Below are 72,089 nucleotides of genomic sequence, written 5' to 3' on the forward strand. Positions count from 1 at the left end.
CTGGTAAGCACCCTACTGGCCCGCCCAGACGTGGTGCTCGGACCTCACGCTCCTCGTGACAGCTCCCCCCGGGCAAATTCCCCTGAGGAAGGCCCTTCTTTCTCAGGGAAGGGGCACCATCCGGCACCCATGCCCAGACCTCTGGAATCTCCATGTCTGGCCCCTGGACGGGACGCGGAAGACCTAAGCTGTCTCCCACCTGCGGTGGTAGACACGTTCACTCAGGCTAGGGCTCCCTCTACGAGGCACCTGTATGCCTTTAAGTGGTGTCTGTTCGCTAAGTGGTGTTCTTCCCATCAGGAAGACCCCCAGAGATGCGCAGTCAGATCAGTGCTTTCCTTCCTGCAAGAGAGGTTGGAATGGAGGCTGTCCCCTTCCACCTTGAAGGTGTACATTGCTGCCATTGCAGCACACCATGACGCAGTCGACGGTAAGTCCTTAGGGAAGCATGATCTGTTCATCAGGTTCCTAAGAGGCGCCAGGAGGCTGAATCCCTCCAGGCCACGTCTTGTTCCCTCATCGGACCTCTGTAGTTTTTCAGGGTCTACAGAGAGCCCCCTTTGAGTTTTGCAGTCAGCCGGGCTTAAGGCACTCTCCTTGAGGACTGCCCTCCTGACTGCGCTCACTTCCATCAAGAGGGTGGGTGACCTGCAAGCGTTCTCTGTCAGCAAAACGTGCCTGGAGTTCGGTCCGGGCTATTCTCACGTGATCCTGAGACCCCCGACCGGGCTATGTGCCCAAGGTTCCCACCACTCCTTTTAGGGACCAGGTGGTGAACCTGCAAGCGCTGCCCCAGGAGGAGGCAGACCCAGCCCTGTCGTTGCTGTTTCCGGTGCGCGCTTTACGCATCTATTTGGATCGCACGCAGAGCTTTAGAATCTCTGAGCAGCTCTTTGTCTGCTTTGGTGTACAGCGGAAAGGAAGCGCTGTCTCCAAGCAGAGGATCGCCAACTGGCTCATTGACGCCATAACTATGGCATGTCTCGCCCAAAACATGCCGCCCCCGGTAGGGCTACGAGCCCATTCTACCCGTGGTGTAGCGGCTTCTTGGGCCCTGGCCAGAGGTGCCTCTCTAACAGACATTGCAGAGCAGCGGGCTGGGCAACACCCAACACCTTTGCAAGGTTCTACAACCTCCGGGTGGAACCGGTTTCGTCCCAGGTAGTGGCACGCAACACAAGCGGATAAGCCCGGGATAGCCGGCCAGGTGTATCGCTTGCACATAGCGCCTTCCACCTCCTTTTGAGCTGAAGACGTGCGCTGTTAATTCCCAGTAGTGTTCACAAAAGTTGTTCCCTGGTTGACTTCCTCCGAGCCCTGTGGCAGTCAAGTTTTCGGAGAGACTCGCTGCCGGCCCAGTACACGTGCTAACTAAGAGCCCGGTTCTGGGGTAGGTGCTCCGTATGTGGCGGTTCCCTGTAAGGCTAACCCCATGCGATCTATATCTTCCGCTAGTTCGTTTCCCTACTGGCAAACTGCGTCTTCCTTGGGCAGAGCCCCTCAGTCTCCATGTTGTAGTAACTCCTCCCCCATTGGGCAGGATCTACCTTGAAGGCTCTCCACATGGTTGGAAAGACCATGTGATGTATTCTTCCACCATGTGATATATCCCCCCCTCTCTTGGGGCGAGGTGTGGTCTCCGCGGTGTCCTCCCCTTGGGAGGGACACCCCCCGACTAGACCTGGCGGCCCAGTCAGATAATCCCCCTTCTTTTTTAGGGAGTGGAAAAAGAGAAGGGGAAAGAGGCCACGACTGCGTTAAGCCTGTCTCTATCTCTGGGTAGTCGACTTGTCCCCAAAAAGGGCCGTTTGACACTCATAACTGTGTTGGGGGAGGTTACGTGTCGACCTGGTGTGCTGGCTATGAGGCACACAGCAAGTCTGCCCACCACACACCGCCAGTTCACGTAACACAGTTCAGCCTTGTGGCGTTTTGTATAGGGACCCCTAGTGTCACTACATCGACACCAACGTCGAGTGAGTGACAGATAGGGAACATCATGGTTACTGGTGTAACCTCCGTTCCCTGATGGAGGGAACGAGACGTTGGTCCCTCCTGCCACAACGCTGAACTACCCGCTGAAATGGCCGGACCTTATATCGGCTCCTCAGCGTAAAACCTGAATGAGTGGTTGCATACCAGCTCCTTTTATACCCGTATGTTCGGGGGAGTGGCATACAAATACCACTCGCCAATTTTCATTGGCCTTTTATCAAAGACCAAAGGTGTCTCGGGCTCCCAAGAGTGACCCCTAGTGTCACTACATCGACACCAACGTCTCGTTCCCTCCATCAGGGAATGGAGGTTACACCAGTAACCATGACGTTACATATTTTAAATAGAATTAATAATACAAATATTATTTTTAAAAAGAGGATATCTGGAGCAGATACAGAGTTTAATTACATCTCAGGCTGCGCGTGCTTCTTCCCTCTCTCTCGCGGCACGCGCAGGAAAATATTCTCTCGCTAGACAAGCAAACTCAGCAAAGTAGTTATGTAATCACTTTGGTGATGCGGGAACTGTTTTCACATTTGAGCCTTCTTTAAATCTGTGCATGCTTGTACGTAATTTTTCCGCTTTATCAAGCACAGTATTGCCGCCTCAGGTGAGTCAAGTCCCGTCTTTCACCGGACCATTTTGACGTGTTCATTTTACTCATCAAAATATTTATGCTTTTGAGTAAGTAGCCTAGAAAATAACTGTTTTAGACTAATCTGCTTATTAAGAAGGCTATTTTCAACGAGGTGCCAACTGCTTAACGTGTTAAACTATCTTTTATTCTGTGTGCACGTCATGTTTAGAATACATTAGGTTTATTTTAGGCTGCATCACAGGCCTATTTTTTCTATCCTATAGCTACTTTTTTTTTTTTTTTTACATCGTAACTGTTATTGGTTGACGTTCTTTACCGAACAGCTGTCATATTAGATCAATGGCTAATGCACGACTGCACGTTGTGAAATACGTGCAACTTTTCAGCGCATTTTTTTCTCTCTCATAGATCTGGCTTAGTCTACCTGTTAATAATTTTCAACAATGTCCTGACTGTTTTAATATGTTAGCAACTTTTACTTGGTGATTTCCATTTAGAACAGGCTTTTAGGGTTGTTCCACTGATCCTGCACTATTCATTCAATTGTTTTCAATAAATATGTCTGTTAAATATTCGCTAATGTTGATTCAGTGAATGCGTGTCATGTTCTATATTTAATGTACAATGATCATAATTCAAGGCGAGCACGTTGCAGATAAATGCCCCTTTTCAGTGGAATTTAGCGTCGGATTTGGAATAGATTAAGTATTTTAAATGGGTCACATAAAAACATTTTTTTTTTTTTTTTACTGTTTTCTGAAGGTTGGTTTCTCTTGGTTCTGTTGGTTTGGACTAGTCAGTTACAAAACTTCCGTTTAAACTAGCGCACATCCCTAATGAATACATGTTTACACGCTGACAACAATGAAAGTAGCTACGTGATTAGCTAGTTAGCTGTAAGCTCATTGCCACAGAGAGTAAAAGATGGACTTTATTTACTTTCCAGCATTGTGTCTCACCAACTAGGTAACAACATAGCATGAAATCAACACTCATCAGACACAATCCATCACCGCACCATTGTTTGCTGAGCTGCAAAAATATGCTCTGATGTTACCTTTCAATCTGCTACATTACTTACTGCACTGACAAACTATAGCTGGCTAACAGTAAACAAATGTGATAAACATGAGTGACATGGTTGTCAGGGACAGGGTTAATGTTATATTAGTTATATAAAACGATGGGGTCATTTTTTATTAACTTTCCAGTATGTATTTCACAAACTAGTTAGCAATTTAAGGAAAAGAGACCTCTCAAATCCGCACCATTTAACTCCGCCCTGTCTGCAGAGCCACGTCGGCTCAGAGTCAGTTCTGTAAACAATGGAGTCGGAGCACGCTCTGCTGGACAATCTACGTTATGACACCAATTCTAAAGCATTGTTTTCTGCATTATATGTTCTGAAAAAAAGTTTTCATATCGGCACATATCGGTAAAATATACGCCGATACCGATATATCGGTGAAAGGCTAATATCGGCCAACCGATATTGGTCGGGCACTACATATGATTACACTACAAAACGGTGTAGAATAGTGCAGAAGTGTGCGATTTGGGATGCACTTTTTGTCATTTTTATCCAAGGTTTTTGCTTCAAAATCATAGTCTGTTATGTGATTCACATCAGAGCTGGTTGGTTTGGTTCATGGCTTAGAACACTTTTTTGAAGAATTTTATTAAATCCGTGTTAAAAAAAAATAATGGGAAAAATACTTCCAGAACCAAGATGGCTGAAAAAGTGGGCAGGCACCATTGCAGTTTATTGGTATGAAAGCAATCCGACATCATTTGGAAGTAAAAGTAGAGTAAAACGATATTGATTACATATTTGTAATTATGCATTTTGCAGATGAATTGCATCCATTCAAGGCATACATTTTGTCAATTTGTATCTTCCCTGGAAATCTAACCTATGACTTTGATGTTGTAAGCACTATGATGTACCAGGAATGTTTTCTTCTTTTTTTTTTTTTTTTTTTTGCCTATTATCAAGCTATTCTCATTACTGCTTGTCTAATTTGAAATTGCCTTTGAACAGCTTGAATTTTTGCATATCTTGCAATGCAACTGCAGTAGACGTGAAAGTACCATTCTGTGTGTTAAGTTTTGAATAAGAAACTGAAGCTAACACCGCTTTCCATTTTTGGCACCTTCTCCTCCTGAGTCGTTACCTAGCAACAGTGGTAAACAGCTGCCACTAGTAGGCTACTCATGGTTGCTCTCACGGTGATGACGCAAATATACAGTACAGTAGCAAAATATAAAAGAGACTTGCGGGGGCAGGCAGAGGGAGGTGGAATTAAAAACAGGTGCAAATGAAAATGGGTGGGAAAGTGGGGTAGCAAAGTGTCCAGTGGTTGCACACTTCAAAATCTTGGCAGATGCAGTATGTAATCAGTGTTTTATTTGCCTACAATATCAGTTTTCATTTGACGTACTGCTATTTTCACAATGTGTAGCATGAAAGTATGCATAATCGACATAAGCTTTTAAGTGGTTCAGTGAACATCTACAGTAAAAAAGGTCAAAATGAAAAATTAAATGCTTGGCTGAATCACGAGTCAAAACTACAGGGAAAGGATTCTTCAAAGTCATAAGAACACATAACTGTAAACTCAGTATAAACTCTAAAACAACAAAGTGTAAGCTAAATGGGGAGCTGACATCATCTTGAATCATATAATATCTATTGGAATTGAGAGACCTGTCCTCTATTCAGTAAAGATTTACATTCAGCTGAAGTCTACAGAACTTTTCTGTAGATAAAGTTCACACTGTATTCTGAATGCCTGATTATTTCAGCCTATCAAGACGGTTCCCCTCCGTAGAACCATATCAACAGGAGGCAGGGTAGAATGAAAAACATCTAATAAAATCTGCAGTGAGATGTACCCGATTCATTTCATGCTTGAAATTAATTTGACAGTCTATTCACTAAGTGAACAGTAGCAAAAGGTGGATGTGTTCAACTGGCAAAAAACAGGGAACCACAACACTGACAAATCACTCAAAACATTCAGTGCTCTGCCAATACAGCTATTATAGAGCCTGCGTACCATCCAAAAATAAAACTTGAACTTTTGGAAACATTAGAGTAATTGTTTCTATTAAAAGTAATGGAAAAGCTTTGCTTTAAAACCATTTATTTTTGTCTCATCTCCAAATATTTCATCTGCACTAAACCTCACAGCTGTAAACTGAGCCAAGCTAAACTTTAAAGTTTGGTCTTTCCATAGTCACTTTTAAAGTAAGGAATGCCAAATAGTACATAGCCTAAACAATTATTTAAAACTGATAACATTGTCCAGGTGAACCATTTTAGTTAAATGGTCCACCTAGATCATTTATGGAGAATAAACTGCAAAAACAAGTCATTCAGAATACAACACAGTTATGATGTCAGAGCTAGATCTATATTTAATCACATTGACATAAGGCCACCATGTTTACATATCAATGGCCACTCAGAATATACACTGGCGGCCAAAAGTTTGGAATAATGATATATGAATAATGAAAACCTGATCTGGCTCCTCGACTAAGAGGCCTTCTCAGAAATTTGAGGGTAAGGACAGTAACCGAGCAACTACCTGTTTTGAGGAATTTAGAAGAGGTCAAAATTGCCTAGATGAAACAAAAGATATTTATGCGTGAAGATATTTATATCCCATGGTCTGTTAATCTACTGTTCAGAATAATGAAACAGATGTCACAAATGAAACCTGATTTTGCTATTATAAGTAAATGGAATAATAATAAAAATAATAATATACATATACATATTACACATACACTGCATATAAAGTACAGATTTGGCTGTTTTGGAAGGAAATTTGTACTTTAATTCACCAAAGTGGCATTCAACTGATCACAAAGTATAGTCAGGACATTACTGATGTAAAAAAACAGCACCATCACTATTTGAAAAAAGTCATTTTTGATCAAATCTAGACAGGCCCCATTTCCAGCCATCACTCCAACACCTTATCCTTGAGTAATCATGCTAAATTGTTAATTTGGTACTAGAAAATCACTTGCCATTAAATCAAACACAGTTGAAAGCTATTTGGTTCATTAAAGGAAGCTTAACATTGTCTTTGTGTTTGTTTTTGAGTTGCCACAGTATGCAATAGACTGGCATGTCTTAAGGTCAATATTAGGCCAAAAATTTAAAAATAGAAACAGTCAATCATTGTTTTGAGGAATGAAGGCTATGCAATGCTTGAAATTACCAAAAAAACTGAAGATTTCATACAAAGGTGTACACTGCAGTCTTCAAAGGCAAAGGACAACTGGCTCTAACAAGGACAGAAAGAGATGTGAAAGGCCCAGATGTACAATTAAACAAGAGGATAAGTACATCAGAGTCTCTAGTTTGAGAAATAGACGCCTCACGTCATCAGCTGACAGCTTAATTTAATTCTACCCCCTCAACACCAGTTTCATGTACAACAGTAAAGAGAAGACTCAGGGGTGCAGGCCTTATGGAAGAATTGCAAAGAAAAAGCCACTTTTGAAACAGAAAAACAAAAAGAAAAGGTTAAAGTGGGCAAAGAAACACAGACATTGGACAACAGATAATTGGAAAAGAGTGTTATGGATCTTAACCCCATTGATCTTTTGTGGGAACAGCTAGACTGTAAGGTGCGTGAGAAGTGCCCGACAAGACAGCCACATCTATGGCAAGTGCTACAGGAAGCGTGGGGTGAAATGTCACCTGAGTATCTGGACAAACTGACAGCTAGAATGATCTGCAAAGCTGTCATTGCTGCATGTGGAAGATTTTTTGATAAGAACTCTTTGAAGTAGCTTAAGAAGTTTAGATTTATTTATTTTTTTTATATAGTAATTTTTCATGTTATTAATGTCCTGACAATACATTGTGATCAGTTGAATGCCACTTTGGTGCATAAAAGTACCAATTTCTTTCCATAAGAGCAAAATCTTTACATTATTCCAAACTTTTGGCCGCCAGTGTAGAAACTTGGCCACCCTGATGAATGAACTTCGACAATACTTGGGTTAGGTTAGCCAATCATAAGAGGGGTCATTTACAAATAGACGTCTTAAAGTAGCAAAAATATATTTAATTCTAAGGGTCAGAGTAAGAGTGGAAAATGGTTATGGAAAAGTAAATGTGCTGGTTTGAGTATTTCCGTAACTGCTGATCTCCTGGGAATTTCACACACAACAGTCGCTAGAGTTTACTGTTTTTGTACCAAAAACAAAATCATCCAGTGAGCTGCAGTTCTGCGGACGGAAACACCTTGTTGATGAGAGAGGTCAACGGAGAATGGCCAGACTGGTTCAAGTTGACAGAAAGGCTACAGTAACTCAGATAACTACTCTGTACAATTGCAGTGAGCAGAATAGCATCTCAGAATGCACAAAACGTCAAAACTTGAGGCAGAAGACCACGTCGGGCACTTTATTAGGACCATAGCATTCTTAATAAAGTGCTCAGTGAGTGTATACTTTTTAAGATGCTGTTTCAGGCTTAAAAGCACTTACTGCTTTTAATTTTCTTTGTAAAGAAAATGCAACACAGAGATTATAATGTGTTAAGTCTAGCCTTGAGTGTGTGTGAGTTACAATTTAAGGAATATTCACAGCGATCTATCTATTCGAAGTAAAGCAAGCAGCGTTTGTGCCTCATTGAACACAACTAGTTGCTTTGATATCATCTGAAACTGGAATGTCACTTAAAAGGTAATTCACTGACATCTGTAATTTCTTAACCAACCAACGAAATAAATAAATGTCAATGTGCAAGAAAAGAATGCATTCTGAACTGAAGTACACTGTTAAATGCCAACATTTCTCTTCTGTACACATTCAAAATAGGATAATTTTTCCCTCTTTAAACTAGGGATGGGCACGAGTACTCAAGTTTGGAAGTGACAAGTTATTGATCATGAAAATGATGATCAATAATGACCATGTGTGATGTGATTTTTCACTGAATTCAAAATTCAGTGATTACTACGCACAAACATGTCAAAGAGGGGTCTTAATTGTGTCATGATTTTCGGTGGTACCTTGTACCATTTTAAAAAACGTTATACGTTATAACAGCCTATTATAATAATTATGCAAAACACTGGAACAACAACGAGATACAATGCAGCAACCAAAGATGTCTGTCTGACACACTCTATATGTACATATGTGTATATGTACTGGTACATGTACATGTTTATATTCAGAGTTGGTAAAAACATAAAAAAGATTAGATAGCCATGTGTTATATATCATTGGAAACTAGTAAAATGTTTCACTCAGAGGTCAAACTGCAGTGAGTAACAGTGTATGAAATTCCCGCTGGCACACAAATATAATAAATAGGAGTATCTTTTTGTCACATTACTTCCTGAAACATATATATAACATAGACAATGACATATCATAACTTACAGCAGACCATCTCAATTCAAACCAGCCCAAACACAACATTAAATGATAAGTAGATCTTAAAATATTCCTCAGAGTGTACATGGAAAGTCAATGCACACTTTGTGTGTGTGTGTGTGTGTGTGTGTGTGTGTGTGTGTGTGTGTGTGTAATGATCGAGGACTTTGTGTCTTTAAACACAACCACGTATGTACTCATTTAAAGGATTGGGATGCTCCTGAACTCTTAATATTTCTTTTTTCTTTTTCTTTTTTTTTCGTCTAATTTCCAATGGCTGGTCAATTTAGACTGGGCACACCACAGGTGTAACTAAGTGAAATAAAACCAATACAAGTTTATGAAAATTATCTAAAAAAAAAAAAATTGTGTTCAGGTGCCCTGTGTGAACAGTCATGGAATTTCATTCCAACTGGATGAAATAAACTACAGTTTATCAGTCAGTTTTGACCAGAACACAATATAAGGGTTCAACCCTGCTATACTAATGCGTCAGAGAGACATTAGTCATCACGTAAACTGATAAGTAATCACAAATGGTCAAATGCACTTGGAAATCCAATATTTACTCAGTTCTGTTCTCAGTCAGTGCATCAAACGTCATCCAACTTTACAATCAGAAGATCTGAAGATAAACTATGATTTGCTCTATTGAATAAAAGCACTCACTGGAACAAACCTGATCAAGGCGATGGCTGACTCTCTGACCTTTCCTATAGTGTGGGTAGGATACTTTAGCCTGTTCCTGCGTTATCACAGTTTAGAGCAAACAAACATAGATGGTGAGGGCTTTCCACTGCAAACAGGGGTTTAATCTAATTTCTGCACTTGGTTATCGGCTTCTCTCCTGTTTCAGATATAAACTGAGTATAGCTTTTAAACTTGTGCTTGAAAAATCACACATACTTTTTCCCCTTGAGAGAATTCCCAGTGTTTGTTGCACATTTAAAACCCATCCGATTAATTATTTAAAGGTATTATTTTCAGTATTCAATCTATTTCCTGCATCAGCGGTGCTGATAATGGGTCCCGGTGGAGTTGTGGAAGTTATGCATGCATATTCCTTGTTTATTCCATGATATGTTCATAAGAACTTCACAGACTTACTGTGCCTGCAGCAGAAATCAATGTTCACATGGGTATAAGAATATATTTGGAGAGCACTTTCACAAATAGATGATTATAAAAATTCAACTAGATAGTTTAGCTGTGTATATTAGTTTGAGGCTTTCGTGTTTTGACAGTTTCAGTAACAGCTTTGGATGTTCACACTAAGAGATTTATTTATTTATTTGAGTCTCATGAGCTTTTTTCTTTTGTTCTAGGTGCATAATTTCAGGCTTTGTCAGCAGCTAAGTGCACGCTGCAATTGCGGAAGCACATTGTTTGTTTGTTTTTGGAAGTTTACTACTAACCAGGCAATGAGTGCATTATTTGATAAATTGTCAATCACCATTTTTTTTCATTTCAGTACAAAAGGCATAACATTAATTTGTTACATTGTACAATATCAAAATGAACCTGATGTCATGAAAAAAAAAAAAAAAAACGTGACTGTGGCAACATTTTTGCAAAATGATCCTACGTAGCTCCTTATTTGTGTCGCAGCAGTCCTGAGGTGAAATGTCCACTGAGAGGCTTTAAAAGAGTTCAATTTTCACCCCAAACAGATGAAGTTAAGGTTAAGGCTCTATCAAGTTTTACTTATGATTTGTGTGGAAGGCAATATAAGTCATTGGTGTTCCAGCCTCTAGTGTTCATTACACCAGAAAAACTGCCATGAAAGTAAAAATAGCCATGTAAAAATTATTTTGCAAAATCTGTAATACCTCACACCCTCAGGAGAAATAAAACCTTTTTCTGTGAGAAAAACAAACTTTGGATACCATCCTTTTAAGATTCGCTCTCAGCTGGTTAACAACAAATTTACAGGAGAATCAGCCCTGCTTCCATATTTATTTCCATAAAATTCCATACAATTTGAGTTTTTGTGACTCAAATAACTTCAAGTCATGATCTGAATACATTTAAATTGTTTTCATTGGCTTGTGTTGAGTTTCTGAATAAGGTAAGGTAATATTTGGTCTTTTGCTATTTTGTTTGAGGATTTTTGCCTAGTATTACACAGGACGATTAATGGATAGTTCACCTGAAAATTGAATTTCTGTCATCATCAACGTATATACTTTCTTCTGTGTAATAAATATGTTAGGCAGAATGTTAGAGACTGACAGCCTCAGTCACAATTCACTTTTTAGAATTTTATGATCTATTATTTTTTATATTTTTATTATCTCAGAAAATGTGGACAGAATTGAGTCATAAAAAATGGAATTAAGAGTACAATGCAGAATTTCATGGAAATTGACATATTTGGGATGAAATGAATGACAATTTGACAACTAATCAAATTCAAATCGCGATATGGCCAAGTGTGATCATAAAACCACAAAAGGATGCAATTTAATTAAACAGATAGTCTGCACATCCTATAGTGCAGAATGAGCAAGCCGTGCAGCTCTGCTCTCTGTCAGTCAAAACACACACACACACACACACACACACACAAAGTGCATGCGATGCTGGTGATACAGTGTTTTCAGCATATGAGTGGGTGTGAACTCTCCACACAAACTTCTTATCCTGAGGAGGCCCAAAGTATACTTCGGTTTTGACGCGAACACTTAGCGTCTGTGTACAGTCAATCGCACAGCATTTCAACGTATACTTCATTTGACTGTGCACGCATACACAGGAGGTTGGTGCATGCACGATACGACTGCAATTAGATACTGGACTATTTCTCTTCAGGAGTTTAGACCCATAAAGATGTCTTTGTAGTCTTTCAGACTCAAGTTATACACATGCAGGTATCAGCTGACCTCCTCACACACTCACTCTTCACGTGCACATCTACTGTTGTTTCACCTTTGTCTCCTGTTGTTTACCGGCGATTACATCCTCTTCTAGTGCTTCGTCATGACAGCAACAGCTCATCTGTGAGTGTTGCCACCTTGTGGACCCACTAATTAGTACAGATAGATTCAGTTTCTAGTCCATTCAGAGGCCGAGATACATTGGGAAACATGCATGTGTTTCAAAATTGACTGGATGCCTATGGTGTGAGTGCTCAGCTGTGTTAGAGCACCACCTACATTTCAGATCTGTATATTGTGATGGAAGATGATTTTTTTAAACTGTCTTTTTCCTAGTACTTGCTGTCATCTAGTGGAATGAAATAAGACTTTTTGCAGGGAGATAGAGCAAACAGAACTATAATTGCATGCTTATTAAGTCAGGAAGAGAAAAAAAATGATGTTCTTCATAATATTGAAAATGTATACAATATTATTTATGAACGATTGGAATCTTTTCTTCAAATTTGGGGGTTTTCTGTAAAATCAGACCAATTTTATGCAATTAGTCCACTGTATGCGTGTATGGTGAGCTTTTAAATTTGGAAGTGAAAAATTGCAGGTGGCAGCCAAAAATATGCACCACAGTTGAAGAGGTTAAGGAAGATTATGAGGGAAAGAGAGGGAAATGGGATCTAGACATGACAGATGTATGAGCACTACAGCTGTGACGTCTCAAAAGCATCTATACTAACATTGTGCCATGGCTCTAACAATCATTAATGTGAGATGATGACTATTTGTTCTATTCCCTGACATCTAAGGTTTCAGCTTTGGTCTGTGTGGCAGCGGGGGCGTGGTCGAGCGTCCATCCGGAGAGAGAGAAAGCGGTAATGGCGCTTACACCTGAGCTAGATTATGTCTAACACCTGTCTCTAATTCCAGTGAGCATGGGGAGAGTGGCATATAAGCGGCCACGCCACCAGCAGAGAGAGAGAGAGAGTCTGGCATGAGAGTCTCACGGTGAAGCTACAGAGTTTGTGACGCTAAGGAGTTGTGATAAAGACTTTGTGATGATTAAGAGACTGTGACTAGGAGCCTGTGACGCTAAAGAGTTTGTGAAGCTGAAGAAGTTACTGTGCCAGTTGTGACTGTGTTACCCCAAAGTTTGTGATTTAAAGCTCACCTGAGACCTGATCCTGTCCCAGTGTCCTCCTTCCCTCATACTGTGTGACTCCCTTACAGTCTGTTTACTAAAGTGTGTAACTGTGTCCCCTATCCCAGCTTAAAATGCAACAACTATAAGTAAGCTGTTAAAAGGCTGATTTTCCTGAAAAATTTACAGGCTGTGTCACTTAAAAAAAACTGCACTGTTTGAGTGTCTCAACTGCCCAGCACAGCAACACTGGCTCGACCAATGCCGTGAGTTTGAGATGGGACTATCTGTTTAAACAACCAATGGAAAACAGGGGAGTTTTCTGGAATCAGTTTGACAACAGTGATTATTTCTGCAATTGACATTTGGTGGTACTGGTGGCGCACAAATTACACACTTCAGCTTTAACTTTTTTTTCTGTACCTAAACAAATATAAAGCATCACATATTATATATATGAGAAACCAGTGGCGGGCCGTGCATTTAAAGTCTATGCCTTCAGTGTGATTCATGCCATTAAGAAAACACAGTTTCACAATGAATAAGACACAATATGCCTTTGGGCATCATACATTATGTCGCAGCTAACTAGTAATACCAATTGATATTTTAAAAACACGTCCACGCACGAAAGCCAGAACTTGAAGTGACATTTAACGCTCAAGCAAGCCTAATTTTAACTGCAGCATGACTGTTTTGTGAAATGAACGTCTCCCGAACAGACATTCAAAAATCATAATTTTTCATATGAATCCACCAAGGAGGTCTATAATACCTGGAAAAATCTATCAAATATTATTTGCGATTTAAATGTTGCAAATTTAGTTTTGTCAGGGTACACGGTTATGCTGCGTTCCATTCAAGTTGGATGTGGGATATTCCTACTTGATATCTCTGATCATAAATGCATTCCATTCCCCGATATTTGGAACTGCAACGCTCCCGTTAGCTTAGCAGGGATTTGAATCTCATTAGAGATGTCTCCTAGCAACCCAACTGATAAACAATGCTGCAGCGCTAGCATTTGTGCTTCAGGTGTACGATTATCCAAAGACATTATAATGTACCATGTTTTATACACCTGTTTCTGCAGGCGTTTGTTAAACAAGCTTTAATATCATGTAATGTGGAAACAAACTCATTTATCGATATTACTTAATAAAGTGAATGTACAGTATATCACTTACTTTGTATGTCGACATGTTTGTGTGACATCATGCCCCTGCATCTCGGCTAAATCGGAGTTGAGAATTTTACACGAGCCTACAAGTTGTGATTCTGACTTCAAGATGCATTCTATTGCACTTTTCCTAGTAGGAAGTTGGAAAATCCGACTTTCCGAGTTGAATGGAATGCAGCACTACTTTTCAAAACTTGATCCGACACTGAATGCTCCAGCAGCCTAATTTACACTTAGAAAACTCCTGATGTTGCTATAACAATGCAAAAAGCACTTACCAATTTACTTGAAGTGAAAATCAGTCCTCCTTTCCTGTTTAATAAATTAAGCAATCACACGGTCATGCAGAACATCTCGTGTTTTTAAATCCATAAGGATCTCTTTCTCAATGGTGATGTGGCAGTGACAGCCGACTCGTTAAGATCTTGTGCTTTTCGCTCTTGAATTACGTCATCACTTAAAGCGTGATTACGTCACTCAATACCAGCTAGAAGGCCTCAACTGAGACATATCCTAAAGACCACACCCACCAAGAACAAATCAAGCAATCTGATTGGCTGATGAATCTGACAATCTGACTTTAGTTGCTCATTCATTTGCAGTGTTGAGGGATTCTGTAGAAATTCTGAAGGCCTGAGGGGGTGGAGCTCAGACTTCTAACCAGCTTGGCTTCGGGCATGCGATTTGTGAAACAGTTGTCACACTTTGCTCGTAAGCATCAAGGAATAAATTCTGACTGGATAAACTTTTTGTTTTCCTCTGTTTGTTTGTAAATTAATTAAGAGTGGAAAGCGATTAAAAATACAAAGGCAAAAAGGTGATTGAGAATGAAAGGATGAAAAATATTTATTTATTTGACCTGTTAGGCCAGCAGAGAAGGCTTTGCTGGCCCTGAGAAATCGCCACTGTGTCAAACACATTTTCATCTTCACTTTAATATTACCAGACAGTGGCTTGTTAAATGGGGGATCTCAGATCAAGCACTCCTTAGAGAAAAAATTATTCGCTCAGAATAAATGGCTCTCTAGGTTGTTGGTAAATAATTAATGAGAGAAATGCTTCATTTAGTAAAACCATGTTGACTAAATAGAGACTAGTATCATACACATTCATCTCTGCATTTCAGATTAGCATCTCATCAGCTGAGCTGTGTATATACTCAGCCAAAGGCAATAAGTTCCCTAATGAGCCAATGCACAGCAAAGCAAACATTAATATTAGCCAAGAGACAATAAATTGTTTTTTAAATGTTTATGCACAGAACTCTCAAAATCTAGGCTATTTGTTTTGTAGAGTTCCAAGCAAATTAACATAATTGTGTACAGGAGGAGAGGGTAAATACTAGGCTATATAAGGAAAACAGTTGAGCAAAATGAATGTTTTTAGAAGATTTTGGTTTTAAAAAAAATTGTGGGGGTGATTAATTTGACTAATCATAAATTTAAATTACACATTAATCTCTAATAAAATAGGCTATTCACACAAAACAATTAAAACGAACGAGTCTAACTAAATGAGCCCCCCTCCCCTATTTTCATTATATAGAACAAAGATTAAATGAAAGTGAATGGTGACTGGTATCCTGCTTAACATTTTCTTTTGTGTTCAACAGAAGAAAAAAGTCATATAGCCTAGGGTTGGGAAAACATGATTGTGAGTAAATGACAATTTAAATTTTTGGGTGAACTATCCCTTTAAATTGCCATCAGCACTGAACACCACTGAATCTATTGCTATGCAAAGGATGAAGCTTGATACCCATGACATTTTCAGATTGCAAAAATTCTAATGCAATATTGCACAAACAGTGACCATGGCCCCACAAGCCAGTTAAACTTTCAACAATGAGAAAGACCTGGTGTTGCAAGTCTTTTATTTCCTACAAAATTGAATTCGCTCCGACAAAACACCACCGCTCTTGATCTCCTCTGCTCAAAGCAGTCATGTTAAAAATGATTGTAATAAGATTTTTTTAGGGTGCTAAATTAAAGTGACTCCAGTGGCAGCAGAACCCATTATTTGTGTAACAGAGCATTTGCAGTGGAGACTCAGGCCGTTATACACTGTGAAGCTTATTTTCCTGTGAATAGCGTTGAGTAAAGCAAACACAACAAAGCTTTGCTCAAACACCAACCTTACTTACATCACTGGCAATCTCACACAGCCACAAATGGTGAAGGTACAACATGCTGAAAGTCCACAACAAAATGCCTTGACTGCCCTCTCCTGGCCAGACTGGATCAGGGCTGTGAGAAATCCTCTTCAATGAGCACTAAAGATGGGTTAGGGTCAGTTATAAGTCAGGATTGGCATTAAAGTAAGAGTTATGTATTTCAAACATGTCTCAGTAGCTTTAGCTGATAGCGTGCTTTTGACCCAGCTCTTGTCCTTGGATGAGAGCAACAAAAGAGTCAAACATCTGTAGTTTTTAAAAGCCTGAATTAGTGCCCCTCATGTCATGTGTTGCTCTTGATTTGCTGATGATTTAAGCTTAATACTGCACAGCCAAAAACTGTCAAGGAGACTGGGACAAGCTGTCACTTGGTTAAATTGTGACCTTATTCACATTAACATCATATTTGTTTTTTTATAGGAGTGAAAACGAGGCTGTGACAGATACTTACAGTCTCTTCAATGGGTTGTCCTGTAGAAAGCTCATCTCATTTTCCACTGTAGTGTTTAGTCTACTGAAATGTTTTGTAAGGATTTTTTTTTTCAATGTTTCATCAGCAAACGGTTCAAAACACCAGTACAACCCATTAAAGAGACTGTATGTCTATCCCTCAAAGCCTCGTTATCATTTCTGTCAAAAATGAAAGATGGCACTAGTGAGAATAAGATCAATGGCTAGGCTATATTTCAGTCGCTATAAGGCTTTGAGTCAAATAAATGCTTGTTTTTTTAAGCGATGGTATATATGTTGGTTTCAAACAGCTAGTTCAAAACCTTATCCTTTAAAATAAATTCTATTATTATCATACATATTATAAAATATATATACTGTATATATATATATATATATATATATATATATATATATATATATATATATATATATATATCGTTTTTTTTTTTTTTTTTAAACCATTCAACAATATATCAAAGTTTGAGTGGTATAATATATTTGTTTCTTAAATTGTTTTGTGCTTCATAGGCCTACTTGTTTTATCATTTATATTTAGCTGAAAAAGCCATTATATAAATAGATTAGATGCTTACAAGTCAAGAGGGCTTTTTGTTTTTGTTTTGTTTTTTACTTCAAAAGAAATTCTCCTCAAATAAGTGCCAATGAAGAGCAGGTTTTATTGTGACAAATCCCCACTAATAAGGCATATTGTCACAAAAGGCCAACGTATGTAAATATGAACTGTATCTTTATACAGTGTATAAAGTGTAATGTTTGGGAAGCATTTCAGAGTAAATATTACCACATGCAATTACAAATGAAAAAGAAAATGGCAAACAAAACGGTTTCTTCTTACATAACATTTCTAAACTACTTCAGTGGGTCTTTATTGAAGAAAAAAAAAAAACAAAAAAAAGCTCCTACCTTAGTTTAGGTGAAACCAAAGGTATGGATGGATGGATGGATAATGTCACGTTGTCAACATTAACGTTATATGATTGGAAGTATTACATATTATAAATTGTTACGTTTCAATAAGAATAAATAAAAAATTAAAAAAACTATTCTACCAATCAATAGTTAATTAACCGAAATGGGTTGTTTGCCAAGCACAGTGTTTTTATAGCCGAAGTCTTAAAAATATTTTAAAACTGGTTCGAGCGCCACTCATCCAGATCCAATCGGAGCTTTCATTGTACACATGAACTGCAGAAAAATGCGCACGTTTCCACCGTAGCAAGTGTTCAAACACGTCCATGTGACACTGAAACACTCACGTGACGCATTTAAAACGTTTTGTTTGTGTTCATCAACTGGCATGACCATGGGGGATCAGTTTGTTAAAGAAATTCTCAGTCTGTGTTTGCAGAGGCTTGCCATAGAAGAAGCGTCAAACTGTGAACAAGGTAAGAAATATCACATTTATTAGTATTATATGTAAACAATATGTTTGCACTTTGATTCCTCTTAAATGGTTGTGTGCACATTTACCTGTGAATTTTTTTTTTTTTTTTTTTTTTTTTTTTTTTTAAATATCAACACCCTAGATATTCAAACATCATAAGATTTTCTGATATATACACTGTAGAAGTTCACTCCTGCTATTTAAGTGCATATATGAAAGCCAGGTTTAAATGCTATTTTGACTTACGGATGGGGTCACATTACAAGCAAACAGTTGTTAGTTAAAAGCATTTGTGCTGCCACAAATGTAAAAGATATATTAGAATATGAAATAGAATATGGACCAGTATGAAGCCATGTTGCCATATTACCAGTGGTTGTCTCTTATCTACAAGAGTTAATTGAGGTGGTGAAGAACTTTGAGGCTGCCCGAAAGAAGTGGTTGCATGCAGAGCTTGAGTTGAAAAAACACAAGGAGCTCTTGGTGAAGTCAGATGTGGCTCGAGCTGCTCTGGAGGTCAAACTTAAACATGCTCGAAACCAGCTGGATGTGGAGATAAAGAAACGCTACAAAGCTGAGGCCGACTACCAGTGCCTGGTTAGTTATGACATTACTTTCATTTAATCTCCTTGAGCCAAAAACAATAGTTCTTTAACAGTACTGCAGGAGTTGGAATCATTAAGTCTCCCAGCAATTATTTTCACATGATCACACAATAATAGTATGTTCAAATAAACATAATTCCTCATGATTTAAAGCTGAAATAAGTGTTTTTTCAACATTATTTTAAAATACTTTCTACCATCTCCATTTAATATGCAGCGGCAACTACAATTCAGTCATTTGAAGGTTTATTTATCTGAAATGTGTAAACACTGTGGCACTTTTAAAACCCAACCAGCCTGACGTACTGGAGCAACATTAGCTCAACCTTTTGTTTGGAATGGGGCTATCTGTATTTCTGGCCAAAAGCAGATTTGAGAAACCTGTTGGAAAACAACAATTTTTGCAATTATGTTGGGGATGCTAATGTTGCAGAAATGATCAACTTCAGGCTCCATATTCTACACCCAAGTGTGGACTCTGAGATGGGCTGTTAGGGCTGAGGGCAGTATTGGGGACAAGGCCACTATCATTCTTGTAAATATGGGTGGTAATGTGTTAATGTGCTCATGAAGTTGTTCTGTTGTTGCTGTTGACCATTCAAATGGCAGAGTAGTTCATTAAGGGTACTTGCCATGTCTTTTTCTCTCATTAATTTATTTGACAGGAACGGCAGATGCAGTTGATATGTGATGTTCTTGTGCATGACAGCAAGTCAAGTGCCTGTCTGAATGATGAGCAGAGGTCAGTGCTGACTAGTTTCAGTCACAGAGGAGCCTGTGTCCCACAGCACAGAGGGAAACGGTACATGAACAGGCAGTGTGCTCTTCAATTAGCACACAAATGCTGATCTGAGTTTTTTCCCCCCACATAACACAGTGCTGTTTTCCATCATTTTTTATCAGATTATCTGTAATTGATGAGTCCTCCTTCCTGTCTCACTCTGACATTAGTTATGACAGAACTGATGATGATTTGGTAATGTATCACATTAATCTTTTTATTCATGATATATGATTGTCAGACACAAGCAAAGTGCATGCACATGAAATTCATGAATGAAAATAAAAATTAGTTCATAACATTTGTTCCTAAAATTATTTTTTTTTTTTCTTTCTGATATGATTTCTAGGACTTGGACAGCACTGCGTTTGTTAAGCCTCTCAAGTCAAGAGCTCGTGAGAGAAGAGTAAGTAGTACTTGTATCTTTTTTTTATTTTTTATACTTGTTGCTTTGTATTTTGAATCTATTTACCCTAACAAATTGTATATGTCCATTTCACAGATGTAAAAGTGATATTTCTATATGCCTGTTGTAAATTGATAGTAAATATCATAGTTTTGTGTTTGTCCACTTCATCTCTGTTCGATTTTTAGCGTTCATCAATGGGCCCAAGTGTTGGTCCACCAATGCAGAAACGGGGAAGAGTCAGCCGTTCAGGAGATCTCCTGGGTGCTCGACCAGTGGAGAAGGTTGGGAGAAGTTGAATGATGTTACTATTATGTTTCTTATTAATTCCATTTTTTGAAGCAAGCAAATGCATACAGGGATCTCAGTGTATTCGAATGCACCAAAAGAGAAAATGTTTTAAGCTCACACCTGAAAGTTGAGGCTCTGAAATCTATAAAAATATCCACAATTGTACATGGCATGCACTGCTGACAAATTGTTGAAAGGGAAGTGCCATATAATCTTTGATTAGTTTTATTGGTTTAGTACTTTTGAAATATGTTTAAATGATATACACTCGAGAAAAACTCCAGGCTTACCAGTAGCCTTATAAAAGTTGTTTTATGATAAATGTTTTCTTTTTCATGAAGCGGGACCAACCAAATACTACTTGCTTTTATCTCGGTAACCCCACTTAAACTGGACACTTGCTAATGGAATAAATTAAAGGTGCGCGCACACACTGACACACTTGGACACCATTGTATTTAGAGCAGAAAGATGGGGGAGCGTTTCGCCTGTCCGACCATGAGCATTTCGCGGGAGCGGGAAACTGAAAAGGCACTAATACGAGCGTATATGGGCTGCCCTCAACAATGATTGACAGGCAGGAAGTCTTCTGATTAGCTAAACAAACTGGGCTTACAGAGACGGTGTGATATTTTTATGATATCTGACAGGTCATAAAGAAGTTTTCTGCATGTCATTCAATAAATACAAAAGTTACTTGAAGCACCTTTAATCATGGCTGACTGCAAATAACACATTTCTGCTATGCCATTGGTAACTAAAATGTTTTTTCTTTTGTATGATGCTGGACTCAGACCTCTAGACCATATCAGTCAGTGCATGAACAAAATTACTTCATGCACCTTTAACATCATGACAATTCTAGATGCCATAATGCATCTATAGAATTGTTAAAAAGGCACTTTTGAGTAATTTGTTCATTTCACAGTGAGTTAAGTGTTTGAAATTTGATCATTCTCAATAAAGCAGATATTGTTTTTTACCATTTAATGAAATTACTTTATATGTTCAATTGCCATTTAGAATTTGAGCAGTAGGGAGTGTAGCACACGGTTAGCAAACCTTGTGTATGTTTTTTGTATGTTTTGTGAATTGTAAAAGCTTTCCTTAATTTTGATAGGGGAGGGTCATATTCCATCTATTGATTAGTCTGGTGTCATTTCTCATCAATTTATCTGTTCATTAGTCTCTCAGCCTGCTGCTTGCAGTCATATTGCCCACTACCACCACACTGCTCAAATGAAAACAGCAGTAGACCATGTCCTGTCTGTCTCCCTCCATGAGTCTCATATCACTCCCACTCTGCTGAAACCCATCACTTAGCAACTTGGCACTTTGAGAAACTTCTTGTCCTATTTGTCCTCATTGAACGTGGACATGAGCTAGATAACCAAGTGTTATGCTATTAAGGGTCTTTGATTCTTTGAGAGAGGATGATTGGTTAAAATGGATGTTTTATGTTTGTTCGTCTGTGTATTTTTTTATTTTTGTTTAGGAAATTGAGACGACAATTGTGAAAGCATCTGTTTCTACCCCAGAGAGTGGAGGGCAGATTCACATGGTAATAGACATCACTCAAGAGACTCCAGAACATCCATCCAGAGCTCTCAGAAATGAACATTTTCCATCTGTTGGCGGTAAATAAACCTCAGAGGCTACACTCTCATATGACACATTCTAACCCTCCCAAACTAACCCTGTTTTTTTTTTTTTATTCAGAACAAACATCTGTGTGGGCACCTAGTGAGGCCATGGAGGCTGAGACGATTGTTGAGATGGAGGTGACCACCCCTGAGCCCAGACTCCCTCAGGGCTTCACACCTACCGTGGATAAAAGTTTGCAGCATGTATTCCAGCAAAAAACAGTAGGTGGCCATATGTAATACTTTTCAAAACCTGTGTATGTAAACTTGGTATTAACATTTGTTTCTGATGATCCGTTTACCAGTGGTCAGCCGAGACAGAATAACGTTTACCTTGTATTAACATCTGGTATTAAAATGTGTCTCAAATATTCTTAGATTTCATCTAGATTTTCTAGGTGAGAATCTCTGATTTTGTTGCTCAGTGTACAATCAATCTCTTAAAGGGGTCATAGCATAAAAATATACAGTGTATTATAATATTAATGAGGGGGTGGGGGTTTTGTACCACTTAAACATACTGTTCAGAACTGTAAAGCACTTTGCATGTGCCACTTCATAAAAGTAGTTCTTGTGTGCAGTGGTCGGTTTGTAAAAAAAAAAAAAAAAAAAAAAAGTCAAGGTGGGATGGTGTTGTCAAATAATTTATTTATTTATTTTTTTAATAAAAAATACTAATACTTATTAGATAAGGGTCTAATACTAATGAGTCACTGACAAATAAGGATGTCCAAGGTGTTAAAATGAGACCACTTTTAAAAATGTATTTTAAAACACTTGTGGTGTTCTCAGAAATGTAACCTTTGTGTCCAATTTGGTTTCATTCATTTTTGAAAAACTTTATAGCATTTTCTACAAAATAGATTAATAAATAAAACTTCACAATTGTGCTGTAACCATCAAGTAAAAAGTATTATAATATTTAATTGCTGAATACATGAGAGTATAAACAACTTAATCATTAATTTCCAAAATGTTTTCAAACACATTTTTCAAGGTAAAAATTTATTTTTTATAAATATTATGAATTTTTTTTTTTTTTATGAATACAAGAATATCAAGAAGTTTTTTCAGGGTTCCACCACGTCTTGAACAAAATCTGCCTTTTCATTAGAATGTACAAAAAAAAATGTCAGATGTTTTTTAAACTTCACACTCAGTCTTGAGGGTCTAAAGGTGTCTGTTTTATGGTTTTTATGGTCAACATAAACATCAAAATGGCTACCATGTTGGTTTCACCCAATGACTTTGATTTGGTGGACAAAAGTGTTTTTAAACAGAACTCTTTTTTTTTTTTTGAAATATCAATAACAGATTATTCTGCACTAGTCATGTCAACATTTATTTTTGACAATTTTAGCTTTTAATGAGACTGACTTTTTTTTTTTTTACTGTGTCTGGGCACCACATGACATTATTTACTTTAAGCCCCAGAAAAAATATCAATATGACTTTAAACTCAGAAATTGGAAATATGCTCATCATAGAAGAGGTATTTTCAAGTAATTGGTTTGTGTGAATTGCATTTTTGAATAGGTCTGGACAAAAATGAGCATCACTTCATTAACCCTTAGGACACATGGCCATAATATGCACCTGTTACTCTCTGTTATTGTATTTTATGATGAATTTTGTGAAAAGAATCCGCGTTATGATCATGAAAGTTTCTTTTTTTTTTTTTTTTTTCTCTCTAGATTGCTCACCCACTGTCACAGACACACATTTTTTCTACTCCAATAACCGGACTAGTACAGGAAGTTTGGGCTGTTTCTCTGAAGGATGCTTAAACAATAGTGCAAAAATGTTGTTCTACACACAGAAGCGTTTTATGGGCGAAACCTTGAAAATGGTTTAAATTAAAACCATGTACATGTCGTACACTCATCATACCAATATCTTACCTTCTGTTCTCTTCTTTTTAAAGAAAGACAAAATATTTTCTTCAACTGTTCTCTTGGTCATTTTTTGAAAGTGTGCAAAACTTTTGAAAACTTTCATTCCCTTCAGTGGAGGTCAAGTCCAACATACCTGTTTGTCTGTGTTTTCAGAAAACCGGCATCTTTTCGCATTGGAGAGAGAGAGCTCATGTGCTCAAGGTTGCCAGATTGCGTGACTAAAGTTTCTCCCTGGCAGAATATTTTCAAATTGTACAAATGTCAAGATCTCGCCTATAGAAGGGGATTTCACCTATAGAGATCTGTCAACCCCACACATGTTGAAATCTAATTCTGACCGGCTAATCGCCTTTATTTAAAATCTATTATTTATCAAATGTAGAAAATTAAATATTTTACTTACATGATTATTTCCAAGTAATTTATGACAATTGATCTAAAGGGGATGGTAAGGGGGATGGTGGTTTTACAAGGGGGATGCTTTTTGGTATTTCTTGCAACAAGGAGGATGCCATCCCTCGCACCCTCCATTCATGAGTGCTTTGAGAGCTGCTGGATGATCATGTATTTTCTAGGTGATTCGTCCAGAGACATGCACACCGTGTGGGAAAAGGATTCGCTTTGGGAAGATTGCTGTAAAATGTAGAGAATGCCGAGTGGTGAGCCATCCTGAGTGTAAACACCTGTGTCTTAAGAAGTGCAGTCCTACTGCACATGGTTCAGCACAATCCAAAGAGGTATTCACCCTTCATAGTGCACATTCACATGTAGAGATGATCCATTAAAAATGGTTTGGGTTTTCTTTATAGGAGAATTTAGAAGGCTTTGCTTCATCTACACGTCCCAGGATTCCCTCTCTGATCGTTCAGTGTGTTTATGAGATTGAGAGAAGAGGACTTGAAGAGGTTTTCTTTTCTTAATAAATAGTAATATAATACTTCAACATAGGGCTAGTTTTTTAAAAGGAAATCATAATTACAGTGCTATAGCAAGGCACTACTATTGATATTCCTGAACATTATTAACTCTTCAGTATCATTTAAATAATGTAAACAATTTTCCCCTAACCATTTAAGAACATTTCAGCCTTAGTGGTGCTATTTTTGTTAATGTTACATTTTCAGCAAACGGAAATCAGAATTGCAGTGCTGGCAAGGCTGTACTATTGACATTCCTGAACATTGATAAGTTAATGCATTATTTAAATTAATGTAATTTTCCCCAAACCATTTAAAATGAAAATTTCAGCCTTAGTTGTGCTATTTTTGTATATTTTCAAGAATTTTAAAAGAATGGTTCACACAAAAATGAAAATTCTGTCATAATTTACTCGCTCTCATTCCAAAATTGTTTAACTGTTTTTTCTTTCTTTTTTTTTTTCTCATGAAGAACACAAAAGAAGAACATTTTATGAATATCCCGGTCCATCTTCTCAATACAACAGCAGATGATAATGACTCACTTTAAAAATTTAAAAAGTATCAAAGTTATTGTACTGTATGTACATGCAAGCCATTGTGAATGGTGTTTCTCTTAAAACACTCATGAATGTGCAACATATTTTCACTAAAAATGACTTGTATGCCTTCAGAGGACTTGAAATATGGCACACACAAACTACTTTTATGAAGCTTTAAAGTGAGTTATTAACTGCTGTTGTTCTGAAAAGATTGACCATGATATTCTTTTGCGGAACACAAAAGAAAGTCATTCGGGTTTGAAACAACATGACTGTAAGTAAATTATGACAGAATTTTCGTTTTTGTGTAAATTATTCCTTTAAGAGTATTAAAGTTTTGAAAATCTCTTATTGACTTGCACTGATACATTTCAGCATTTAAAATGTAACAAAAAGCATGTTGTCAACTTAAATGCTGTATTGTCATTGGTCTGATTTATTTAACCATTTATAGCTGCCTTTACATTGCACACAGTAACTGTGTTGATTCTTGTGTGCTGCTGACAGAAAAAAAGACAAATGCTACTGTCAGGATAACTGCAAAGCAGCTGTGATGCATTATTCATGCAGAACTAAAGAACTGTAATATGCTATTGCTGCCTTGCAAGCATACTGTTGGTATCTCCTTCAAGAAATGCAAATATAGTCTTAGTCTTGATGGGGATTTCAAAGAACATTTTCAATCAACACCTTTATTAGGTCAAGGATTAGGCTTTTTTGAATTTAAGAAATTAATAATTTCTTCAAATTGAAGTACATTACAACAGTTACATTTCAACAGTTGATGAATGAAATTTCTGTCTGACTGGCGTATGTAGAAGGGTATTTACAGAGTGCCAGGAGGAGAGCGGCTGGTGAAGGAACTGAGGGAGAAATATATGTGTGGCAAAGGCCCGTTGATGCTCCACAAAGTAGATGAGATTCATGCTGTCTGTGGACTCCTCAAAGACTTCCTGAGGAAACTAAAGGAGCCTCTCGTAACATTTAAACTTCACAAAGCATTTATGGAAGCTTCTGGTAGGTTTGCGGATGGATTTTAAATTGTAATTTGTAAATAAACCAACTTAAATATGACTTTAAGGCAATAATTAACTGTTGACTGACAAGAGTGTTCTTACAGTCTTCCAGTCCTTAAAGGACTGACTTTGACAAGTTTTCAGTGCAAGTTTAAATATCCAATACTAATCCAATCCAGTAAGTTCTGTAATTTACTCACATATTGTTACAAACCCATATAACTTTTTTCCATTGAACTCAAAATTAGATGTTTACCAGAATACTCTGGTGCACTTTTCCACACAACTCCAAAAATTACAGTACTTGGCAGTTCATACCATTTGTACACTACATTCCATGCCCTCTGAAGCTATAGATTAGGTTTGTGTAAGGATTGGACCTAAATTAAAGTTGTGATCACAACATGGCAGCCTCCATGAGGGGGACTCTCTCCATGTAGAATAAAATGGATTTTATAAGCTTACTGATATGACTAGAGTCTTCATCCCATTTGAGTTCTCATGATTTTACACCCATTTAAAAATGTCAATTATTTTCTCAATTTTTAAAATGAGAAAAACATTACCGAGTGCACCATTAGTTACTATTCACTGTATACATTTACCTTCACAGTAGCTCTCAAATATATTTCTAATTTTTGCATATTCAAACTTGCGCATTGCGATCAGTTATGAGAACCAAATGCTGTTTGGCATCACTGGCTGAAAACAAGTTGTCAGTGCTGGAAAAACCCTGAATTATAAACTGGTATGAGTGTCGATAAGTCTGTGGAACACTGTCTGTTCTGAGCTTCTATTCTCATAACCCTTTAACCCTATCATTGAGTGTGACATCTTCTGAAAACACATTAATGGTCACAACTTGACTTTCAAACTTTTGTTTGCTTTGAGGTGTCTGGAAAAGGGGTTGTCTTTTATAAGGAGAAAATGCAATTTAGCAGAAGGTGGATACTATAACAGGCAACTAACGCTTGTGTATGCCGGAGGCATAAGGCCGGATTTATACTCTCATTCATTTAAGGGGGTGGGTATTTTTTCCATTACTTGAGATATAGTTGACAACACCCTGATGACTCAGAAACAATCAATGTCGAATGCTATCTCCCAAACCAGTGCTTGTCGTCTTCAGCATTTTAATTTCAGCCTGTTTGCTGCTGAATAGAGGGTAAGTGGTAGATTTAGGATCAGTCAGGATCTTCCTGCTATTATTCCTGCAGATTTTTTTTTTTTTTTTTTACTTTATCCCTCATAGATTACCATGGATGACTCCAGGGTAAAGTACCTCCCTTTTAAATTATAAATTGGATTGGATGTCATGGGGAGAGCCATATTGTCTAATTTTCTCAGTCATGAATGGCTGTAGCATGCAAATGAGAGAAAGTCCTTCATAATACATTGCTTCTACAGGTGTTTGTGTACCTGATCCATGTGCTTTATCCTTAAAGGCAGGACAAAGTTGAGGAAGTGATTAATTTGCCTATAATGTTAAATAATTGCTCTAGCTAGAAAATGTAATTGAATCTAATGATGTGGCTGGTTCATACATACGAGTCATGTTATCACTTACAGAGATGGCAGATGAAGACAAAAGCACAGAAATGTTATTACAGGCTATCAAAGAGCTGCCACTGCCCAATAAGGATACCCTTGCCTTCCTAATGCTGCATTTGCAGAGGTAAGATGCGTTCACATATGCTAACTTTTTTTTTTTTTACTTTGTGCGTCCACAGACTGCAGTTGTTTCCTGGTTTAACAACAACATTAATTTGTTTCTCAGAGTTATGCAGAGTCCATTGTGTCAAATGGGTCAGAATAACTTGGCCAGAGTGTTTGGGCCCACTATCATTGGACATGGGATGCTGGAACCTTCTCCCATGACTATTATGAGGGACACAAACAGCCAGCCCAAAGTGAGTTTTTCAGTAAATCATGATGTGATGTCCTGCCTGTTTCAACAAAATATATTTTGCCTCATTATTATTATTATTATTATTATTAATTGTATTTTGTAGCATTTCAAACATAAGTCATATTGGATTGTCTTCTATTTACATATGTAGCGAATTTATAAGTAAATAATTAATTTGTTTATGAATCTTGGCCGCATTCGACCACCAATATATGTAGGAAATTTGGTAGTATAAATGTACACGGGATGGGTTAAAGTGCCCACGTACCCCCACCATTATATGTAAGGAAAACAGTAAGTGTGAGCTAGGAATTAAATTAAACTGTTCTTATTCTACATAATTATGTAAGAAAATTTATAATGGAATTAGTCGCGTTCGACAACCATTATAAATGAGATAAATGACAAATAACTAGATTATTTGTCTGAATAATTCTCCACCATTAAAATCGTAATACAACGTCTCGTTGTATCCGCTCACAATTTCTATTGTAAGGAATTAGCTATAATAAGGGAATTATGATTAATTCTCTTATTGGAGTAATATTATTCTCATGGCTTATTGAAAATAATATCACACATATTTAGGTATAGCTTTGAAGCTAAATCTTTTAAAAACAGGGATGAGATTTATTTATCAAAATATTCTTTAAATACAGACAAACTTTATTGTTATTCTAAACACAAAACTAATCTAACACATACAACATGAAACAGGTTGGTGAGTAGTGACAGAATGTGAAATAAATGATCAATACAGAGAAAATGAACTTTGAGTCTGGTGACAATGCCTTAAGAACCATTTATCCTTCTTTGAGTCTACATCGATTTGCAATCGGATTACCCAAAGTATTTAACTAATACGCCAGCACTTTGAGCAAAAGTCTGGAGATGTACTTGCGTGTCGTTGCGTTTCCTTGTGTTGCATTCTTTGTGTTGCTTGGTTCTTTATCTCTTTGTAGAAAGTTCATTCCGTCAATATTTTGGACTTCTGTTATGATCGGATAGTTATTGTCTGGATGAAGCGAGGCCTTCTGCAAGAAGGACTCGTGACTCCGGTTGGATGTCTGAACCGTAGAGCAGAGAATGAGAAGTTTTCCATGGACTCTACATGGCACGGAGGATTAGGAAGAAGCAAGAGAGCCGAAGAGAGGAGACCAAGTGATGGTTCCAAGAGAGGATTCCAAGAGAGCAGAAGCAAGAGAGAAGAAGCACGTTCTTCCTGTTTTGGAAACATTTGAACTGAAATTGGCCGCACCCCAAGGCGTCCTGAGCCAATCAGAAGTGACTTTTCAGAGTCACATGGTCGACTGGTCTGTCCTTTTCAGAGTTGATTTACAATCCTTTGTGTGTACAGGATTCTTTCAACTCCTGTTCAAAATAGTGAATGTTTAATCATGAACTTTTATATCTTGAAAACATTACAAGAGACATGACATTCGTTGTCATCAAAATTCTCTACGTAAACAAGCAAGCATTTATATACTAATTATGACATACTTTCATAAATATTACACGTGTAAGTAACAAAACATGAAAATCCCTGATTACCAATCATACTGGTTAATTCATTGGTTTTACATGGATAATACATTATACGTTATGAAAAACCTGATTGTCAGGGTATTTTAACAGGTGAAGCCTTGAATAGTACAAGATTTAAAGTTTATAATCATCGATTTGTTAGAAGTGATTACAAATCACTACACATTTTAAAAGGCACATTGGCTATAATCATTAATTTGTCAGTTATAAAAGTAATCACAGGTCAAAGTAATTTTCAGAATTATCTAGCAAGGCTAGGTATTGTGTACATTGTAGGTTTAAATGCATTCTGTACATTTAAGAGGGTTAACTCAGTGAAGGTACAATGTTCATGGATTCCTTCATGAGTCTCCATTTCCTGATATGGCCGCGGATTTATGCATTTAAGGTCACAAGGTCTTACTTGGCCATTTGGTCTTACAGAGTGTTTAAGTTTGTGGAACAAAAAAGGGTTGTCCATATGGGTTAGCTCTGTCATTACAAACCCTAGTTTGAGATTAAGCAGGAATGGTAGAGACGGTCTCCTTCAGCAATTTAGGTGCCATGGATTCGATTTTATGACTCTAATGGCTTGGTGGGGGCTCTCTCTGATCTGTGGAATTTGGTGTTGTGTTCATTTGATGGCTTCGTTCGTGGATAATCCTACACATAATTATCAAATTAGTTAAACAATTTCATGTTATAATATTAAGAAAAATGTCAAATTGTGTACATGTAAATTTTTTTTTTTTTTTTTTTTTTTTTCTAAATTAGTTTTATTCCAAGCTTTCTATTTTTTATAGTCAGGATATAGTCAGGATTTCTATTTTTATAGTCAGAAAAGTATAAAAACCACTGCTGTGGTCATCACTATCCTCTTGCAATAAGACCAGCTGGATGCAAAAACAGTGCTAGTAGTACCTCAAAAGTAATTGGAATCAAAAAATAACTATTGACCATGCCAAAAGAGTTGAAAATAAATGTTTTCAATGAGGAAAAGAAGGGCTAGATTCTGGCTTTACTGGCAGAGGGATACAGTAAACGTCAGGTTGCTTCCATCCTTAAAATTTAAAAGACGGCGGTTCATAAGAACAAGGTCAAGCAGCAGACTCCGGGGACAACAAAGCTACAGACCTGAAGAGGAAATGACTCTCCACTGACCGGGATGATCGCCAACTCATTTGAATGTCACTCAACAACCGTAGGATGACATCAATTGACCTACAAAAAGAATGGCAAACGGCAGCTGGGGTGAAGTGCACAGCGAGGTCAGTTCGAAACAGGCACCTAGGGGCAGGGCTGAAATCGTGCAAAGCTAGAAAAAAGCCCTTCATCAATGAGAAGTAAAGAAGAGCCAGACTGAGGTTTGCAAAAGACCATAAGGATTGGACCATAGTGGACTGGAGTAAGGTCATCTTCTCTTAAGTCCAATTTTCAGCTTTGCCCAACACCTGGTCATCTAATGGTTAGACCGGAGACCTGGAGAGGCCTACAAGCCACAGTGTCTCGCACCCACTGTGATGATACGTGGGTGCTTCGGCAAGGCTGGGATCGGGCAGATTCGTCTTTGTGAAGGATGCATGAATCAAGCCACATACAAGGTTATCCTGAAAGAAAACTTGTTTCCTTCTGCTCTGACAATGTTCCCCAACTCTGAGGATTGGTTTTTCCAGCGGTACAGTGCTCCATGCCACACAGCCAGGTCAATCAAGGTGTGGATGGAGGAGCACCAGATGAAGACCCTGTCATGGCCAGCCCAATCTCCAGACCTGAAACCCATTGAAAACCGCTGGAATGCGATCAAAAGGAAGATGGATTGTCACAAGCCTTCAAACAAAGCAGAGCTGCTTGAATTGTTGTGCCAGGAGTGGCATAAAGTCACCCAATAGCAATGTGAAAGACTGGTGGAGAGCATTCCAAGACGTATGTAAGCTGTGTTTGGAAATCAGGGTTATTCCAACAAATATTGATTTCTGAACACTTCCTAAGTTAAAACATTAATATTGTGTTTAAATATGAACTTGTTTTCTTTGCATTATTCGAGGTCTGAGAAAACGGCATCTTTTTGTTATTTTGACCAGTTGTCATTTTCTACAAATAAATGCTCTAAATGACAATATTTTTATTTGGAATTTGGGAGAAATGTTGTCAGTAGTTTATAGAATAAAACACTTTTTTTTTTACTCAAACACATACCTATAAATAGTAAATCCAGAGAAACTGATAATTTTGCAGTTGTCTCTTAATTTTTTCCAGAGATTGATGAATATATATATATATATATATATAATATATATACACACACACCGATCAGCCACAACATTAAAACCTGCCTAATATTGTGTAGATCCCCCTCGTGCCACCAAAACAGCACCAACCTTCTCACCACAATTGTACAGAGCAGTTATTGGAGTTACCGTGGACTTTGTCAGTTCGAACCAGTCTGGCCATTCTCTATTGACCTCTCTCATCAACAGGGCATTTTCATCCGCTGAACTGCCGCTCACTGGAGGTTTTTTGTTTCTGGAACCATTCTGAATAAATTCTAGAGACAGTTGTGTGTGAAAATCCCAGGACAACTAATATTATATATATATATATATATATATATATCTATATATATATAATATGTTATACACACTGGCGGCCAAAAGTTTGGAATAATGTACAGATTTTGCTCTTATGGAAAGAAATTGGTACTTTTATTCACTAAAGTGGCATTCAGCTGTTCACAATGTATAGTCAGGACATAAATAATGTGAAAAATGACTATTACAATTTGAAAAAAAAAATTCAAAGAGTTCTCATCAAAAAATCCTCCACGTGCAGCAATGACAGCTTTCAGATCCTTGGCATTCTAGCTGTCAGTTTGTCCATATACTCAGGTGACATTTCACCCCATGCTTCCTGTCTTGTCGGGCACTTCTCACGCACCTGACAGTCTAGCTGATCCCATAAAAGCTCAATGGGGTTAAGATCCATAACACTCTTTTCTAATTATCTGTTGTCCAATGTCTGTGTTACTTTGCCCACTCTAACTTTTTCTTTTTGTTTTCTGTCCTTGTTAGAGCCAGTTGTCCTTTGTCTTTGAAGACTGTAGTGTACACCTTTGAATGAAATCATCAGTTTTTTGGCAATTTCAAGCATTGTATAGCCTTCATTCCTCAAATGATTGACTGAGTTTCTAGAGAAAGCTTGTTCCTTTTTTGATTTAATATTGACCTTAAGACATGCCAGTCTATTGCATACTGTGGCAACTCAAAAACAAACACAAAGACAATGTTAAACTTCATTTAATGAACCAAATAGCTTTCAACTGTGTTTGATTTAATGGCAAGTCACTTTCTAGTACCAAATTAGCAATTTATCATGATTACTCAAGGATAAGGTGTTGGAGTGATGGCTGCTGGAAATGGGGCCTGTCTAGATTTGATCAAAAATTACTTTTTTCAGATATTGATGTTTTTTTACATCAGTAATGTCCTGACTATACTTTGTGATCAGTTGAATGCCACTTTGGTGAATTAAAGTACCAATTTCCTTCCAAAAACTGCTAAATCTGTACATTTATATGCAATGTATGTGTATATATATATATGTATGTATAATAATATTATTATTATTATTATTATTATTATTATTATTATTCCATTTACTTATAATAGCAAAATCAGGTTTCATTTGTGACATCTGTTTCATTATTCTGAACAGTAGATTAACAGACCAAGGGATATAAATATCTTCAGGCATAAATATCTTTGGTTTCATCTAGGCAATTTTGAACTCTTCTAACATCCTCAAAACAGGTTGTCGCTCGGTTACTGTCCTTCCCCTCAGATTTCTGGGAAGGCTTCTTAGTCGAGGAGCCAGATCAGGTCAACTGTCCTAAGGTGGTGTCCAACATCAACAGTGCCTGCACAAGCAGAGGTACACACATCAGTGTCCTTGTTGTATATCCAGGTGTTATTAACATTAAAATATAACATCCAAATGAGAACAATAATTTACACACATTCTGGTAGCGTTATTTATAATCAAATGTAATTCTCTTCAAGATGTAGACTGTAAATAGATGTTGACTCTGTCTTAAAACATTTTGTCAACACATTGCGCATTACTGTATGTCTTTCAGATAAGATTTTTAAACCCCTGACCTCCCCTGAGTTGAGAAAATGCACTAAAACTACATCTAGTGGCTCAATCAAGGGTCGAATCAAGAACTTTGGTGGTGCTTTCAATAACCAGTAAGCTTCTTTTTTCTGTGTGACAATTGAATTGTGACTTGTTCATATTCTAAAAGTACTGCTCATTTTATTATTTTGGAATTAATGAATGCCCTATCTTTTCTAGGAGCAAACCAAGAAATGAACCAGGAAAAAAGAAATTCTTCACATCCCCGAAATGATGTATTGTTTATGGGTGCGTGTATAAGTGTTTTGTGTGTACACAGAATATGTTTGTGTCTGGTAGTTGTACAGGGATGCACTGATTTGGTGGCTTGAAACCACAGGTTTCCACAGGTATTGGAAGATTGCAGCACTTTATGTCTTACCTTTAAAACAGTTATGTAAATGCAAGTTTGTCCAAAAAGATCCTAGAAGACATGAGACTACATTATTTGTATTTTCTGTAGAACAATTAAATTCTTAAACTTATTATAATCATGTATAAAGGAATTGTCCTGGAAAATATTTAAAGGTGGCATGGCTAAACATGGGTGAAACCACATTTTATTTTGAAATAAACTAGATGAATTAATGTTGTCTTGTGGATTTTGTATAATAAACTTCACATGGATGGATGATGTCTGCACCAGTTGACCAGAATCAATGACCAGTTTAATGTGCACTCAGAAGCCGTTATTAGAAATGCCTCTCAAAAACAAAAATGTGTTTCGGTGAATGTTTTAATAATGAAAGTAATGCCAAGTCTATAATTGAATAATTTATTTTAGTCTCCAAGGTTAAGAAAAAATGTATTGACGGTCTTGTAGCTCTTTAACTATAAATACAGATGTCATGGAATTCTACAAGGGTGGCAGTAAATTACTTTATTACCTTTTGTGACTTAATCAAAATATAATTTATAGCAGATATCTGAATGTTGAACTGTGCACAGCTTTCATACAACGAGCAGTCACAAGAACATCAATTATTCAAAACCATTACCAACACAGCTGGTATCCAATTACAAGATTTTACCATTTGTCTCATATTTCATTTTACAAGACATGTTAAATGTTGGAAGGCAAAGGGAACAGAATACACAAATGTATATTTTTTTTTTTTTTTTTTGCATCTGTCTAAATTGACTTCTTTCACAATATGTTTACAGTAGAAATCTCATTTCACAGGAGCGAGAAGCTGAGCCAACAAGCTAAAAAAAAAAAAAATCCCGAAAATCAAAATAACTCACATTTTTCAGCAGCAGTAACTATATATATATATATATATATATAATTATTTTGGCATTTCTGTTTTATTCAACTTTAAGGTGTTGACACTGTTCAGTGTGGTAAATTCATGTGCAAAATACAGCACCAGACATTTCTACATAAATACCACTACATAATTTAGATGATTTGTCCAGTATTGTTAAGGTTTTGTTTGTATGTAAATGCTATGCATAAGTACAGAGGACATGTACAAATAAAATCAGAAACAACTGAACATACAACTATAGTATGATCTGGTTTTTAAAGCTTCTGTTGAGGTCTTTATGTGGCAGGACGATGGAGTTGAGTATGATGACCTCAGATGGGATATTTACATTACATCCTGAGAAGAAAGAGAGAACTAATGAAACAACTCTGTTTAAAGTCTTTAGTACTAATGAACAAATAGGTAATATATGTATGGTATTAATACAGGTGCATCTCAATAAATTAGAATGTCGTGGAAAAGTTCATTTATTTCAGTAATTCAACTCAAATTGTGAAACTCGTGTATTAAATAAATTCAATGCACACAGACTGAAGTAGTTTAAGTCTTTGGTTCTTTTAATTGTGATGATTTTGCTCACATTTAACAAAAACCCACCAATTCACTATCTCAAAAATTAGAATATGGTGACATGCCAATCAGCTAATCAACTCAAAACACCTGCAAAGGTTTCCTGAGCCTTCAAAATGGTCTCTCAGTTTGGTTCACTAGGCTACACAATCATGGGGAAGACTGCTGATCTGACAGTTGTCCAGAAGACAATCATTGACACCCTTCACAAGGAGGGTAAGCCACAAACATTCATTGCCAAAGAAGCTGGCTGTTCACAGAGTGCTGTATCCAAGCATGTTAACAGAAAGTTAAGTGGAAGGAAAAAGTGTGGAAGAAAAAGATGCACAACCAACCGAGAAAACCGCAGCCTTATGATTGTCAAGCAAAATCGATTCAAGAATTTGGGTGAACTTCACAAGAAATGGACTGAGGCTGGGTTCAAGGCATCAAGAGCCACCACACGCAGACGTGTCAAGGAATTTGGCTACAGTTGTCGTATTCCTCTTGTTAAGCCACTCCTGAACCACAGACAACGTCAGAGGCATCTTATCTGGGCTGAGAAGAAGAACTGGACTGTTGCCCAGTGTTCCAAAGTCCTCTTTTCAGATGAGAGCAAGTTTTGTATTTCATTTGGAAACCAAGGTCCTAGAGTCTGGAGGAAGGGTGGAGAAGCTCATAGCCCAAGTTGCTTGAAGTCCAGTGTTAAGTTTCCACAGTCTGTGATGATTTGGGGTGCAATGTCATCTGCTGGTGTTGGTCCATTGTGTTTTTTGAAAACCAAAGTCACTGCACCCGTTTACCAAGGAATTTTGGAGCACTTCATGCTTCCTTCTGCTGACCAGCTTTTTAAAGATGCTGATTTCATTTTCCAGCAAGATTTGGCACTTGCCCACACTGCCAAAAGCACCAAAAGTTGTTTAAATGACCATGGTGGTGGTGTGCTTGACTGGCCAGCAAACTCACCAGACCTGAACCCCATAGAGAATCTATGGGGTATTGTCAAGAGGAAAATGAGAAACAAGAGACCAAAAAATGCAGATGAGCTGAAGGCCACTGTCAAAGAAACCTGGGCTTCCATACCACCTCGGCAGTGCCACAAACTGATCACCTCCATGCCACGTCGAATTGAGGCAGTAATTAAAGCAAAAGGAGCCCCTACCAAGTATTGAGTACATATACAGTAAATGAACATACTTTCCAGAAGGCCAACAATTCACTAAAAATGTTTTTTTTTATTGGTCTTATGATGTATTCTAATTTTTTGAGATAGTGAATTGGTGGGTTTTTGTTAAATGTGAGCCAAAATCATCACAATTAAAAGAACCAAAGACTTAAACTACTTCAGTCTGTGTGCACTGAATTTATTTAATACACGAGTTTCACAATTTGAGTTGAATTACTGAAATAAATGAACTTTTCCACGACATTCTAATTTATTGAGATGCACCTGTATATTTATGATAATATACTATACAATGACCTAATATTGTAATAGAGGGTGTTAGTTTTCCATCTCTGAAAAGCGTCTCACTGTCGATTTTGGCGTATGGGTCATTAGGATTTGGGTCACTAGGGGTCCCTTCCACTCTGGCCCATTTGCCAATGGTGCTCCCCCAGCCCACAATACTGTTCAACACACAGCTGTGATCCTACAGAAGACAAAAACAGTTTATAAACACGTATATATACAGATCTTTGTCAAATGCTGGTTGTGTTTAAGGGTCAGTGATTTGAAATGAGAGATAAAGCCATAGGGAGAAAGAGTGATTTATCTCACTGGTTTGGGAGGAAGAACTCACCTGTAAAGTAGCACCATGGAGGATAATGGACTCTCTTACACGAACTCCTGCACCAATAGTTACTCCTGTTCCAATGGATACATTTGGACCTAACTGAAGAAAAAAAAGGAATGACAAAATAGCATTTTAACTGAATTACACTGCACATTTACAAATTATAATAAAACACGGCAGCTGACAAAAACATTAATGTTTTAAAGCTGTGGAGTGTAGTTTCTGCAACATTAGCATAATTAATAAATAATAATTGTTTTCAATGAAAATTCCATTTTCCAATGGTGGTACAAACAGATAGTCCTGCCTATGTCAGGCTGGACGAGACACTCGTGAGAATGTTTCATAACGCAAAATTGTTAAGACTTTTAGGATCAAACTATAAATGGCTTACTCATTTAACTCTGCATTTTAAGCTGGAATACAATAAATAATTTTAACAAATAAAATGTACACACATCAAAATCAAATCCCTTTATAGTCACTCAACCATATACACAAGTGCAACAGTGAGTTAAAGTCTTGGGTGTAGTTCCAAGCAACATACCAGTATGACAATTACAATGAACATCTCATTTACACATAACACAGTTTACACATCTTGTTACACAACACAATATACAATATACACCTAATAATATACAATATACAGTATACACAAAATAAGAAGACTGTATACCAAAAAAATAATATACAATATACAATAAAAATACACTGTATCCCCCCCTTGATGTGGACTTGCGGTGTACTTGATGGGAGACCTTAGGGAGTCCTTAGGGAGTCCCATTTGACATTTTAGCACTCCGAGGGGTGCTTGCGAGCACCCCATTTGAACCCTCAATGTGCCCTTCGGCTGAGCTTGCATCAGTACAGGCTCCACAACAGACTATTATCTGACAGTCACCGCTACTGATCCTCTCGTCCAATCACAGCAGACTGGAGTTTCCGTGCCAGAGGAAAAAACATGGCAGACAAGGCGATATCAATTGCGAATTAACATTTTTATTTTAACAATAGTTTTTTACTGACTGTCTATGGCGGATCACTTGCTTATAATGTGTATACAGTATAGTCTCACTTTTAAGTCTGATGTGTAGAACTGTTTCAAAGCTTTGTTTTGTTTAATTTTCCAGAGATATGGAATTACTCCTATTCAGTTTATTTAATAGTTTTCCTTGGGGAAGTTTTACATTCATAAAATTAAGTAATCTAACATTAAATCTTTGCTATTGTTGTTTCAAATAGAATTTTAGTCTCAAAAATATCAAGACAGGAGAGAATAATTTAATGCACATGGCTGTAGCTTGTAAGATTGCTTATATTTATTGATATACAACATTTGGCCTAACAGTGATATTTATACCAGCAGTAGTATGGCTGTGTGTATTTTATAACAAATTTTGGCGTTAGGTTCATTCTATACAATACTACGTGTTTTACATGTTCTAAGCACCTGCCTGTAACCATCCATATGTCTGAAACATGTTTATTTGTTCTCTAAGGAATTAAAACGATGGGGTTTTGTTGCTGTAGTTACATATACGCTTTGTTTTTTTAGAGTTTCTTGATTAAATTAAGTAATGCTTTATTGTCAGTGTGTAGCTTGAAATGATTTAATAAAAAAAATATTCAATAGTGAGTTTAAAGTGTGTTCCTTTACCTTATGTATCAATGCCATGACTTTTTCAAATAATAATTTGTAAAGCTGCATGTATAAAAACATAATGTAAAAAATGCATCATATGACCCAAGTCTGTCCTAAATGCACACTTTTACCACTCATGCACCCTCATGGACTTGCTGACTAGCGCCCCATCAGTCTGCACTCGCTTACGTCACCAAAGTCTGCACTTAGAGGAAGACCACAAGGGCGGAGGGTGCCATTTGGGACAAGGCCTTAGATTAATCGCTTGCATTAACATGCTAATTTTGACAGCTCTAATAACAACATAATTATTTAAGAAGATAGTCTTGGACTAATGAAATTGTGTAGTTAACTTTGAAATTGCAATTTAGTAAATTTCACCTCCTATCATTCCAATTCAAATTCAAATTTAAGTTTCTGTGGGATGTGGCCAGTTCAATTCAAATTCCAACTCAGTACTGAAATTTTAACAGCCCTGATTATTAAATCTGTTAAAATTTCATTATTTTCTCTCTCTTAGCGATTCATCAGGATTACCGTAAATACTCACATAAATGGGACCATATGTATAAATGGCACCATACAATTTATGCAAGTGTAATGTCATTTATTTATAACTCAAATCAGCATAAATTTGTAATACAGACACACTTCTAGTTCACATTACATCTGCCAAACATCCAGATTCCAAGCTTTAAAATAACACCGATTCTGTTTCAAGTGAGTGGCTTTTAATTAGTTTAAGTTTAAAAGTTAAAATGAAAAAGTACAATTATCGGTTACTGTATTGGCCACAATGACCAGTTATCAGTGGTTATCAGTATCGGTCCAAAGATTCCATATCAGTGCATCCCTCAATTGAACTAGAAAAGTGAAATACTTACCACAGCAGTTGGGTCAATGATGGCAGTTGGATGTATATAAACATTTCCTAAAATAAAATATTAAAACACAAATTAGAATTACTGCATGAAGATATTTCAGACCTAAGAATTTCAGATTTCCACTAGTTAAAAATGTACCTCTGGTCGTTGGCCCTCCAACTTCATTTGTAGCCAATCTCTCTGGATGTGTTTTGTGATACTGGTTCAGATACAAGCGGCTTGCATAGATTGCAGATCTGAGATAAGAAAGGAGGAAAAAATCATTATTACTTTTCTATTTTTTTCTGTCTGCTCGAAGTCAGCTAATATTCATTTATATAATCATTTAACACTATCAATAGGGATGTCCTGATACTGATACTGGTATTGTAATCCGATACAATGTACTTGTACTCTGTAAAATGCTCCCATACTAAAAAAACGATACCATTTGACGTACAAATGTCATTCATTAAACATTTGGCGCACAAATTAAAATCACGTTGTGTCCTAGTGTAATTATTAAAGGTGCAGTCAGTTCACTCCTCATTAAAATAGTTTAACTCCTAAAGACATGAATTGTAATTTTGCAATATATGTAGGAAATCATAACCACTCAAATTAAAATGAAGACTCCAGTCATATCAGTGACCTTATAAAAGCTGTTTTATTCTACATGGAGATTGTCCGCTGCCATTTTAGAATCATATGACCAGCCGAATACTACTCGCTTAATCTCAGTAACCGTCCTGTTATTCGACACTTTCACTCATCGATTAAAGTAATCATGGCTGACTGTAGCTGCGTTTCCATCCAACTATCCAGAAATCCTGAATGGAAATGCTTGATATGCAAATAAACTCTTGAAATTTAATGCACTATGATGAGGTGGATTTTCTAGAGTTTCACATTAGTTCAAATGCACATTAAAGTGATTTAAATGGCTTATTCGCATAAACAATGACGTGTCATGACCATTTGTAAAGCGTGATGGCAATGTGCTCGTCGAATGGTATAGGTGTGCGAGAGCTTGACATGACTGGCTCAACGAAAGGCCCGACTGTGGCACACAATTCTTCAAATGTAGCCCTTGTTAGTCGAAAGTGCTTCACCCACAGATCGTCATTAAAGTGGGTCCTCATAATCCACCAGAACTGTTTTAAGCGCGGGTGCTCCCAGGTATATGGAGTCTGGCAGCGAATGGGAATAACCATTTGTGCCCTCATTATGTGATCTATTGCACTTATTCTACAACGTCTCCAGGCAGCATTTAATAATATAATGTACAATTGCTTTATTAAAGCAAATACAACACTCCCCGAAGGTTGTTCAGCAGCTCCATGACAAAAAGGCGGGCTCCCTCAAGATAATGCGCATTTACAGTTCACGGAAACGTGCAATGTTTCACATTTTCTTTAGTCTAATTTTCAGAAATGTGCATTAAAAATGCGAAACATTTTAATGGAAACCCAGCTTGTGAATACTACATTTCTACAATGGCAACTGAAACTGAACATTTAAACCGCAAAGGCTGCAATTTAATGAGATAAATATGCTACGCACTAGTTTGTGTTGTGCCGACACCGTTTGCTCATAACTTTTATAGCTCCTTGGCTCATTCACGGAAAACACCATCATGAGCATTGCGTGCTCTGTTTGTAGCAGATGACAGCAAGCAAAGCGCTAATTCACTTTGTAGCGTGAGGCACATACAGACTACATATTTATTGAATTTAATAGCAGCCTTTTGCGGATTAAAAATCACATTGGGTCATGTAGCGACCTGATTTGTTTATAAGTGAGACTGTCAAAAACACACAGAAAAGGAAAGGGCTTCACTCCAAAATAAAAGCTTCCAAAATAAAATCAATAGTAATTGTATTATATTTAAGCAATATCTCTTTTTGGAAAAATAACTCCAATGTTGTATTTTGGATTGTGCTGTTAGGTTCTGTATAAAAGCACTTAATTTGATAAAAAAAATAATACAATATAATGTTGAAAATTAATTGTTCTAATTTCATTTCATTAAAGTTTTAATTAACTCATTGATTTAGACACCATTTTGATGAAACAATTTAAATAAACTGTTGATATTGAATTCAGACAAAAAGAATCAGTTATCGGTATCAGCAAGTACCAAAATGGAAGTGTCAGTTCTCGTACTCGTTCTAATAAAAAAAATGGTATTAGGACATTCCTAACTATCAATAGAGATTACAGAGAAAAAGCAGTACTTTAATCAGGGAACAAGTGTTATAATACTGAATTTATCAGAAACTAACCCTGCAGATTTGATCTGGCTCCAGAAGCGGTCTGTTTTGTACACAAATAATTTGCCCTGTCCTGCCAGTGCAGTGAAGATGTCCTGTTCCAAACGGATCACCTCTGCCCGATGCCAGCCGTTGGACTGCTCCTCTCTGAGTAAACACAACCAGACAAAAATAAAAAGCTTTCACTTCACCTACTAGTGCTGTCAGAACAATTTTCTACTATCCAGGACAGAACATAACAAAAATGACACAATGACAGACAAACGCTTTATTTGGAAGATTAATTTGAAAAGGAACAAATGTATGAATGTTATAGACTTATGAAGATAAATGCTGAAGATGCCGGGTGTTAAAGCCAACATGGAAGAGCATTCTCAGTATTTTTAACTTTTCATACTTTGATGTATTTAAGATTGAATCAGAATATTCAGTGCAAAATACTATAGGGTGGGACTTTATCCATCAGGAATTGATTGGATATTGACCGTTAGGCAACAATATTATTGGATAATATTATTTTTCCCCACCCTTAAGACCTTGGTTACATCAGAATAAAATTAAAGTAGTTTCAGAAGTGGATGAAGTTATTACATTTGTATACAAGACTATGAAAACAAACTAATTTTTCTTTAGAATAACATGATAAATTGTGCACAATATAATCAGGAACATTTATTACAAAAGTTTAAAAAAAAGACCAATTTTGATTACATGTTGTCTTTAATGTTAAATGTAAGATGTTAATGAAGTTGCCAGTGCATTGTAAAAGGGGACATGGTGAGGGGCGAACAGATAAACTGCAGTTCTACAACATAATCATAAAAGCAAGTTACTGCTGTTTAAACAGCCAGTAGTTTTTATGTGAGATTTAAAGGGGTCATGACATGCCTTTATTTTTTTCTTGAGGTTCACTTTATTAGCAAAGTTCTTTTGCACAAAAAACAGTCATATATTTGTAAAACATGATAATTTTCCACCCTCATTCTGATCCTCTATCAGATACGCTCGGTTTTGATGCTGCTTCTCCTTTAAGACTTGACAGTAAACGCCCACTGTTATGACTGGCTCTCTGCTCTTGACTGATCTGCTCTCTTCTTGACATCTCACTGCTCACTGCTACTGAACAGGCTACAGAAGTGATAAGGTAAAGTAGGCATTCATTTGTTGTTGTGAAGGCGGTCAGATGCAAATGTCTACCACAGTGTGACATCACAATATGGAGGATGTAGAGAACGGGTTGTTTTTGTCAGCTTGGTTTCAACAAATGCTCTTTTGCAGTGAGGAGGAAGTTTTGAGTTCGGGAACTTACAGTATGTTATTTACAGTACAATAACCTCTTATTTGTCAGAAGATCAAGGAAAATGTGATTACTCATGTCATGACCCCTTTAAAAGATCAAACCTGAAAAATAAGCTTTGTTTTATTGTTGTCTCCTATATTTATTGTGGTATCAAAGCATGCGTGATATCCCATGTGACTTTATTATCAACCACGACATGCTAACATGTGATCTAGTTAATAAATCTGGTACCTGCATCACACGAGCAGGTGTGCTCACTACAAAGCATACATCACACTTGCTCTCTCTTGCTCTACATCATTATAAAACCAGAGCTTCAGTCCACGTTCAAACTTACCCATCATATGGATATCTGATGATGGAACAGGAAACAGAATGATGGCAGACAGGAAGGAGTTTGAGGGGAAAAAGACAAATGAAGATAACCGAGGAAAAGAAGCTGATTAAATATGCATGCACTTCCACTCAATAACCCCACAGGATTTCTCCTACTCACAACAGCATATCCTGTTGGTTCTTCTGGAAAACTGCTCCAATATGCTGGAATATCTCCGGAGTGAACAGGTATATTCCACAGTTGATTATGTCACTCACAAATGTGCCAGGCTTCTCTACATAATGCAAGACCTGGGGAATGCAACATGTTCTATTACTGTACAGAACAGGTAGAAATTATCTTATTTGTTTGTACTTTCAGTTTCAGTTTAAAATTAATTCATTATAAAGATACTACATCTTCTTACTAATAACTACTTAGATCTACCTATTAGGCATTTATAGAGACTGTACTGTAATAAAATGTATAAAATTCACAACATTTCAGATTTAAAATGAAATTAAAATTGTAGCACACAGAAAATTCAATTACCTCATCAGTTTGCTCATTTTCAACAATACAGCCGTAGTTCAGGGACTGTTTCCTGTTGGCCTAAATCATTCAGATTTTAAGTTAATACATTTGATTTTCAAGTACCACAACAAAGCATCAGGGACTGATTACCAAATATCTGACTAAAAACAAGATAATATTATCAATATCAACTTAGAATACTTTTTACAAGTGGCCTAGCTGGGTTCAATATGTGTCCAGGAAAATTCTATATAAATTACACATTATAAAATGTCTCCTAACAGTGGTGCCGAGGATGACAAAACTGTAGGCATCTCCATGCTCCTTCTGGAAGTCCAGCATCTCTGGCAGTGGAAACTCAGAGCACACGTCAGCATTCATGACAAAAAACACCTCTGGACCACCAGACAGGATCTGATCTCTGAAATGGTAGATTCCTCCACCGGTGCCCAGAGCAGCATACTCTTGCAGGTATCTTGGAGGGAATTCAGACAAGTCGTAATTAAATGGCTTTTTTTAAAAACATGTCTTCTAACAGACAGTTCAGCAAAGCTAAAGAAGACAACCAGTATATGGTATACAAGTGCATTTTTATTATATATAACTTACCTTATAGATATTTTGAAATCTTGTTGGGCGCATGACAAAAAACGGTTAAGTTCTTCATTGGGCTGATAAAAGCCAATAAGTAAGATCTCCTTCATATTCGGAAGCTATATATAAATATACATTTAAAAAAAAAAAAAAAAAAAAAAACAGGTCATCAAGCATTACTTATTAGACATTAGCCCAGTGCAAATTTTATTATTTAATCTTCTCTGTGTGATCTGAGCATTATATACCTTAGAACAGGCCTCAATGTGATGTTGCAACATTGGCACTCCAGCCACTGGAAACAGAGGTTTGGGCACCTCAAAAGACAGCGGACGAAACCGGGTCCCTGTATGAGCAGTATGAAAACACAAGACTCATGAAAAATCCACATCAGACACTCTATATAATACTACAGGCAACAAAAAGGCATACACATACAGTGTATACTAGTTATACAGTATCTACCTTTTCGCATATCCTCTGTAACTTTAAGACATCCACTTATCCTCATTATATAATAGTCATATTAGACGACATATAATAGATATTAAGACATATTAAATAGACATATAATAAGACACATATAAGCTTAAACATATGCAATATACTGGTGAATTGAGTCTTGTGATTGTATAGATCTGTACCAATGTTAACGAAACATTTACTCACCCTTTTGAGGACCTCCAATAAGAATCACAGCCTTCAGCATTCTCAATTTTGAGGTACTTGTATAGAGTAAACAAATGGAAGATCAGATTGGAAGTACACAAGCCTCTTTAGTGAATCGCTTTGATGCATAAATGATGTTACATGTTTGGCTTTAACGTGCAAAAAAATACAAAACAAATAAATAATACTAAATAAAAATTGGTAACACATCCAATGCCAAAATAAACAACTTCATATCAACAGCAGCACGAAATCAGCGACAGTCATATTTCCGGAAGTGACGGATAGGGTTGATCATTTCAAAATAAAAGTCATCAAGAAAACTGTCCAAAAATAAGCTTATCATTTATAAGTAAATTATATTAGACAAGTAGTCTATATTATGGAAAGGAGAAAGTACACAGAACAGGAAAAAATGGTAGATATTTAAGTCAATTGCAGTTGACTTAAATATTGTGAAGTAATATTTTCTATATGTAGGCCTATGTGCAATATATTTGGATCATATTGTTTTTCTGTCAACATGTTATTCTAAATATTTCAGATCAGTTCACAAATTGCTTTATATGTTAATGTTTATCCGCAAAACATCAAAATATCCAGGGATTAGTCATTGCAGGATAATATCAATGTTTCACCATCCAACGGGGGTTAACACCGCTACTGATTTGCAGTTGGACATGTGTCTACCTGGACACAAAAGACATCAGACCCATACTTTGCTTCCAGCTGCATAAACAGACTAACATTTCTTCTCAAGTGACATTTTACCCTTTTCCATCTCTAGCTGTTAATTAAAAAAAAAAAAAGAACATAGATAAAATAACAAATTAACTTTTACCAGGTAGGCTATCAGAGAAGCATTGCTGATTAATGTGCAAATAAATGTTCAGTATTTATGCTGTGTTAAGAAAACTGACAAAAGGAGGGCTTCAGTTGTACATCTTAAGAGTGTTTTTAGTTGAGGAGAGAGGCAGTTTTTGACTCCTGCAGGACTCTGAGAAGCAGGTCCTTTGCAGGGCATTAGAGACTCAATGCCTTCTGGAGCTCATGCCAGTGCAGAAGTGCAAAAGGGAGGGACAGAGGGTAGATTCATACATTTTCCTAATCTCTACAACCCATGGCATGCAAAATGTTTCCCTTGTCATTTGCTGTTCTTCCCTTTATTATAGTGGACTTGGCATGAATGTAGTTCATGCTTGAAACAATGAGGATTAAGTACAAACATAAAGTATCTGTTAGATTTAATATTAACCCTAAATAATTTGTTTTGTGTTTCATTTATATAAAAAAAATAATAATAATACAAATAAAAAAAATTAAAAAAGAAAAGAAAAGAAAAACAAAAGGAAAATCGAAGCTGTACAAATTACCAGTGCTTGCAAGGGAGTAAAAAGAATATGTTTAAGCTGGTTGGAGAACATTCTGTTAGTTAATGTGGAGATTTATTATATAAAATAATCTTATTTTACATTCAATCTTATCTTAGATGTCTATATAGCACACCAAAGACTGAAATATATATATATATATATATTGTTTTTTTTTTTTTTGTTTGTTTGTTTTTTTTTTATTTAATTGCAGAAAACTGTCAAGAAATTACATTGCTTAAGGAATATCATGTGTGATGCCTTGCAGCCATAATCTAAGTTTACTGGTCTACATATGAGCACTTTTCATATGTACCATATAATGAAGAGTACTGTATAACAGAGCAAGTTACTCATCTCGGGGCCTTTTACTGTTTTTTGATGCTTAGCGTTGTGGATGGAATCCTTTTGAATGACTCAAACTGAGTTAAAAAAATATCTGCAGACTGTCAAAAAGGCTTCAACATTTATATTAGTTATTAACTGATAGGTTTTTAGTTTAATCACCTTCACACACTGAGGATAAATTACAGATGAACTACAAGACATATTTGTGTATAAATGTACATGGTACATGAAAATACATGAAAGTTACGTCTCTCCCTCTCTCTCTCTCTCTTTACCTTTCTCAGAAATTCAGCCTTAATTGGTTTCACCCCACTAATCACAAAAGAATTGTGATTAGTCTTTTAGATAAATTAACAAAGTTAATAGTATTTTGATTAAATACACATATACAAATATGACTACCACCAAAAGGCTGGGCACTTATTTCTCAGCTTTCTGACAACACCTTGTACGTTTAGCCTCCTAACTGCACGTTCAACGTGTATTCTTTCGTTTGCAGTCCTGCGGCTGCATGTGACTTTTTCCTTTTTCTTTCATTCGCAATCCTGTGGCTGCATGTGACTTCTTCCATCTATGGTTGTTACATTATGACCTCAGTCATAATAACAATTGTAAGTGTAATTGCATACACTTTATTTGGAACATGATCCTAATAAAGTGTCAGACGTGGTCTTCTGCTGTTGTAGCCCATCTGCCTCAAGATTTGACATGATCATAGCATTCTGAGATGCTATTCTGCTCACTGAAATTGTACAGAGCAGTTATCTGAGTTACCGTAGCCTTTCTGTCATCTCGAACCAGTCTGGCCATTCTCAGTTGACCTCTCTCATCAACAAGGCATTTCCATCTGCAGAACTGCTACTCACTGGATGTTTTTTTTTTTGTTTTTTGTTTTTTTTGGCACTATTCTGAGTAAACTCTAGAGACTGTTGTGCATGAAAATCCCAGGAGATCAGCAGTTACAGAAATACTCAAACCAGCCCTTCTGACACCAACAATCATGCCATGGTCTTAATCACTGAGATCACATTTTTCCCTATTCTGATGGTTGATGTGAACTTTAACTGAAGCTCCTGGCCCTTATCTGAATGATTTTATGCATTGCACTGCTGCCACACAACTGGCTGATTAGATGATCGCATAAATAAGTAGGTGTAAAAGTGCTCAGTGAATGTATTTGCAACTTATATTTAACAGTGCCATTTGCATCTTTTCATTGATTTCAAAGTAAATAGAAAAGTGGTCTGTAAAGCTTTTTCAGTTGTTGGTCTTCTCTGTTGCATTAGTTTAGTATTGTTAGTGCTGGAGCTTTTAAAGGGGGAATGGAGAGGCGCATCTGACAGCGCGCTGTTTTACAGTATGTGCTTTTGTAGTGACACTAATCATTGCAGTCAGATCGATGATGCTTTAATAAATACTTGCAGTAGAAAAAGGCTCAACAAAATATTGCATGATGTAAACTGGATGCTGTGCACCAAATATATAACTCATCATCAGAGGTATTGAATGCGGACTCGCAGCGAGGATCACCTAGCGAATCTAAGTACTTAGTTAAGCGCATCTAAAACATTGATCCAAGTAATTATTTTTTATTTACATTATAGAAAAAGGTGAACAACAACAACAACAACAAAAAAAACATCAGGAGGGTGAAAGGCCAAAATAATAAACAAAACAGAGCTAACTGGAGGCAAAACTCCTACCTGGCATTTAAAAGAAATATTAAAGAATCAAAGTCTTACCTCCCTCACTGACCATACACAGGAGAAAAGTATTTAATAAATAAAACAGCATCGACCTTCCTACAAACATTCCCAGATAAGGCAATTGAATTTCAATAGTATTACAATACCACTTTAGCACCATTAAACAACAGCTTGTACAACAATTTGCAGTTAAACTCTCAACAAGGTATTTTAGCAAATCTGAGATGGGAGAGTGGAGTCAGAGGATGACGCTTTCCAGCCAGACCAATCTGGGCACCTTGTGTTAGCAATCTCACCTGATAGTAGTGTGAGAGAGAATAAGAACGAGAACAAACAAATATGTTTGTAGCAACAACAAAAGGTAATACATTACAGCAGAAAAACTACCTGGGATCGGTTAAGGGTGAAACAATGATGGCAAAATTACGACAAAGCTTTTGATAATATCCCGCCATCCCCAAGAAGCAGTGTAACTCAGTTTAATACGGCGTTGGGAACCCAGTAATGCCAGAGACTTTTGCATCCACTGGACTTACCTGAACTTGGCCAACCTGTTTACCCAGGTAGGTGACTGTAACTTTAGCGAATTCACATTTGGCCAAATTCTAAGTCAAAGAGGCACTTTTTCTACATGTTCTTCCCAAATGGAAGAATCGACAACAACATCGTCCAAATATGTTTTGCACTTCTGCACGCCATACAAGCTTGTCTGGATAAAGCCCCGTACACACAAGCAGAGACTTCCAGTGACAAAGCGACCTCATCTCATAAATTTTCAATGAGAGCTGGCGACTTCCGGTGACACGAGTGACAGCAACCTCTGGCGACTAGATGTTGGCATGGCGAGCGACAAAGTTGAGAAAATGTTAACTTTATGCAAATGAGGAGCCACTTTCAGGAGCGATAACCAATAGGAGGGAAGACAGTGTTCACTGGAGCTCACATTACCCTTCACCTTTGAGGTAATGGCATTGAGTGCAGACTAGACAGAGCAGCATTGGCATGTTTCTGTGAGCTATTTCATTGTTTTGTGATTTGTTTGTAATAGCATACATGGATATAATAAAAAATGAAGCATGGCAAAGAAACTGTCGGCAGTCTGAGTGAGTCTGATTTGTACATCATCTTTTATTAATGATATGATGCAATTAGCACTGCTTCAGATCATATAAAACACTCTCCCCTGTAGAATGTGCATTTTAGGGACAAGAAAACTGACTCATTGTCAAATTAGAAATAAATCTTAGTTTTACAGGCAGTACATCTCATATGTTATCATATTTCCAAAAGACATGGCCAAACGTGCATTCCATGTTTAACCCTTTAAGCCTGAGCCCAAAATTCCGAAAATTCCATTCTGTACCAGAATATGATCTTCATATCCAAATTCATATTATATTCATATTCATATAACATTACACACCTGAACTGTATATACCATATTGAAGAGAAGAACTAGGGCTTTTTAAGGCTAATCATCCTTTATCAATAAGATTTCACACAGCAATTTTCTCTGGCCACCATACTTCATCAGACAACTGCATTTTCAACCATTTTAATTACAAGCTAGAGGGAAACTTAGAGTGTATGAAATATACATAATTTTGTGGGCAATGCAGAATAGCAGACAGATTAGAAATATAATCTGTTGTTTAAAAGTTATGACCATTCTAGTGATTAGTGGGAAAACTGAATAAAACAAACATTTAGAATGTTAAGATACATTTCACAAGACCACTCCTCAAATACTCCTTTTGAGCACCTGTAATAATAAATTGAGATTTATCTGAAATTGAAGGACACAAACACTGAAATATACATTTTATGTGTTCAATAAAACACACACTTTATTTAATTTGAACATTAGAATTACACACGAATTACACAGCAAAACATACAAAATCAACCTTTCGAACTATCTACAGTAAATACATTTTTAATAAAGAGTGCAGGAACAGAATATATATATAAATTCATAAATACTCAACAACTGCAATACCTGTGGAGAGAAGAGAGGGAGAAAAGAGGTGAGGGGGAGGACAACACCACAAGTAAACATGGCTGGGGATCAGGTTCCATCTCCTCATGGTCTGAGTCTTCCTACAGAAATTCCTGGTCCAGCAGATTTTCCTCCTGTGTGCTCATGCCCTCATAAGCCACGTCCTCCTCTGCTATGAACCTAAGCTCATCAGTAGTCAACTGCCTCCTCCTCTTGAGGGTGCTGAGCAGGGAGCCATAGTCTGCAGACAGCCCTCTCACACTTTCCTTGTGAACAGGAAGCTACACACAACCTAAAATCATGTCTGTGTGATGGATGGGTAAGGCTATCTGCTAAATTATAGAAAGATATCTACCATTTTTTTATTACATGGAAAATCATACAAGCTAGATAAATGATCTAACTAGCAGGCCAGTTTCCAGGCAGGACTGAACAGTGTCTGCTCTCTGCCTCACATTACTTCAGGCGGATTTTTCACAAGCGCAAAATGGGCCAAAAAAAGTTATTGATATTTAGCTAAAAATGTACATAGTATTGCTAGCTAATGTTTATTTAGCAAGTTTCACAGAAATTTGCTTAAAAATAGAGGCTAGCTGCCTGTCCAATGAACACCGACTGTCATGTCAGTTTTTCCAGAAATAACTAACGTTACTCCTACAAATAAATGCTTCATAACTAAAACGTTTTGACTTTCAATAGACAATATTGACAACACATGTTAAATAACTTGTCTTACTTCGAAAGATCACCTCAGTTTTCAATTTGAAGCAGTAAGTCCAACACTAGAGGTAATCTCCTGGCGTCTCTGGCTCCGCTCAGGCAAATGGAGGATGACGCGGATGACGATACATTTATTATTCATGCCCAGTAACACCTTAACCAATCAAATATGCTTTTAGCTTATATTGTCATGAGTATCTGGCAGTTTTCAGAAATAAATCCGTGATTGGACGGCGAAGATATTAAGACAGGAACCACGGGAATAATTGTTCCCAAATTTGAACGCTCCAGCTGGTAAGGGTTAATACATTTCTAAATTCAGGCCAATTAGTCCCCAAAATCAGCGGATGGGTGATTTATTCCCCGGAATTTAATCACAAGGGTCACCACAGGGTAGTTGTGAATATCCCCATGCACATACTTCACCCTCACCATTTTAGCTGTACCCAAAGCTTCGTGTTGAACCAAGCATTGGTGGATAGTGGTTTGATTACAACCCGTGTCCACCAATGCTTGGTGAGTACCCCCCTTGACACTTACCGGTATCTGGTATGCTCTGGCCCGGTCGGGGGCAGCCTGCGGAGTGTCGGGGACCCGGACCACCGTCCCCAGTTCCATCACAGGGCATTAATCCTGGAAGTGTCCCAGATCCCCGCAACTCCAGCAGGCTGGCCCAGGCGCCACGCCCGCATCTGCGTCGGCGGACACTTCCACCTGAGGGGGAGAGCGGCGGGGCACTGTAGATGCTGGAGGCGGTGCAAACCCCCGCACGCGGGGAACTGGCCTCGGTGGCGGGCCTCCTCGCCTTCGTGGGGCAGAAATGGGCTCTGCAGAGAGAGCAGAGTGAGAGGGAAGAGAGGAGGGGGAAGAGAACAGGGGAGGGGAGAGAGAGTAGGAGGGCTCTTCCGCCCTTGGGTACGCCGCCATATGGTCCTCTGCCAGTCGGACAGCTTCCTCCAGCGACACCGGGCAATGGCACTGGACCCACTCCGCCATTCCTTTTGGCAGTCGATGGATTAGCTGCTCCAGCACCACCTGGTCGATCACTCCCACGACATCACGATCCCCCGCCAGCAGCCAATTCCGGCATGCGTCTCGGAGCCGTTGGGAGAAACCAAATGGGCGGCCGGTCCTCTCCAGTTTCATGGATCAAAAGAGCTGGCGGTACTGCTCTGGACTGTGGCCAACCCGCTGCAGGATGGACTTCTTCAGGTCTTCATAAGCCAGGAGGTTAGCCACCGACAGTTGCTAAGCAGCAAGCTGGGCTTCCCTGGACAGCAATGGGAGGAGCCTGGCCGCTCACCGGTCATGCGGCCAGCCCCAGATCTCAGCGGTGCGCTCAAAAAGATTGAGGAAGACTTCTGGGTCGTCTTTCGCCCCCATCTTCAAGAGCGTGGGTGGGGGCAGGGGGCTGTGGTTGTCCAGGGTTGCAGCCGGGGCTCTCTCCTGGCTGAGGAGGCTCCGGATCGCATGCCCGTCCTCTGCTTGAGCTCATAGGATCTTGAAGAACTGGCGATCTTGGTCTTGGTGAAGGTCAAGCAGGGATTGTTGGTGGGACTGGTGTAGGCCGGCGAGGGACTGGAGGATCTCTGCCAACTGCGAGGACTCCATGGGGCATACTTCCTCCAACTTCAATTCCTGGGTTTCGGCACCAGTGTGAAGGACTCCACAAACAGAAGGGAATGAGGACACAGGGAAGTGGGTTTTTCCAGACTCAGGTAAGGCTTTTAATCGGCCACTAAAATGCTTTACAAACTCAACAGTTTCAGAGGCATGTAGGCACTCAAACTCATTAGCTTCACGAACATAAACACATTAGCTTCACAAACATAAACACATCAGCTTCCACGAGCACTGTAGGCTCCCTTGTGCCAGACTCTCTCTGCCTCCCTGCTGGTGGCGTGGCCATTTATATGCCACTCTCCCCATGCTCACTGTAATTAGAGACAGGTGTTAGACATAATCTAGCTCAGGTGCAATCACCCTTACCGCTTTCGCTCTCTCCGGACGGACGCTCAATCATGCCCCCGCTGCCACAAACATCTTTACGTTGCCTCTCTCTCTTTGCGCATGCACTGGGTGTGAGGAAGCAAGAGAGCTATCTATCTCTAGACATTACTCTTAATTTATGTACATTGTTTTGCACTGTGTTTGTTTTATTTCTTTGCATGCAATTTCTTTCTTAACTGCCATAAGCCATTGCTTTGATGACCAACTAAATCTGAAATGGAGAGTGCTCCCAGCCAAGTACAGTTATCTTGAGAAAAAAGCAATGTTAACAAAAAATTACGCAAAAGGCGCTGCTTTCCATACAAAGTTATGATATAACAATTATTTCACATAGGCTATTATATATTATTATTTTACATAGGTTACTATTCAGAATAAATGTTTTGCAATTGCAGCAGCTCCACAAAGCCCAAAACATCAGCCAAAGAAGAGGGTTTGTCAGCTTAATTAAAGATTCGATCTTCGGTGAAATAGCCAACACCTGTGCAAAGCAGGAGGAATGAAAGTGTCTAATAATAATGTTTATTGCATTGTATATCTTATATTAGTTTATTGTATTTTGTAATATTGCCATTTCATTTTTCATCGCATCTAAATGATCTATTAAGGCAAATGATTAATAACAAACGTAATAATTGTTCAAAAACAAATAATTATTGTTATTGTACCAGTATCAAGCTGTGTGTAAATGAGCAAACATTGATTCATAACGGCTGAGGAAAGGGGTACGCTTCATAATATTCGCAACGAAATTAGGCACAGAATAGAGGTTTACTGCTGTTGTTTTATGCAACCGTTTCTGCATGATGTCGGTCTCAATAAAGCTCATTTATTATCTTTGGAGAGCAGGGTTTTGGAAAGAGGGAACTAAATACTGTATAGCGAAAGTCATCTTTGAACAATTAAGAAGGTCCCATCCAGTTTTGGTCTAATACCCATTTAGGATAAGGAATTTTGTTGCCATCAGACCAGTTTTTCAGTAGTCTTTTTTCATCTTTAGACAAAACATTCTAGAATCATTCCAAAGCTTGTCCAACTATCTGTGTAGAATGTATACTTAGTCTTTATGCAAAAGCAACCACATTAATGAATGTTGCCTCCACCAGTTCAGCAAGATGTTTTACTGTTATAACATGTGTATTAAATAGCATATAGCATAGTCTGCTCACCTCATTAATATAAAAAAAGTTATTAAAATACTGTATGCTTTAATAAATAAAAAATAAATAAAAAGTGCGACTCTCAAGGCTAAAGGGATCCTGCTTTTTGGCCCCACAGCTTTCCAAAGTTGAGTACCCCTGCTTTAAATGAGCTTTATAATCAGCACAGAGCAATTAAATAGGCCTCCAATTACTTATTTCTCTTAACCCTCTGGGGTCGATGGACGTGCTGGCGCATCCTGCTGGATTTTTAACTCATAACAGCGGAAACAACTTAGAATACTCCGTCATTTTTGGGCATACAGATAAGTGTAAGACATCATTAGAAACTATAAAGGGTCTACTTTTATTTGTGTACACTCACAATAACAACAAAACCTTGTGCTTTTGTAAAATAAAGGAAATAAACAGGGTGCGCTTTCATCCGTCTCTGTCTCCTCAAGCATCATTCTGAAACACGTCACAAAAATGAACTGAAACTCTGCAAATACTTATCAGACAAACATGAAACATATGCCTAAAGAAAGCTTAAAATGTCTATTTTTAAATAAAACAATTCAAATTTAAAACAAATATTCTCCTGCAATGTAATCTGTATGAAACTAAGGGATGTACAGTTTCTCCTGGCTCAGCTAATTATCGCTAATGTGATCACACCCACGGGCAGAGGGCGCTATTCATATGGTAATGTACTGAGGCGATCAATGCAAATGGTAAATGCCCCCAACAATGCCTTAAAAAGTATCAAGTTCATCATCAGATTCATTCACTTTCCTGCGCGTTTGGAAGATGGCACGCTACACAGGTGAGGAAGCTCCTGGATAGTGACGAAGAGTTCACATTTTCCTCAGAAGAAGAGCGGGAATCCGACGATGAACGTTTGCATTTTGAAGAGCGACTTGAGCCGAGGATACAATTTCAGATGAGTAAGTCTTTTAGTTTTACGTACATTAGTTGACATGCTATTTTATATAAACTTACATATTTTACTAGTTGGACTATTTCCAGACTTACCAGCCAGGATTCAGAGTATTGAAATTTGAAATACAGGTGCATCTCAATAAATTAGAATGTCGTGGAAAAGTTCATTTATTTCAGTAATTCAACTCAAATTGTGAAACTCGTGTATTAAATAAATTCAATGCACACAGACTGAAGTAGTTTAAGTCTTTGGTTCTTTTAATTGTGATGATTTTGGCTCACATTTAACAAAAACCCACCAATTCACTATCTCAAAAAATTAGAATACATCATAAGACCAATAAAAAAACATTTTTAGTGAATTGTTGGCCTTCTGGAAAGTATGTTCATTTACTGTATATGTACTCAATACTTGGTAGGGGCTCCTTTTGCTTTAATTACTGCCTCAATTCGGCGTGGCATGGAGGTGATCAGTTTGTGGCACTGCCGAGGTGGTATGGAAGCCCAGGTTTCTTTGACAGTGGCCTTCAGCTCATCTGCATTTTTTGGCCTCTTGTTTCTCATTTTCCTCTTGACAATATCCCATAGATTCTCTATGGGGTTCAGGTCTGGTGAGTTTGCTGGCCAGTCAAGCACACCAACACCATGGTCATTTAACCAACTTTTGGTGCTTTTGGCAGTGTGGGCAGGTGCCAAATCCTGCTGGAAAATGAAATCAGCATCTTTAAAAAGCTGGTCAGCAGAAGGAAGCATGAAGTGCTCCAAAATTTCTTGGTAAACGGGTGCAGTGACTTTGGTTTTCAAAAAACACAATGGACCAACACCAGCAGATGACATTGCACCCCAAATCATCACAGACTGTGGAAACTTAACACTGGACTTCAAGCAACTTGGGCTATGAGCTTCTCCACCCTTCCTCCAGACTCTAGGACCTTGGTTTCCAAATGAAATACAAAACTTGCTCTCATCTGTAAAGAGGACTTTGGAACACTGGGCAACAGTCCAGTTCTTCTTCTCCTTAGCCCAGGTAAGACGCCTCTGACGTTGTCTGTGGTTCAGGAGCGGCTTAACAAGAGGAATACGACAACTGTAGCCAAATTCCTTGACACGTCTGTGTGTGGTGGCTCTTGATGCCTTGACCCCAGCCTCAGTCCATTCCTTGTGAAGTTCACCCAAATTCTTGAATCGATTTTGCTTGACAATCATAAGGCTGCAGTTCTCTTGGTTGGTTGTGCATCTTTTTCTTCCACACTTTTTCCTTCCACTCAACTTTCTGTTAACATGCTTGGATACAGTACTCTGTGAACAGCCAGCTTCTTTGGCAATGAATGTTTGTGGCTTACCCTCCTTGTGAAGGGTGTCAATGATTGTCTTCTGGACAACTGTCAGATCAGCAGTCTTCCCCATGATTGTGTAGCCTAGTGAACCAAACTGAGAGACCATTTTGAAGGCTCAGGAAACCTTTGCAGGTGTTTTGAGTTGATTAGCTGATTGGCATGTCACCATATTCTAATTTTTTGAGATAGTGAATTGGTGGGTTTTTGTTAAATGTGAGCCAAAATCATCACAATTAAAAGAACCAAAGACTTAAACTACTTCAGTCTGTGTGCACTGAATTTATTTAATACACGAGTTTCACAATTTGAGTTGAATTACTGAAATAAATGAACTTTTCCACGACATTCTAATTTATTGAGATGCACCTGTATGTCCTAATAGGCAAGTTTTAGTTACATTTAAATGTTGTTTTGGCTAAAGCAGGTATTTAAATTGTATGTTTTATTTATAGGATATAAATATGATATGTAATATGATATAAAAATAATATGAATGTTTAGATTAGATTTTAACTAGTGTTTATGCTGCCTCATTATCATCAATGAAGCTTGTGCTTGAAAATATCTGTTCGGGTGTAACTGTGTAAAATGTGCTGTAAATATGACTTATATTAGAAAATCAGCATATTAGAATGATTTCTGAAGGATCATGTGACACTGAAGACTGCAGTAATGATGCTGAAAATTCAGCTTTGATCACAGGAATAAATTGCATTTTAGAATATATTCAAATAGAAAAGTTATTTTAAATTGTATAAATATTTCACAATATCACTGTTTTTGCTGTATTTTGGATCAAATAAATGCAGACTTGGTGAGCAGAAGAGACTTCTTTTAAAAATATTACAAAATCTTACAGATCTAAAAACTTTTAAATGGTAGTGTAAGTCTAAAGTTTTTAAGTAAAGTCATAATGTAAAGAAAATGTATAGTCAGATTACTTCTTTTAACTTAAACTTGATTTTGTGAATAAGCTACAAACAATACATTCATTCTCTCTCAGGGGAGGGGTCCTCAGGTGTGAATCACATCAATATTCATGATCATCCGTGCCTCCTCGCATATGGCCTTTCTAACACTAAAAGTGTCTTACAAAAGTTAAATGACGATATTGTTTTGTATGAATGAGTGATCAAAATGGTTTTCACATCATTTTGTAGCAAAAACTACAAGATCTAGGCTACAAGATCTAGTTCTCAAAAGTATTGTGAACAAATGTTTAGTATGTGTTATATGGCCTTATTTCAGTGACTTAAAATGTTTGTTTTTTCAACAACCACGCATAAGCGTTATTTTCTCAAAAATACAAACATGTACATACATGTTGTTCACATATTATTGTAGCCCAGTTTGTGCTGAATTCAGTGTTATCAGACTTTAGCCATTAATATGTTTTTAAGCAACTGAAAAAAGCACATATGTCAAGGCATGTCAAAACTTCTCCAGGGCCCAAAACACCCTCAGACCCCAGAGGGTTAAGTCCCCTTTTTTTGGTAACAACGTGAGGACAGCTCTTCTGCAGCTCAATGGCAGTAATCCATTTCACTGCACTTCCTTTACTGATGATTTCCTCTGAATTTATATTATTTTTGACAAGCCCTCTCTTTTAATTTTTTTCACTCTTAGAATTAATCACTTTTCTCTTAGTTGTAGGGATCTTAAATACAGATTCATCAAATTCCATAACCTCCTCTTCCTCAAGAACAGATTCGGCCACATCTCTTGCTGTTATTCCCTCAGCTCTTTCTTCCCCTACCTGCTGTGTATCGTCTACCTGCTCAGTAGCATTAGTTTCCTCACCATCTTCTTCATGTTCCTGTAATTCAGTTTCCTCAGCATCCTCTCTATCTAGTGTGTCCTTAATTTCACTTTCTCCTGGGACTGCATGTTGTTCCTGAATTATTATTTTTTCAGGACAAACTCGGACTAAATGTCCCTGTTTTCCACAGCTGAAACATTTAATAGATTCCGTTGTCACAAAGATTATGTAATCGAGCCAGTCAACTTTAAATTTAAATGCAACATTCAATTCTTCAGTCCCACTCTTTAATACAATAATGACTTTCTTGGCTGGATTAACAAGTGGGTAAACAGATATTTGTGTCTTTCAACACAATTCCTTGTTCAACAATTTGATTTACTTTCTCCACAATATCCACAAACAGAACAATAGCACCATTCATTCGTGATGCTGATTTTATACTACTGTGTCCGACCAAAGCTCCTACTGTTTAACTGCAGTCTTCAACCGACCACTCAACGCAGACTGGCATTTTAACTCCATGCCGCCTCGTGAGTTATTTGAACACCTGCCCCTCTATTCCACTGGCCATTTCAGCCAGCTTAAACACTGGCTGCTCACTAATCACATTATACTATCCTCTTTACTAATAACATGGAAATATAAGAAAAAGAAACCACAAACAAACCATCAGTGTTGGAAACCAGTCACTCTCAGAGCCGCACTCCACTCACTCACCACACTCACGCATGTGCACACACAGACAGAGAGAGAGAGAGAGAGAGAGAGAGAGAGAGAGAGAGAGAGAGAGACTAACTTTTAGGTCTCTTTTATTACAATAAGACCAAAATTAATCATATGTCATTAATCATTATTTATTAATCATATTAATCATAAACCATAGGTTTTTTTATGCTCTACATAGTCACATAGAGCATAAAAAAACAAGGCGTATAAACAAAAGTTTAAAATTACATATAAACATAAATTACTATTACAGTAATTTATTATTTTAAAAATATTTAATTTAAAACATTCTCATCGAGTTCACACAAAAAATCATCACATCCCCAGAGATTAAGAAAATAGTTCAAATTACTACTCAGGCTATAAATAGTATATTCCAGAGTCAATCTTTTCTTTACAATACATTTTACCATCAAGACCCCTTCTTTCCACCCTATTTTTCTAGTACACAAAATTTCCAATTTAATTATTCCATAAAGAAAATTTGGAATTATTAATTTTTGCTTATTTTCTACTGAATATTTTGGATCATAAATAAATAATGATACATTGAAATAACCCATTAAGCTCAGACCCCCAGTCTTCACTTACTGCATTATATTTTCCAAATGAGAACATTCAATAAATGCATGAGTAACATTTTCAAGAACACCACAAAAAGAACAACCCTCCCCAGCTAAAGGATCCAGCCGTGCAATGTGTCTGTTCGTAGCTAGTAGCCCATGTATAATTCTCCATTGGATGTCTCCCACTCTCCTTTCAATGGGTCTTTTGTGCAGGGACCGCCAACTACTTTTCGGCGAAGAGCCTGACTCCAACACCAAAGTCCATTTGCTTTCTGAAAAATCCTGTAATTTGTGGTTTATACTTTTCACACACACTCTATACAAAGTTGTCTTTGATAAATCACAGAATAAACCATATTCTGGAATATTCAAAGAAATTACCTTTCCAGGATCTTCCTGCCAATCATCCTTCCTCATCAAAAAATCAAACCCAGGGAGAAAAGAAGAACCTGTATTTTTTTTTTCAACCGGAGTAACCTTTAAAAAGTATCTAGCTATTGAAGAAGTGCCGCCTCTAAGGCTTCTAGCACTTTTTTAGCAAGACACACAGACATAAAGCCAACTTTTCCTTCAAATCTTTTGCTTCTATTCATACACATCCTCTTCTCAAATCAAGTATTGTCCAGCAGTTATCAGGCTAGACCTAATGGAATCGGAGCACAGAATACCAATGGAGAAAAGCTGATTGGAAAATAAAGATTCCTCAAACAGTCACAGTCCAGGTTTCTCCCACTCTCTCAAGAAAGAGAACATTTGCCAATAATCCAGAACATTAAGATAACGTAAAACAGCACACATTAAGTTATGATGTTGGTGGTATAGAAGGTGTTGTACAGCCTGCAGATGAAAAGCATCCAGCCAAGATTGAATGTCTATCAGTCCTTGTCCACCTTCATTCACTGGCAGATAGAGGACAGCTGCTTTCAGTTAATGCTGACCGGACGAACAAGTGTCTTTTGTATTTCTTGAATTAAAATCATTGATGGATCCAAAACCATGAACTTGGGCTAAGTGTAGAGGCAATAAAGTTGTTAGCTACCAGTACTCTCCCATTATATGATTTACAATGAGACAACCTAACACAAACCTTCTCCACTAAACCCTCCCAATTTTTCTTTTTATAGTCCTCTTGCCCAAGATATACTCCCAAATATTTAAAACCAACAGTGCCTCACTAAATATTAGTTTTGAAGTTTAGGCAAAGGCACATTAATGTTTCTCTTATTGAGATTATAACACAAATTAAGCCATACTGATTAAGCTCTTTCATTAATTTCTATTGCCTTTTTCAAATGCTGTACATCTTTTGGTTATTGTTCTAAGACAACATCAGCAGCATATGCTGACAATATATAATCGTCTCTTTCCATAAACTTCCATTTATAGTTATACCTGTTCATTTGCATCTCAGCAAGCACAGTAAAGCCCAAAGTATACTTATGCTTAGCGTCTGCATACAGTCAAACGCGAGCCTGTTGAAGTATACTTAATTTGACTATGTGCACACACAGTCGGTTGGTGCATGCACGCTATGATTAATATGAGATACTGGACTGTTTCTCTTCAGGAGTTAAGACCCATAAAGATGTCTTTATTTCCTTCAGACTCAAGGAAATGCAATCTCCTTACCTCACACATGCGCTCTTGACATGCACATCCACTGTTGTTGTCTTTACCTTCATCTTCTGTTGCTTAGCAGTGATTAAATCTACTTCTAGCACTTCTTTGTGACAGCAATGGCCCAAGTGTGAGAGTTGCCACCTTCTGGACCCACTAATTAGTGCAAATAATTCCAGGTGCATGCACATTCTGCACTGATGACGAAATCTGCATTACGTGTCCTGTACGCATCTGACTGAAGTAAACTTTGGGCATAATGATTCAATTGTTAAGCTGTACAGTTGGCCAGACATTGGATAGCCTTGCCTAATTCCTTTTTCCATTTTAAATGGTACACTTAGACTTTTCCTTGGTCTAGAGAAATGGGACCAACATCAACATTATATACTTTTGAAAATATTGAAAGATCTCTTATTAAAAACAAATGATCATAGACAGATATTTTGGTATACACAGGGTTGGGAAGGTTACTTTTGAAATGTATTCCACTACAGATTATAGAATACATGCTGTAAAATGTAATTTGTTACGCATTTTGTTAGATTACTCAAGATCAGTAACGTATTCTAAATACTTTGGATTACTTCTTCAGCACTGGTAGATTTTTTCACTTGTTTTGACTATAAAAACTCTGCCAGTACAGTAAGACAAAATACACATGTTAAAAATACATTCTCTGATAAACCTCAATATATTTTATGCAGTGTTGTTTCTAAAACAAGATAAATCTAATTCATCTAGTTTTAAGAATTTTTAGATATTTTAACAGGAAAACAATAAAAAATTATTATCAAAAATACGATTTTTGCCCTAATATCAAAGATCTTACTAGAAAAAAAGAAATCCAATGTGAATTTTCTTGATAGAAAAAATATGATCGTGCCTGGTAACATGTGCATGTAAAATGGCTAGAAATAGCATTTTAGCTTAGCCTAAAGCTGACAATTTACACAAGGTTTATTTCTTTTTCTTCAGCTCCAAACTTACTTCAAACTTACTTCTCTGCCTGCTTGTATGAATGTAACACATCATAAGAAAATGTTTCACCGCTGTTCAAATGCACTTTGGATCGCATCATTTATATGTATAAATGTTTTCCATCTGAAAGGACTAAATATTAAATGAAATAAATGACAATAAAATGCAAAGTAATCTCTTCAGTAATCAAAATACTTTTTGAATGTAACTGTATTCTAATTATCAATTATATAAATTGTAACTGTAGTGGAATACAGTTACTTATATTTTGTATTTTAAATACGTATTCCTGTTACATGTATTCCGTTACTCCCCAACCATGGGTATACAATAGGACTGGTCTTCATGAATCAAGATACCTATGACCTTTTTAGGCCGATTTGCAATACATTTAGACAATATCTTGTAGTCAGAGTTGAGAACAGAGATAGGCCTCCATTATTTTAGCAAACGCAAGTCTCCTTTCTTTGGATGAAGAGTAAGAACTGTCTTTTGACAACTGTTAGGAAGTACCTTTGTGATGTAGCTTTCTTTTAAACCATTAAAAAAGTATTTTCCAATAACACTCCAAAAGGTTTTATAGAATTCTCCTGGTAGGTAATCCATCAAACCCTGGTGCTCATCTAGATGAGAGTTGTTTAACTGCAGCTGTTATTTCCCCAAAAGTAAGACCAGATTCAAAGGACTGTCTTTCTTTTTCATTAAGACCAGGTAAATCATTCAAATGTTCACATGGATTGAACAGATCAGAATCTTCTTTTGCATATAAATTAGAATAAAGGTCAGTATCAATTATTCTCATCTCTAAAGGGTTTGAAGTAGTACTTCCATTAGGTCTGTGTAGAAAATGCATTACATTAGTATGAACAACTTTCTTTTCTTTTCTACATTAAAAAAGTATTTTGTAGGTGAATCCATATCATTTACAGAAATGAAATGTGTTCTAACTAGTGCTGATTTTACCTTTTCATGTAAAATTGTACTAAGTTCATGTTTCTAAGAAAGTACATTTTCTATATCATTTACCAAATACCCTTGTAACTCAGAAATGTAATCTAATTTAGACATAGCTTTCTTAACTTTCGTAGATGGTGATGAAAACTGTTGACAGAAAATTTGAATTTGAACTTTTCCCACCCCCCACCATTGAAGAAGATTTTCATAATCGCTTTTATGTTCTAACCACGGATTCCAAAAAAAATATTACATTTTTCATCAAAATCAATATCCTCTAACAACTCATTATTGAAACACCAATAATATGGCTGAGGAGTTGTTTGTATAAAGATTATTTGTAACGAATTGAGGTGATGATCAGAAATAATACTTGGGGTTATATGGGTCCTTTCTATCCTGCTATATTCTTTACATAAAATATATCCAAACGTGATGCACTTACCTTATTTTCTGTCACTTCTACCCACATATATTGTTTTATTCCCTTATTTTCCTCCCTCCAAATGTCAACAAGCCCAAACTGCTTAATTACATCTTTTAAAGATGTTGCAGACAAAAACAAAAATTTGGTTCTTCCGCATTTCTATCACAAATAAAATCGAATGTACAATTCCAGTCCCCTCAAATGATTAGAAATTCTTAATGAGCAGAAGAGCAAACAACATGTTTAATTATAAAAAAAGCTCTTTCTCTGTACCTATAGTAATAGCATAAAAGTATTTCTTTAATCTGAAGGTTTTTTTTTTTTTTTTTTTGCGACAGAACTTCAAAACTACTCTCTTTATTAGCTTTAATTACAGACACAACAAACTTTTCCAGATTGGGAAAAAACTTTTCAAGCTTAACACACTTTTCTTTAGTACCATCTAGAAAAGTATTTATTTGTGCAACCGAGTAGATATCACCAAATTTACCAATATCTACATCAATGCATGAGTCGTCATCTCTTACACTCTCATCCGACACTTTTTCCATTTCATCAGTTAATCTCTTAGCATTATCTTGCTCCTCTACTTCCTTAGGATCCAAAACACCAGTAGCACCACAACCACTAGACAAAGCATCTTTTTACCTTCAGATTTTTCAGAACAACTTACACCTACCTCTTCACTATCATCCACTTCAATTTCCACCTCCATTCCTATTTTTGTCTCAAGAGCTCTCACGTTATTCGGCAGCTTCTCCACTGCACTCGTTTCACTAACTGCTGCTTCCTTATCAGCTCGTTGTTTATGTTTTGTATCCAATATCTCCACACTCAAAACAACGCAAATTAAACCATGGATGAGCTCTCCCCATGAGACACATGGAAAGATACATCCAATGTTTTGCTGGGAGAGGTCCAAAACATGAACACTTGTCATCTGAAAGACAAAACATGTTAAAGTACTGCAGATGACAAGTTCTTTAACTATCGCACCATCTCTAACAAACGGAGACATGTTAGAAATTGCCACTTTTGTGGCCAAAGTAGACAGTAGTGTGATCAGCACAAAAGCTTTTTTAACTCAGATGCCGCTTTCAATTAAACTGTTAACAAGTTGTTAGTTTTTATGAAAAATGAAAACTGCTACATTCATACGAGATGCAGAGACTATATATTTTCATGGCCTACTGTACCTGTACTCCTGCTGTCAACAGAACATCTTCAGAAGTTGCACCCGCCTCCGGAATGCACCTAAATCCATTCTGAAGCAAAAGAAACTACGCTTCTCTCACAGTGGCAGGCGCCATCCCACTTCACACTCCGAGCAACTTCACGACACCAAACAGTATAATTAAATTTCACAACTATAGGGCCTTGAAAAAGGAAAGGAAAGAAAGAAAAAAAAAACTTGTAAGGGGAAAAATCTTCACGCTCTCCCTCACATGGCTCTTACACACACACACACCTCACACTCCAAGCATGCAATGAGAGAAACATTGTAGAGTTTTATACAGTGAAAGAGAGAAACATTGTATAATGCACCAAATACAGCAGGTTTCACTGTGGGATGACTGTTTGAATAAGACACTTCCACAAACTTCAACAAAATCCTCCAAAACGCCAGCTTGACCTAATTCTGCTGTGTATGATTGATATTTCTCTGAAACAAAATGGGGTTGTTTTATGTTATATGTGTTGATTTATTGGTGAGTACAAACAGTCTTTTTGTGTTTGTTGAAGAGCTCAACTGTCCAAAGAAAAAAACAAAAAACGAATTGTATTTGTTCAAGGTTCAGATGAGAGCCAAATCTGGCTCCACAGCTCTAAACAAACTGGGGAACGCATGCAAATATGTTTTCATTTCAGATTTACCTGCCCTTTTTGTCCTGTTTGAAAAGGTGTATTGTGATTGGACTGTCACTGTCACACCATCACACTCTTTTGTCATTAGTTGTTTGTCAGTTTAAGCAAGAGAGAGTCATTGTCATTATGCACAGTTCTATCCTCATCTTAAAATGATCATTGTAAACTCACAAAACCTCTTCAATGGGTAAAGATGAAGTGTACACTCACTGTTCTCCTCATAATGGAGCTCTCTGGACTCACCTCCAGTCTCTTCAAACAACATTTCTTTGTGAATGACAATTTGTCATGGAAGAATGCATGGGAATACTGCAAAACTCACTTTCATGACCTGTCTACATTCACCAGTGAGAGTGAGGAACAGCTATTTTTAAAAGTTGCAGTTGCTCAAACTGATCGCACCTGGGTTGGACTCTACAAAGAATCAGGAATCTGGAAGTGGGCAGGAGGTGAAACTGCAGCACGAATTAGCTGGGGTACTCAACAACCAGATGACGATGACTGTGCCTTTCTATTAAAAGACCAAAACAAACTGCATGATAGAAAATGCACTGATCAATACACCTTCTTCTGTATGATGATAGAATTTGTTCTGGTTCCCCAAAATCAGAGCTGGGAGGAAGCTCTGGAATACTGCAGATATCATTATACTGATCTGGCAAGTCTGAGCTCAATGAATAAGAAAGATTCTGCTCTTAGGGAAATCACAGATGCTCAAACAGAATACGTGTGGACTGGTCTGCTCTTTCTAGCAGTAGAATGGTTCTGGCTCAGCGGAGAAGATCTAGACTTCAGTGTCTGGTTTCAGATGGGACTGCCCAAGTGTCCTGCCAGAAACCTCCATTGTGGAGCCCTGGACAATAATACGATGAAATGGAGGAACAGAGACTGTGAGGAGAAGCTCAACTTATGTTTTTAACAGTCAGTAAATAGTATCTCACTTGTAGAGCTTTCTGGAAGCCTACATTTAATATGATATGGAAATGATATGATAGCAATTGGGGATGGGGTGGTTGTAGATAGCTGTGGTGGGGTTAGTTCAGGGCTGTACCCTTACTTTTTAGGTGTTACCACTGGTGCTTGTAAACAAAAACATTCATTAGCACAAATTAAAATTTATACACCGAAGAGTGTGATTGAAATTGTTATATTTTTAATTATTGGGCCTATTTAATACAACAATTTCTACTTCTACTACAAAAACAACTACTACAATTTTGACTTATTTAAAATAATAAACATTCATCACAAGATAAATCTGCAACACCCTGGTAATTCCCTTGATTGGGTGTTTGCCCCACCACCTCAATTCGGTATGTATTTCCTGTTTTAAATATAAAGAATAACACTAAGATTCATAATAATTTTTTAATAACATATTAATTGTATTGGTTTTAGAATACACCACTGAAAAACCCATATCAATTAACCACTAGTCTGAAAAAATTTGAGGAACGCATCCCACTATAGCGTTTCTCTGAATCTATGAAACATGCTGACAGGGTTATGAATTCTGAGGCCCCAAGCAACCATGCAGCTTGGGCCCCCTTTCGCCACTCAACTGGGTGGTTGAGGGGGTTATCCCTTGAGCGTTTCATCGTCCGACTTAAAAGTGATTTGAAATCATAATTTTTTTATTTCATCCTAACAGCTACTGTAGCCAAGTAGACACAAAATGTTTAATAAAATAATGATAAGATAATGAAGGAATGTTTTCCACAGTTTCACAGAAAAAAAAGAAAATACTATTATGTAAAATGACAAAAAACAAAATTAAATCATTTTAATTATATAGCTTAATCAGAAGTGTGGTTTTATAATTTAAAACTACAGTACACTACAAGTTAACGGCTTAAACTAAATAAAACTGCCTATTAAATATTTTTATATAGAGAGTAGGTCTACAGGCTTAACAGCAATACCTATCAACAGCCGAGTGTGCTGTAAACAAATGCACGTGACAGCTCATATGGTCAGTAATTTCATAATTTACGGTATGCTTGAACTGATGATGCATGACACAAGAATTATTGTGGAGAAAAACAGACCTATATGACCCTCAACATACTTTTTATAAGGAGTAATTAACAAAAGCATGGGATGCAGTTGCTTCGGCTGTTGGTGTAGATGGCAAGTTACCATTTATTTGGAAGTATGTCCTTATTCTGTATTCAACAGTATTCAACACAGTTGTGGCTGATGTTTGAACAAAGAGAGAGCACTATCCAAAGATTGCATTTGATAACTTATTTCTTACTATTATAAAGCTTACTTCTGATAACTATTTTGTAAGTTATGGTAATTCATAAAATAAATTCTAAACAAAGTTACTTAGAACTCAAGTTGTTTTCTGTATATTGTGCTGTGGCTGTATCGCAATGAAAATAAAAACCATTTTGAAAGCCCTAGTTGCATTGTAGCTTTGCATATGCTTTGCTGACACTTGTGATGTTAAAAAGGCATAGGATTATGTTTATTTCTATCCAGTATCAGCCTTTGCAAATGTGTGTGTGTGTGTGTGTGTGTGTGTGTGTGTGTGTGTGTGTGTGTGTGTGTGTGTGTGTGTGTGTGTTTGCAAGTAGTGGTCTCTCCTTTTCACCTAGTTTTAATAAGTCCACCAGTGTGTAACCAATTCTCCACATACTTTTGAACATATAGTGAATTATTTACCTAATAAGGCCCTAATTATAGTAGCTTACATGACCTTGCTAAACTAAGACTGGGGGATGTGTCATTATTTCTCTTCATCATCCTCGGCCTTACCCATTCAAAACGCTTTCAATGCCCATCTGAAAGGGCACATCAGCACATCAGTACAACATTTACATTCACTCACAGTTCACTTCAAAACCAAATCCAGACCTATTAATCTACATTTAGGCCAGGAATACACTAAATGTTTCCATGGTAAATAATTTATATTTATCTTGTCTTACTGACAAAGACATGAAACTTCCTGGTATGTTTAAAACTATTTAAAATAATTTTCTGACTGGGTAATGACATCGTATTTTGGTTGACATGAGTTATAAATTTACAACATGAAGACCCCAGCTTTGTGAGGTTTAGTAAACAAGTTCATGGATCATGTAAAATCCTGCATCATTTTCCTCGTGTGTGTAACTCTTTTTCAGTGCTCCCTCTTTTGGAGAGACCAATTCAGAGTTGCCAGCTTGAGACCCGTAATACGTATACATTTGAAAACGACATTTTTGTTTTCAAAATGCTCTCCCTCCACACTGCCGTTTTTAAGCGTTTCTACAAGTTGCTTGTCCACACTAAAACGTACAAAAACGCTTAAATCCCCTAATTGCGCATGACAACAAATACCTCATCGTTTTCAAATATATCTGTCTTCTCTGTCCACACTACAATGTGAAGATGGTATCCACTTGGGAGAGCATTTCCGAAAAGCTCAGTTATTGTTGTCAAAAACGGCGTCTCAGTGTGGACGAAAAGCCAAAACCTAGAGAAAAAGATGCGTTATTAAACGTATTAGTGTGGACGTGGTCTTAGAAAGAACACTGCTTCTGCAGACTGATCTCTCAGTGAAATCGGAAACATTAGGTTTACCTTTGTTTAGCTAAAATCGGTCTGTGCTTACCGAAATTCTAAACACTGCTCCCAGTGGCCAAAGCATAAAGTGTTGAGCTCCATGGAGGCATTACATGTTGCATCACATGGGCATGTTTTTTATTATGTAATGATTTGGATTAATCTTTTCTTTATTATTATTATTGTGACATGAAACACATTTAATTAATTATATGCTACATAAAATCTACTAGAATTGTTGTGGGCACCTCTGCAGCTGTGGGTAGTGGGTACCTAGAATTATTTCCACCTTTCACCATTAGTTACGACCCTGCCCAAAGGTTAAATGATTGTCAGTTTGTTTGGTTGCTATTCAAAATTAGCCTAACTATATTTGATTTGCATTTCTGCAATTGGGTGAGTATTGTCACACCATCACACTTTTTTTGCATTGGTTGTATGTAATTTTAAGTAAGAAAGAGTCAGTGTCATCATGCACAGTTTTGACTCACAGAAATAGTAATGAATGAATCATATAAAATTACAAAATTTAAAACACATGTGACAACCTTCCCAACCTATCGGAAAAAGACACTTTTCCAAGGGTGTAGCAGCAGCGGAGGATGTGGGGGACATGTCCCCTGCATTCTTTAAAAAGGTCAATTTTGTCCCCCGCACTTTTTCAAGCTAAACCCATAACAAGTCCAAATGGTGGATTTGTATACAGTATTCTTTGTGTTTTGTTACTTTGGGCTGACTGAGCGACAATCCAGCCAATCACAGGTGAGTTTCTTGAGCCGAAACAACCCTTACATAATAGGCCGTCAGTCAGACAATCTAATCAACGTGGCTCCGTTCATTTCTATAAAGTTGCTTTCAACAATGCTTAATTATCCATGTTTTTTATCAGCATTGATGTTGATCTAAATGAATAATTTAGAGATGAGGAACACACAAATGAAAGTTATTTATAGGCATATCATTCTTAATTGGCAGCATTAAGTGAAATGCACTGCAGAAAAAACAAAACAAAGGACAATCCTTCTTTTAAGCACACATTGTAAGTAGAGTTTATATCAGCACATGAGTCTTCATTAAGTCATGCTTTTTACATTATGTTTGTGAGGTAATAGTTTGGTTGTTTTTGCCAGTTTAAGCAGATTACTAGATCTGTGTTAAATTTGTAAAGCTATTTTTAATATCAGCTCCTGTTTATTACCTCTATATTGGTGTGCAGTCAACAAGTTCTTAGAACACTTAGGCATTTTACTGAAGTGATATATACACTATATTGCCAAAAGTATTCGCTCACCCATCCAAATAATTGAATTCAGGTGTTCCAATCACTTCCATGGCCACAGGTGTATAAAATGAAGCACCTAGGCATGCAGACTGCTTCTACAAACATTTGTGAAAGAATGGGCCGCTCTCAGGAGCTCAGTGAATTCCAGCATGGTACTGTGATAGGATGCCACCTGTGCAACAAGTCCAGTCGTGAAATTTCCTCGCTACTAAATATTCCACAGTCAACTGTCAGTGGTATTATAACAAAGTGGAAGCGATTGGGAATGACAGCAACTCCAAGGCCACGTAAAATGACAGAGCGGGGTCAGCGGATGCTGAGGCGCATAGTGCGCAGAGGTCGCCAACTTTCTGCAGAGTCAATTGCTACAGACCTCCAAAGTTCATGTGGCCTTCAGATTAGCTCAAGAACAGTGCGTAGAGAGCTTCATGGAATGGGTTTCCATGGCCGAGCAGCTGCATTCAAGCCATACATCACCAAGTGCAATGCAAAGTGTCGGATGCAGTGGTGTAAAGCACGCTGCCACTGGACCCTAGAGCAGTGGAGACGCGTTCTCTGGAGTGACGAATCACGCTTCTCCATCTGGCAATCTGATGGACGAGTCTGGGTTTGGCGGTTGCCAGGAGAACGGTACTTGTCTGACTGCATTGTGCCAACTGTGAAGTTTGGTGGAGGAGGGATTATGGTGTGGGGTTGTTTTTCAGGAGCTGGGCTTGGCCCCTTAGTTCCAATGAAAGGAACTCTGAATGCTTCAGCATACCAAGAGATTTTGGACAATTCCATGCTCCCAACTTTGTGGGAACAGTTTGGGGATGGCCCCTTCCTGTTCCAACATAACTGCGCACCAGTGCACAAAGCAAGGTCCATAAAGACATGGATGAGCGAGTTTGGTGTGGAAGAACTTGACTGGCCTGCACAGAGTCCTGACCTCAACCCGATAGAGCACCTTTGGGATGAATTAGAGCGAAGACTGCGAGCCAGGCCTTCTCGTCCAACATCAGTGTCTGACCTCACAAATGCACTTCTGGAAGAATGGTCAAAAAT

At 37.4% G+C, this 72,089-nt stretch overlaps 2 protein-coding genes across 3 annotated transcripts; one reads left to right on the forward strand and one right to left on the reverse strand.

The window, feature by feature from the left end:
* Positions 1-18,123: 18,123 nt before the first annotated feature.
* si:ch1073-416j23.1 (rac GTPase-activating protein 1) lies at positions 18,124-34,455 on the forward strand. The gene is made up of 16 exons (XM_051708829.1): positions 18,124-18,230; positions 18,624-18,826; positions 19,500-19,636; positions 19,738-19,810; positions 19,965-20,021; positions 20,210-20,305; positions 21,808-21,949; positions 22,032-22,177; positions 24,426-24,587; positions 24,660-24,755; positions 26,128-26,326; positions 27,895-28,000; positions 28,103-28,235; positions 33,565-33,685; positions 33,891-34,002; positions 34,109-34,455. The coding sequence occupies exons 1-16, from the start codon at positions 18,143-18,145 to the stop codon at positions 34,161-34,163; spliced, it is 1,926 nt and encodes a 641-aa protein (XP_051564789.1). The 5' UTR covers positions 18,124-18,142; the 3' UTR covers positions 34,164-34,455.
* Positions 34,456-34,687: 232 nt separating this feature from the next.
* On the reverse strand, positions 34,688-46,015 carry gmppaa (GDP-mannose pyrophosphorylase Aa). Of its 2 annotated transcripts, XM_051708845.1 has the most exons (13): positions 45,739-46,015; positions 45,318-45,415; positions 45,085-45,188; positions 44,758-44,950; positions 44,494-44,553; positions 44,122-44,252; positions 43,963-43,977; positions 42,338-42,472; positions 40,212-40,309; positions 40,074-40,120; positions 37,551-37,643; positions 37,232-37,400; positions 34,688-35,535 (listed from the first exon to the last, which is right to left on the reverse strand). In XM_051708845.1, exons 1-13 carry the CDS (start codon positions 45,776-45,778, stop codon positions 35,435-35,437), a joined length of 1,284 nt encoding a protein of 427 aa, XP_051564805.1. In that variant the 5' UTR covers positions 45,779-46,015; the 3' UTR covers positions 34,688-35,434. The 2 variants fall into 2 exon arrangements, with proteins under 2 accessions (XP_051564805.1, XP_051564806.1); XM_051708846.1 differs by lacking the exon at positions 43,963-43,977.
* Positions 46,016-72,089: the final 26,074 nt, after the last annotated feature.

The sequence above is a fragment of the Myxocyprinus asiaticus genome, chromosome 10 (assembly GCF_019703515.2).
Source record: "Myxocyprinus asiaticus isolate MX2 ecotype Aquarium Trade chromosome 10, UBuf_Myxa_2, whole genome shotgun sequence".
NCBI lineage: Eukaryota > Metazoa > Chordata > Actinopteri > Cypriniformes > Catostomidae > Myxocyprinus > Myxocyprinus asiaticus.

Coding starts and splice junctions, on each gene's coding strand:
- si:ch1073-416j23.1 (XM_051708829.1), top strand. CDS start 18,143: ATGACCATGGGGGATCAGTTTGTTAAAGAAATTCTCAGTCTGTGTTTG. Junction 28,236..33,564: donor ACACAAACAGCCAGCCCAAA/GTGAGTTTTTCA, acceptor TCCTCAAAACAG/GTTGTCGCTCGGTTACTGTC. Junction 33,686..33,890: donor CAGTGCCTGCACAAGCAGAG/GTACACACATCA, acceptor TATGTCTTTCAG/ATAAGATTTTTAAACCCCTG.
- gmppaa (XM_051708845.1), bottom strand. CDS start 45,778: ATGCTGAAGGCTGTGATTCTTATTGGAGGTCCTCAAAAGG. Junction 45,189..45,317: donor ACATTGAGGCCTGTTCTAAG/GTATATAATGCT, acceptor ATTTATATATAG/CTTCCGAATATGAAGGAGAT. Junction 40,310..42,337: donor AGCCAGATCAAATCTGCAGG/GTTAGTTTCTGA, acceptor TTCTTATCTCAG/ATCTGCAATCTATGCAAGCC.